Consider the following 72,089-nt stretch of genomic DNA (forward strand, 5'->3'; position numbering starts at 1 on the left):
CCGACCTAACAACTGTGCCAGATACATAGGCGTTGCCGACCGCAGCGCCGTATTCTGCCTGTTTACATATCTCCAGATAGATTATATAATGGTAAGACAGAGATTCAGGACCAGGTTTTAAATTGTAGGACATTTCCAGGGGCAGATGTGGACTCTGACCACAATCTATTTGTTATGAACTGTAGATTAAAACTGAAGAAATTGCAAATTTGAGGAGATGGGATCTGGATAAACTGAAAGTACGTGAGGTTGTAGAGGGCCTCAGGGAGAGCAATAGGGAACGATTGACAAGAATGGGGGGAAGAAATACAGTATATAATATAATAAAATAATGGAATAGATGATAATAAAATGCGTGGCTTTTTAAAATGTATTGAATTAATGAGATTAATTCTTCAGCATGAATGACAAGCACAATAAGCTGAGCTATGCCTGGAAATAAGTTCGTATTAGTTCATATTATTTTGCAGGGCGAAGTAGTTCCTTTCTCCGCTGTAGGTTTGTGCTTACCATTCTTTATAATGCTACGTTTGGTCGCCGTGTTCACCTTTGAAGTCTTGACCGTGTTCCCATTAAGCTTATCGGATCTTCGTAATTTTCCAAAGTACACAGGTGGGCTTCCGTTCTTGTAATTATTATACTATTTGAAATAACAACTCACACGACCTTTGACCTTTCTGTTAATAAAACAATACTGTATTTTTCGAAACGGTGCACATATGAAATACATACTCCTCACTTATTCATAGCGACCCCAAAATGGCGGTCTACAATTAGTCGCTAAAAATGGCGTGCTTCTCACTCGTTCACTAGCTGAGCGCGAATCCTCTTCCTCCTACTGGTACCAGAAAAAATCCTCTGTTTTTTAACAACTGAAAGTCAAAAAAATACATGACGGTATGCATAGGCTCTATGATGGGCTACCGCTTCATCTTCTCTCTTTGCCTTTAAAGAAGACGAAAACATAAAGGAAATGCAAAAGGTTTATCACAAATGCCGCCCTACTGTATACTGTCGGAAATAAGTCTCTTTATTTAGGGAGACAGTATACAGTAACCTTATTAACCTTGGGGCTCATAGTTCAGTCACTTGGTGCACGTCAATGGAGTTTTAATACCCTTATGCTACTACAAGTATATCTACAAAGCTCATTTTCTCGGCCATTACAAATTCATACATATAAATACATTCACATATACTTATATCACGTAATTACATTCACATGTATTCATATTACATATCGCACGTCCATGGCGTGCTAACGTCGTAGTCTGTTATTCCTCCTTACATTTGTTAAGCAGTATTACCAGGAGGGAAATGTTACATTTCTTAAATTGTCCTTTCACTATATTTTAATAATTGTTTTTCTCCTTGGCTTTTGGTTCATTAGCCATTCTGAGAAGCTGTCCTTTCGGCACACGTTATCTCCTTGTTCGCTGCACTTATGGCCAGCAGCAGCTCATTGTTTAACGCGCCCGACGCAGTGACGCAAGCGCCACGTGAGCAGCAGCACTGCCCGCGCACACACTGTAATGTCGCTCCAGGCTCGTGAAGTCGGTGTTGTATTTGCCCTCCAGTCCGGAGACTGGATACGACGGATTCCGCTCCAACGCTCAACCCGAAGAACACCAGTACCTCATCTCGCGCCTGGGCGACGTTTTCGGCCCGTGACATTGAAGGTAAGAGCCGCACTGCAGGATACGGCATTATCTTCCGTCGTGCATTATAGTTCAGCGGTTCTCACACCTCAACTCGTGGTTATACGGATTTCCTCTGATATCTCGGTCGCACACGCATCACACTCTCTGTATTCACTTTGCTATACTGTAGCGTTTACTCATATTACGGCTGAGCCGTTATTTTCAATATTATTAGGCCTTAATAATTTTGTATCACTTCACACGTGCGAGTATTTTACTCGTCCGTCGCGTTGCACTGCACATACATACATAAGTTGTTGTTCTTCAAGTATAAACTCTCACATAAAATTGATAATAGTGCATACATAGACACAAACATTGACAATAATAGAGTTGACACATAAATTTACAATTCACATTCACATTTCATATACGGACTCCATGACATGCACCCTCTTACACACTAATATGTAAATCAGGAGGTATCTTTCATTTATTCTGAATATTGGCATTTTCTATTCTTGTCTTGCAGGACCGACCTCCTGCGCGTTTTTACGTCCACAACTACACATAGAAAAGAAGAAAAGAGTACATACATACATTTTACATATACATCGACATTAGCAATAATATAGTTGGCAAATAAATGTCCAATTCACATTCACATTTCGTACATGGACTCTATGTTAAGCAGCATCTGACACAGCAATAAGTAAATCAGAAGGAATCTTGCAATTGTTCTGAATGTTTGCTCTTTCTTGATATTGTCTTGCAGGACCGACCTCCTGCGCGTTTTTACATCCACAACTACAATACAAAATACTACAAACATATTTTCATAGACATCGACATTGACAATAGTAAAGTTGACACATAAATGTACAAGTCACATTCACATTTCCTATATGGGTTCTGTGTTAGGCATCATCCATCTTACACACTAATAAGTAAATTAGAAGGAATCTCTCATTTGTTCTGAATTTTTGCTTTCCTCTTGACTTGTAGGCCTAACCTCCTGCGCGTTTTTACCATCACAAATACACACAGAAAATACGTTCCAGCACTACTCACTACATGGAAAACAGGATCGCTAAGGTCTGCTTCAGAGATCAAGCTACTTCTAGGATTGCTATTTGTAGTGCGTCGTTAGTGTACTTATTCTATCCTTGGCATTTGATAAATCTTCATAGTATGTATAATATTTACAAGTGCTCGTTTGTGAGCGAGTGTGGGGGATGTTTTATCCCTTGACAACCCTGACTTTATCACTGCTTGTTAATCGTCGTAATATTCCACATTCGTGAACACATATTTCAAGCCATATTTCTGCCTCATTGATTCGACGACATGTACATGTTTACCTTTCTGACGTATGACCGATAATTTTACCGTATTTTTGTCATGTGTAGCTCCACTCATAATTCATTATCGCTAAATAAGAACGCGCATGTGCTAAAACAATGCTTTCGCTCCTGCGTGCGTCAAGAACTCGGTGTAGAAAATATTGTTTCACTGCATTTTGTGTTCATTCCTCATACGAATGGTGTATCATATTTTCATTTATAGTAACCTTATAGTTTCTCGAGTTGTAACAGTTAGTCGCTAAGGAAATATTTTTCATACTAGGTTGTTTTACATTCTGATGTCTGCGTAGCAATCACTGTGCTGTGGTGTGTTTTAAATGTTATCATGTACCATTGTTACCATCGACTTCACTGTTTCTTCTATACTCCTCACTGCTTCCTCGTGATGTTCGTTTTCATAATTACTTACCGTACATGCATCATCATATTTTGCATTCCACACTCATACAACCATTCATTCTAAGACTTAGAACTATATAGTGTATTCTTTCTTACATCAGCTTCGTGGCCCTTTCCTAGGTACCCCTGCAATATTAATCTTCATATTCATCGCCGTATACCCATATAATTATTCATTAAAATGTTCCACATAAATCGCCTTTTATACTCGTGTACTACCTACAGGGCTCTCACACTAGAACCGCCGCCCTATTTATTTCTTCCCACAAATATAAATAAACTCGTATTATTCTAATACACTTTCATTCTCTTCCTAGATTCACTCCATGCACGATACACCACAAACGTAGATTAACTAATTAATACATTCAATCAATCTAATAAAACCTTTCACTCTCTCTACTTCAAAATATTATCCAGCAGTGAAATTTCATTTATTTCTCCATATCGCTTTTGTAAACATACAGTACTTACCTCAGTTCTTTTGTTTTAAGTTCATGTCATTACGTTGTGTGCGTATTGGTTGGTTTTTGTATTTACTTAGCTTATCTCCCGCGTGTTGTTCAATTCATGTTTACAGCTTTATTTTGCTGCTTATAATATAAGGTATCGTGTAATTAATAGCAACTAACATAGGTGAGTTCTGTAATAACAAATTTGTGGATATGTATTACTTATAATGTAGAGAAGTGTGGTTCTATAAGTGCACAACTGCTCCTCTCGCTAAGTCTTGTACGATATATAATTTTATAGTTTACGTCTCAGTCACACGAATTTTTCTATGTTTATATCTCATTCTACCTTTCACATCGTCGCTCACTTATGTGTTGTATGTAAGTCGCTTAGTTCTTAAGTTATGTGCTAATCGCGTTCTTTCATGTGTACATGTTGTTACTTCCATTTTCAACTTGTCTTAGTCCTGTTGTATATAGTCGGATAGGTCATTTCCTGTGTATATTCTCTTCTACTTCGAATACTTATACTTATTTCTAGCTATGTACATTCAATAGAATATGTTGAGTTCACAAATTTAGCGTATTCTACTCCCTTTATAGCTTACTTGCGTCAATGCGCTCATTTTCTTAAAGCTGCATATGCTTAAACTAATGATTTACTCTTAACATTAATGCTCTTTACAATATAGTCACCGACTTAGGAATAAATGTCTCTGTTCGTTTAGTTTGTGTTGCTCATCTACGTCAGAGTAACTAGCTGATAGGTACTCTATTTCCTATTGCTCCTATTTTGTACAGCTGGTTGGGCGGTGTGGATGCCGATTCGCTTAAATTCTAGAATGGTTTCCGTCGCGGTGCGCAGTGTATCTTTGCGCATCGTACAGGGGACACTGAACTCAACCTTGCTTTTTGCCTACTTGGCCCCTACGATCAGCTGTTAAGCCGCTTCGTATATAATTGTTGAAGTACGCTCTGCTTTAAGCGCGGCAGCACGGCTCAGTATACCTCATCGCTCATGCCTCTCGCTTAAAGCTCGCGCGCTGTGAATTAAGTCTTAAGAAAGTACAATATCAAAATACAAGGAAAGTTTATTTTCACTAGGCTGCATCTCACTCTCTGCATGTTAGATAGTAAAAGAAAATTGAACATTCCTTATTGATTCAGCAGGATAGTAGAAGAGGGAGAGGGCACCGGAAATATAAATATTGTACCCCCTAGCTGGAGAGGAACCGAGCGCCAGTCGGTTTATTCGTCAAAGAGCGCCATCTCCTACCTTCTTGCGTTTTACTGATGCAACAGATAAGGACAGAATGAGATATGAATTTTCATTTAATAAATTTCCGCAAATCTTTATGTGGATACATGCCTTTTATTTTACCATTTTTTTATATTTCCTATCAAGTAGCATCCCGGATGTGGCTTGTCAACAATGATATACGGACCAACATATAACAATTGCCATTTTTTATTCAATGCCTTTAATTTCGATGATTTCGGATGCGTTCTTAGTAGTACCTCCTGTCCAATCTGGAATTCTGTTACGTTTTTTCAATTTCCTGTCGTAAATTCCTTTCCTTATTTGAGCTTGCTCTTCCAATGTTATTAGCGCTCGCCGTACTTTCTCATCTAAGACTACGTCCGCCCCAGTAGCTGAGTGGTCAGCGTGACGGATTGCCGTCCTCTGGGCCCGGGTTCGATTCCCGGCTGGGTCGGAGATTTTCTCCGCTCAGGGACTGGGTGTTGTGTTGTGTTCATCATCATTTCATCCCCATCCGGCGTGCAGGTCGCCCAATGTGGCGCCGAATGTAATAAGACCTGCGCCAAGGCGGCCGGACCTGCCCCGCGAGGGGCCTCCCGGCCAATGACGCCAAACGCTCATTTCCATTTCCATCTAAGACTACGTCTTTGTGCCGTAATTTAGGTATCGGTTTTGCCCATTCATCTAGCTCCACCTTTTCAAACATTAGTTCGGGCGGTGTGTGCCCTGTGGATGTGTGTGGTAGGTGATTTCCTATGTGCTGAAACGGACCCAGGTATTCTATCCATTTCCTTTGGTTCTGTGGTATATATGTGCGAATAAACCTATTAAATTCACGGAAGCACCGTTCGACGGGACTTGCTTCCGGGTGGAACTTGGATACTAAAATATGACGTATGTTTTGTGATTTTAAAAATGATTTCCATTGGTCACATGTAAAATTTGAGGCGTTATCAGTTAGGACTGCTTGTGGTTTCCCGATGCGTGGTATGTAGTCTTCCATAATTCGCCTTATAATTGGCCCTGACCTAACTGTTTTGACTGCGTACAGCTGGAGATACTTACTAAAAACATCATACAGGGCTACGATGCATTTAACTCCGCCGCGGACTTGGGGATAAGGTCCTGCGGCGTCAATAGATACAAGATCTCTTGGTTGCTTTGGTATTATTGGGTTTAGTGCGTTAAGACATGTCCTATTCTGATGTTTGACCTTTTGACACACCGCACAGCGTCTGATTACTTGCTCTATACGTCGCCTCATATTAGGGAAATAACAATACGTAGAAATTTTGGCTGCACACTTTAGCACTCCATAGTGCCCCCATGTGCGGTGCGTATGTTGAATTAAGTTTCCCACGTATTCCTGAGGTATGCACACACACCACTTATCCATTCGTCGATCTCTTCTGTGAAAGAGGACGCCATTATGTATAATGTAATACTGCTCTAAACGTTCGTGTGTTCTAGCCTGCAATGTTTTCTTACCTTGCTCCATCTCGGGTCTTCATCCTGTAAACGTTGCATGTTTTTGCACATTTTAATATAATATGGTTTAAAAGTTCCATCATTTATTAAAAGGACCTTGAAGTCTGATGTTTGTTCCTCTAACTCGTGGAAATCGGTAAGACCTTGAGGTAACCGTGATAGTGCATCTGCCAAAACATTCTGTTCCCCTTTTATGTACACTATCTCAAAATCAAACTCTTGGACATACAAGCACCACCTCGCTATTCTCTTATGTAACAACTTGCACGTCAGAAGAAAGGACAAGGCTTGATGATCACAGTAAACTTTGGTATGTTTTCCCCAAAGGTAATATTGAAATTTACGAAACGCCCAAACTACTGCTAACGCTTCTAGCTCAGTTACGGAATAAGATCTTTCACATTCTGTGAGGGTTCTACTGGCAAAACTGATTACATTGACTTCTTCCTTACCATCCTTTGTTATTATTTGAAACAGGCACGCACCGAGCCCCTGATAACTAGCATCGGTGCTTAAACAAAAATCCAATTCCATATTTGGGTGTTTCAGGATAGGCGCGTTAATCAGCGCCTGCTTAATCTGCTGAAAATCATTTTCACATTCTTTAGTCCACAACCAACTGTGGTTTTTACGCAGTAAGTTTAATAGTGAACTACTGTTCAACAATTGTTGTGGCAGGAACTTCCTGAAAAACGAGGCCATTCCTAGAAAACCTTTTAATTGTTTCTTAGTATAGGGTGTTGGGAAATTCCGTATCGCATCTAGTTTACTGGGGTCAGGTAGAATTCCTACTGGTGAAATAATATGCCCTAAGAATTTTATTTTTTCCTTTCCGAATTCAGACTTTTTAAAGTTAACTGTGACATTGTATTCATAAAATTTTTGCAAAATCCTTTCCAAAATACTTACATGTTCATCCCATGTTTGAGTTGCAATTAATAGATCATCAACGTAGAGTGTAAGTTGGCTAAACAGTTCCGGTCCAAGTACCCTGTCTAATGCTTCAATAAATACACCAGCGCTCACATTTAATCCGAAAGGCAGCACCCTAAATTGGTAGCTCCTCCCGGCATTTATGAAAGCTGTGTGCTTTCTACTCTCTTCATGTAATAAAATTTGCCAGTACGAAGCTTTCAAATCAAGGGATGTTAAATACTTAACGCCATGAAACTTTAATAACTGCTCTTCTAGATTCTCTGGCCTTGTTCTTATAGGAACGATGATTTTGTTTATTTCCCTCGCGTCTAGCACCAAACGCACCGTTCCGTCAGTTTTACGAACTGCGAGAATCGGACTGCAGTAAGGTGAGTGCGATGTTTCAATAACCCTCCACCTAATCATACGCTCTATTTCTTTTCTTACTGCCTCTTTCTTTGCCCAAGGGGTGCCATATGACGTTCTACAATATGTTTCATGCGGGTATACTTCCATTTTATACTCATATCCCTTAATAACACTAGGTTGTTTACGAAAAATGTTATGATATTTGAAGAGTAATTTTGTCAGTTCACTTCGCTGTTCATTTTTAAGACAAGTGGATTTATTTATTTTACTGTCTACTATTTGCTCATCGAGGATCTCCCTACCAGAGTCATCAAGTTCCATCTCCTTTGCCATTAAGGATTGAGGGTAGACAAATTTAACATTAATGTCTGGTATCGGCCTAACCTGATTTGTCATTGTAGTTCTTATTAAAAAAAAAAGTCCATAGTCAGTGTGCGCTCCCCTACATGAAATTGGCATTCCCCGCTGCCGATATCTATTTTTATCCCATATCTTCTGAACACCTCCATACCAAGTATACAGTTCACTATAAGTTTGTCTACCAACAAGAAAGTACACTGCAAAATTACACCACATATGCTAATGGGTATGCTGGCCTGTAATTTTATAACTTTAGATTTACTTCCCATCACCGTTACGATCTTACAGTTCTCTACAGGTAGTGTGGGAACATTTACTTCCCTCGCTATCTCTTTGAACAAGCTAGTAGACATTAGGCTTGTCGACGCGCCAGTATCCAAAACAACTAGTACATCTATGTTTCCCACCTTTGCCTTTATTGTTGCTTGAATAATTTCACTTACCTTGCGTGTTGTTTCTTTCTCTTCGATAAACAAGTCTTCTTTCATTTCTGCGTCCTTATCATACCTTAAAAATAGATTCCGGATATGCTGTATGTGTAGGTTTGTTTCAGTGTCTGCTTCCTCCTTTCCGTTCCTGTTCGCTTTAGTGTTTAAATCGCTCATATTAGTACTGTGGCACACTGACAGTTCATTACCTTCTTCCTCTAGTCACGCTCGATTATTATTTCTTGGGGCCTCATTTTCTGCCGTCACTTCTACTATGTTTACCGTATGTTCGCGTGCTCGCCAGTTCGTGTCCCGGTTGTTTCGATTTGACTGTACGGGCTGCCTGTTATCTCTCGGATCCCTGTGTTGCATATTCCGTTCCTGGTAATTTGCATTTCCTTGTCGCCTATTGTCGAAGTTTTCCCTCGAATTTCTATTGTCTCTGCCATTACCGTACCTATGGGGCTGATATTTAGTTTCGTACGACCCTCGGTCACTCTGTGGCTGATGGGTAGACCGATTGTACGGATTTCCGTTGTGGCGCGGCGGTCAATACGGATGCCATTCATTCGGTCCATACGGATGCCATTCATTCATACGCACGCGACCGTTATAATTTCCAAAGCCATTGCCGTTACCGTAGTTCTTCCCGTTTGGGTTGTGCCCATTACTGTTACGATAACTAGGCGTGGCTTGCCCATCCTCATGAATCAGATCTATTGAGTCGAGCACTGAAAGAAGATACTCGATATCATATTCGGGAACAGTTATTAATTTTTCCCTAACATTTGCAGGTAACTTGTTCTTTAAGATTTTCAGTATATCGACATGAGATATCGGATTATTCCAGTAACGGGTCTTGTTTAGGTATTTTTCAAAATAGTTTCTTAGCCCCCCGAATTTTGAATGATATGGTACTGGGTTAAATACCTCTCGTCTTAACCTCTCCTGGATAGCTGTTGACCAGTATTTATCTAAAAATGCATTCTCAAACTGCTCATATGTCTCGCAAAGTTCTGACATCTCCGTAGCCCACAAAAGGGCATCACCCTCGGTGTGTCCTACTACATATTTAATCTTTTGAGCTTCTGTCCAAGTCCTGGGCAGTACATTTCTAAAGGCTCGGACAAACACTACTGGGTGCGTTCGCTTTTTCTCATTTGAGAATACGGGAAACTGTCGATGTTTTATTAAGCTCTCATCCATTAACAACGCTGTCCAGCACGGCGGAACAGCATTTCCCTGCGGTGATGGTATACTTGTTTCAGCAAAGTTTTGCCCGCTGCTCGCGTCGCGCGTCGACATGCAGTCGCGCGGCGTGGGTTGGGCATTGTTGTCTGCGCCACTGATTTCTCCCACTGGCGGATGGCTGTTTATCGCTCCGCTTACCGCCCCAGGCGATGATATTACCGTACTTTGTTTGTTAATATTTCGTCTCTTAACCGTTGTTCTAACTGCCTGATATCATGTTCTACGCGTTTTAAGATTTCTTCTTCCTTGTCCCCCATTACTTCCTTTACCGCTTCCACATAGGTACGCTGTTCACGTACGCATTTTTCTGCGAACGTTGTATTGTCGTCCTTTGCATTGCTCTTTACCGATTCATAAAGGTGCACAATGTCTGATTTGATCCTCTTGTGTTCTAACTTGAGTAATCCTACCTCCAATGTGATTTTTTCTACATTTTCTGGCAAGTCGTTACAGAAAGAATGTAGTTTCGCTACTTCTGATTGTACATTGTCTAAGTTGACCTGCGTATTCTTTTGCATTGCCTGTAAATTCTCTTGGGTTTCTCTAATTCCGGATAACTCCTGTCGATACGTGTGTGTTAGTGTTTCAAATTTTTCGCCCATTATGCCTTTTAATTTCTCACCCATATCGTGAACCGAAATTTGTACTTGTTCATTAATTTTACTATCCACCTCCGTGGAGATTTGTGAAATCTGCTGTGTGAACTTCGTGTCCAGACTATTGAGTTCTGTGGGCAAATTTTTTACGTCGTCTGAAATGTGTGTCATGTTTGTATTAACCTTCTCGATCTCGGACTTTACTGTGGTCATGTCTGCTTGTATCGTTTGTAAACTTGACATTTTAGTCACTAAGCCCGACATTTTTGAATTTATGTCTGCTTTCATTGCATTCATGCTTGTTTGTATGGATTCTGTTAAGGCTCGAAATAAGGCTTGCATATCTTCCGTATTCACTTCCGGCCTACGCCTGTCAGTATCTGTGTCCGTACTACGCGTACTGCTATCATTTAAAATAGTCTCTTGCCTCGAGGTGCCATTAGTTACGTCTACTGTAATTAACGTATTGCTTGTAATTAAATGTTCTGTATTCACGGGCGTCGAATGCAACAATGGCATGTCGCACCCAGCATCCAAATAATCACCGCTAAACGGTTCCAAACCACTCATTGTTGCATTTTGCAAATGAACATCCACTACATTGGCATTATGATTTTCGAATGACATTTCCTTATTGTTTTGACCCTCCATTATAGAAATCCTTATAACACTGCAGTTATCAAAATAAAAATTTTCTTTTTTGAGATTTTACTTCCGCGCTACTTCTCACGCGAAAAAATGCATATACAGTTGTATGTAATTGTAGTCTCAACTGTTCTTCAGTCAATATATTTTCCGTACTAATAAAGAAATGTCATTATCTCCACTTGACTACAATAGCGTTAATATCTGAAGCTTTAGGTTCTGGAATTTAGGAAATAGGTGGATGGATTTTCTAATAGGTCTACTGGGAACGCATTCTCTATATGCATTGCGCGGTCCTACCTGATTGTTGTCTTGTAAATGGTACTTCCTCTATTGTGCTTTGTTGTGTGCTCTTGGTATTGTCGCCTTTTTCCTTCTAATTTATTTATTATTTCCTTTTGATAATATTTCTTCAGTATCACATCACCGTCTCCGTCACATCATCAGCGTACATGGAACATAAAGAAATTGTTAACATACATGTATATTCATTTTCCTAACAATACTAGTACTCACAGTTTTGCCCACTGCGTATCGTGCCTGTCACCTGTCGCCACTTTACAATATAATAAAATAATGGAATAGATGATAATAAAATGCGTGGCTTTTTAAAATGTATTGAATTAATGAGATTAATTCTTCGGCATGAATGACAAGCACAATAAGCTGAGCTATGCCTGGAAATAAGTTCGTATTAGTTCATATTATTTTGCAGGGCGAAGTAATTTCTTTCTCCGCTGTAGATTTGTGCTTACCATTCTTTATAATGCTACGTTTGGTCGCCGTGTTCACCCTTGAAGTCTTGACCGTGTTCCCATTAAGCTTATCGGATCTTCGTAATTTTCCAAAGTACACAGGTGGGCTTCCGTTCTTGTAATTATTATACTATTTGAAATAACAACTCACACGACCTTTGACCTTTCTGTTAATAAAACAATACTGTATTTTTCGAAACGGTGCACATATGAAATACATACTCCTCACTTATTCATTGTTGTTGTTGTGGTCTTCAGTCCTGAGACTGGTTTGATGCAGCTCTCCATGCTACTCTATCCTGTGCAAGCTTCTTCATCTCCCAGTACCTACTGCAACCTACATCCTTCTGAATCTGCTTAGTGTATTCATCTCTTGGTCTCCCCCTCCGATTTTTACCCTCCACGCTGCCCTCCAATACTAAATTGGTGATCCCTTTATGCCTCAGAATATGGCCTACCAACCGATCCCTTCTTCTGGTCAAGTTGTGCCACAAACTTCTCTTCTCCCCAATCCTATTCAATACTTCCTCATTAGTTATGTGATCTACCCATCTAATCTTCAGCATTCTTCTGTAGCACCACATTTCGAAAGCTTCTATTCTCTTCTTGTCCAAACTATTTACCGTCCATGTTTCACTTCCATACATGGCTACACTCCATACAAATACTTTCAGAAATGACTTCCTGACACTTAAATCTATACTCGATGTTAACAAATTTCTCTTCTTCAGAAATGCTTTCCTTGCCAGTGCCAGTCTACATTTTATATCCTCTCTACTTCGACCATCATCAGTTATTTTGCTCCCCAAATAGCAAAACTCCTTTACTACTTTAAGTGTCTCATTTCCTAATCTAATTCCCTCAGCATCACCCGACTTAATTCGACTACATTCCATTATCCTCGTTTTGCTTTTGTTGATGTTCATCTTATATCCTCCTTTCAAGACGCTATCCATTCCATTCAACTGCTCTTCCAAGTCCTTTGCTGTCTCTGACAGAATTACAATGTCATCAGCAAACCTCAAGGTTTTTATTTCTTCTCCATGGATTTTAATACCTACTCCAAATTTTTCTTTTGTTTCCTTTACTGCTTGTTCAATATACAGATTGAATAACATCGGGGAGAGGCTACAACCCTGTCTTACTCCCTTCCCAACCACTGCTTCCCTTTTATGTCCCTCGACTCTTATAACTGCCATCTGGTTTCTATACAAATTGTAAATAGCCTTTCGCTCCCTGTATTTTACCCCTGCCACCTTTAGAATTTGAAACAGAGTATTCCAGTCAACATTGTCAAAAGCTTTCTCTAAGTCTACAAATGCTAGAAACGTAGGTTTGCCTTTCCTTAATCTTTCTTCTAAGATAAGTCGTAAGGTCAGTATTGCCTCACGTGTTCCAGTATTTCTACGGAATCCAAACTGATCTTCCCCGAGGTCGGCTTCTACTAGTTTTTCCATCCGTCTGTAAAGAATTCGTGTTAGTATTTTGCAACTGTGGCTTATTAAACTGATTGTTCGGTAATTTTCACATCTGTCAACACCTGCTTTCTTTGGGATTGGAATTATTATATTCTTCTTGAAGTCTGAGGGTATTTCGCCTGTTTCATACATCTTGCTCACCAGATGGTAGAGTTTTGTCAGGACTGGCTCTCCCAAGGCCGTCAGTAGTTCCAATGGAATGTTGTCTACTCCGGGGGCCTTGTTTCGACTCAGGTCTTTCAGTGCTCTGTCAAACTCTTCACGCAGTATCGTATCTCCCATTTCATCTTCTTCTACATCCTCTTCCATTTCCATAATATTGTCCTCAAGTACATCGCCCTTGTACAGACCCTCTATATACTCCTTCCACCTTTCTGCTTTCCCTTCTTTGCTCAGAACTGGGTTTCCATCTGAGCTCTTGATGTTCATACAAGTGGTTCTCTTATCTCCAAAGGTCTCTTTAATTTTCCTGTAGGCAGTATCTATCTTACCCCTAGTGAGATAAGCCTCTACATCCTTACATTTGTCCTCTAGCCATCCCTGCTTAGCCATTTTGCACTTCCTGTCGATCTCATTTTTGAGACGTTTGTATTCCTTTTTGCCTGCTTCATTAACGGCGTTTTTATATTTTCTCCTTTCATCAAGTAAATTCAGTATTTCTTCTGTTACCCAAGGATTTCTAAGAGCCCTGGTCTTTTTACCTACTTGATCCTCTGCTGCCTTCACTACTTCATCCCTCAAAGCTACCCATTCTTCTTCTACTGTATTTCTATCCCCCATTCCTGTCAATTGTTCCCTTATGCTTTCCCTAAAACTCTGTACAACCTCTGGTTCTTTCAGTTTATCCAGGTCCCATCTCCTTAAATTCCCACCTTTTTGCAGTTTCTTCAGTTTTAATCTACAGGTCATAACCAATAGATTGTGGTCAGAGTCCACATCTGCCCCTGGAAATGTCTTACAATTTAAGACCTGGTTCCTAAATCTCTGTCTTACCATTATATAATCTATCTGATACCTTTTAGTATCTCCAGGGTTCTTCCATGTATACAATCTTCTATCATGATTCTTAAACCAAGTGTTAGCTATAATTAAGTTGTGCTCTGTGCAAAATTCTACCAGGCGGCTTCCTCTTTCATTTCTTAGCCCCAATCCATATTCACCTACTACGTTTCCTTCTCTACCTTTTCCTACACTCGAATTCCAGTCACCCATGACTATTAAATTTTCGTTTCCCTTCACTATCTGAATAATTTCTTTTATATCATCATACATTTCTTCAATTTCTTCGTCATCTGCAGAGCTAGTTGGCATATAAACTTGTACTACTGTAGTAGGCGTGGGCTTTGTGTCTATCTTAGCCACAATAATGCGTTCACTATGCTGTTTGTAGTAGCTTACCCGCATTCCTATTTTCTTATTCATTATTAAACCTACTCCTGCATTACCGCTATTTGACTTATTCATAGCGACCCCAAAATGGCGGTCTACAATTAGTCGCTAAAAATGGCGTGCTTCTCACTCGTTCACTAGCTGAGCGCGAATCCTCTTCCTCCTACTGGTACCAGAAAAAAATCCTCTGTTTTTTAACAACTGAAAGTCAAAAAAATACATGACGGTATGCATAGGCTCTATGATGGGCTACCGCTTCATCTTCTCTCTTTGCCTTTAAGGAAGACGAAAACATAAAGGAAATGCAATAGGTTTATCACAAGTAAAAGAATAATGGGTAGCTTTGAGAGATGAAATAGTGAAGGTAGCAGAGGATCAAGTAGGTAAAAAGACGAGGGGTAATAGAAATCCTTGGGTAACAGAAGAGATATTGAATTTAATTGATAAAAGGAGAAGATATAAGAATGCAGAAAATGAAGCAGGCAAAAAGGAATACAAACGTCTCAAAAATGAGATCGACAGGAAGTTCAAAATGGCTAAGCAGGCATTGCTAGAGGACAAATGTAAGGATGTAGAGGCACATATCACTAAGGGTAAGATAGATACTGCCTACAAAAAAATTAAAGAGACCTTAGGAGAAAAGAGAACCACTTGCATGAATATCAAGAGCACGGATGGAAACTCAGTACCAAGCATAGAAGGGAAAGTAGAAAGGAGTAAGGAGTATATAGAGGGTCTATACAAGGGCGATGTTATTGAGGACAATATTATAGAAATGGAAGAGAATTTAGATGAAGATGAAATGGGAGATATAATACTGCGTGAAGAGTTTGACAGAGCACTGAAAGATCTAAGTCGAAACAAGGCACCGGGAGTAGACAACATCCCATTAGAGCTAATGACAGCCTTGGGAGGGCCAGGCCTAACAAAACTCTACCATTTAGTGAGCAAGATATATGAGACAGGCGAAATACCCTCAGACTTCAAGAATAATATAATAATTCGTATCCCAAAGGAAGCAGGTGTTGACAGATGTGAAAATTACCGAACTATCAATGTATTAAGCCACGGCTGCAAAATACTAACGCGAATTCTTTACAGACGAATGGAGAAAATGGTAGAAGCCGACCTCAGGGATGATCAGTTTGGTTTCCACAGAAATATTGGAACACGTGAGGCAATACTGAGCCTACGATTTATCTTAGAAGCTAGATTAAGAAAAAGCAAACCTACGTTTCTAGAATTTGTAGACTTAGAGAAAGCTTTTGACAATGTTGACTGGAATACTCTCTTTCAAATTCTAAAGGTGGCAGGGGAAAAACACAGGGAGCGAAAGGCTATTTACAATTTGTACAGAAACCAGATGGCAGTTATAAGGGTCAAGGGAAGCAGTGGTTGGGAAGGGAGTGAGGCAGGGTTGTAGCCTATCCCCGATGTTATTCAATCTGCATATTGAGCAAGAAGTAAAGGAAACAAAAGAAAAGTTAGGAGTAGGAATTAAAATCCATGGAGAAGAAATAAAAACTTTGAGGTTCGCCGATGACACTGAAATTCTGTCAGAGACAGCAAAGGACTTGGAAGAGCAGTTGAACGGAATGGACAATGTCTTGAAAGGAGGATATAAGATGAACATCAACAAAAGCAAAACGAGTATAATCGAATTAAATAGGGTGATGCTGCCGAAATTAGATTAGGAAATGAGACACTTAAAGTAGTAAAGAAGTTTTGCTGTTTGGGGAGCTGATGATGCTCGAAGTAGAGAGGATGTAAAATGGATACTGGCAATGGCAAGGAAAGCGTTTCTGAAGAAGAGATATTTGTTAACATCGAGTTTAAATTTAAATGTCAGGAAGTAGTTTCTGAAAGTATTTGTAGGGAGTGTAGCCATTTATGGAAGTGAAACGTGGACGATAAATAGTTTAGACAAGAACAGAAGAATGCTGAAGATTAGATGGGTAGATCACATAACTAATGAGGAGGTCTGAATAGAATTGGAGAGAAGTGAAATTTGTGGCACAAATTGACTAGAAGATGGGATCGTTTGGTAGGGCATATTCTGAGGCATCAAGGGATCACCAATTTAGTACTGGAGGGCAGCGTGGAGGGTAAAAATCGTAGAGGAAGACCAGGGGATGAGTACACTTAACAGATTCAGAAGGATGTAGGTTGTAGTAGCTACTGCTAGATGAAGAAGCTTGCTCAGGATGGAGTAGCATGGAGAGCTGTATCAAACCAGTCTCTGGACTGAAGATCACAATAACAACAACAACAACATATCTCTGTATTTGAATACGCATGCCTATACCATTTTCTTTGCCGCTTCAATGTATTAAACCTATTTTACTTGATTTCTGTGTGAGTAAATCTTGACAAGTTGCTTAAAGCGTGGGAAGATACGTACAATGGAATTTAGTTCAGGATGAAAGCGTGATGTTAGTATCTGTTTAATGTCATGTTCATGCAGAAATGTTCTTCATGGATTATCCGTCAGCAAGGCAGCAGGATTGCCAACTGTTGGTGCATATCTGTTAACTATTCTTTTAACGATCTGTCATTCTGTGGAAGACTTTGTAGCCCAAAGTTTAACGAAAGTGTTGTATAGTTCTAATACACACTTAACTCATCCTGTAGGTGAGAACAAAGGTACTGTGTCATCTACTGAAACGAGCTGTAGTGGTATTGTAGGATGTAACACTGTATAACAGCACTTTTTATGGATTTATCTTTTTGACATACAAGGCATGTTTTAAGCAACAGCTTTATGCTCATGCTAGGAAGATAGCAATAATCTCTCTGATACATTTAGATGTGCCATAGTCCCCCATGCATTATGTGTGTACCACATCCTCAGACGCAACTGGAACACAAATGTACCATGTGTCAGTTCGTGTACCATGTCTATAAAGTAGAACATCATTCTGTAATCCGTAGTGATATTTTAGATTTTCTATACGATTTTGTGAAAGTAGTGTTACCTTATACCAATACTGGTCAGCAGCGATATTTCTATACATATCTGAGTAATATTGGCGATAGTTGCTGTCCGCGAGTAAAAAATAGTAGTCAGTGGATTGTTCTATGAGGTCTGTGTAATCTGGGAAACATTGTGAAAGCTTTGACAGAACATCTACTATGATGTTATCTCTTCCTGGAATGTGAATGATCTAAAAATTCGACATTTTTCCCGTCTTCCATCGTTACTCAGGTACCTCAAAATGCTTGATGATATATTCTGACTTTACAACTAAATGAGAGGCAGTTTGTTTTTTGCCATATGAACATAAGCCAAAAATGCTTTAAGCTATTTTTTTACGCTGGGATAAGGAGAATTCTTTATTGCATTGATGTTTTCCGGACCTGATGTTATCCCTATAGATGAGTTATATGCCCAAGAAACCTAATTTTATGCCTCACACATTTCGACCTTTGTAGAATCACTGTAATCCCTGCTTCATAAAATTCTTGTAGTGTCTTTTCTAACAATTCTTCAAGTTCTTCCCAGGTGTGGGTGGCTAGTAATAAATCATCAACGTATAATGTAACTGTGTCTAGTAGTTCAGACCCTAAATCAGTATTTAAGGCTGCAACGAAAACGTCTGAACTCACTTTTAGACCAAGTGGTAGCATGCCAAATTGCTAACTTTTCCCTCGAAGTATAATGTCAGTATATTTCCTTGATCACTTATCAGAATTATGTACCAGTACAAACTTCTCAACACTGTTCTGTGAGGTGTTTATCTACATGGAACTTCTGCAACTGTTCATAATAGTTTTCAAGTCGTGTTCTTACAGGAATCTCATTACCGGGCCTCACATCTAAAACTAGGTGTAAGCTTCTATAAGACTTTGCCACAGTTAATAGTGAACTGCAAGAAGCAGACATTAAATACTTAGTCGTTCGCCTTTCAAGAATTTTGTTTATCTCATTTATGACCGCTGCCCTCTTGGTTCGTAGGATGAAATACGTGTTATGATAGCGGATCTCATGGGAGTGAATTTCCATTTCATACTGGTATGTATTGATACTACCAGACCTGCTTCCACACACATGCACATGATTCTGTTAGTTCTACTTCTTGCAGTGGTTCGATAGTAACAGACTCCATGATTTTATTTTTTAGCTGATATTTACAGTTTGACTTCAGTGTGAGGGTGTGTCACTGATTTATGTGGTCCTCATATTAATAACTTTAGCCTTAATACCTGGCAATATTTACCATTATCTACTTTCGTTTTTATTAAATATACTACAATCTTCCGATTACTGAGGTTTAAAAAACATTTACCTGAAGAGAAATCGACTACTGCGTTCTTCTCTCATATACCAAGCTATTTATAACTGGGAATAGGTATTTTGTCATTCCATTTCTTATTTCAATCTCTACCTGAATTCGAATCTTGACATTACATGATTTAACACCAATAACGTCAGTGATTTTACAGTTTTGTACAGTATATTTGGGTACTTTTGTGACTTCACGAACCTTATTGAACAAATTGGACGACATAATACTCACATTGAAACAATGTCCATTACAACTGTAGTTGATATCTTTCTCATCATTGCATGTACTTTGGCCTCGACATTCTCTTCATTCTGAAAACAGCGTTTAAAATGGTCTTCAGTTAGTTTCTCCCTGATGTCTGCATCATCAGTGTAACATAAAAATTACTGTAATATCTTCGTTGGCCCTGATCCACCCCACTACCAAATCTGAAAGTGCAATGTGTCCGAATTCAGTTTGATGGCCATGAATTAGAAGGCCAAGGCTCTTCCGCCACTTTATGATTTTTACAGCAAGGTTCTGTGTTCACCAATCGCCTTCAAAAGTAGAGTTTTCCCTAGGAACATCGTACATTTTGTTATTATTATTCTGCAAGGGTAGTTGGTTGCAAATTTCCACTTGGGAACTACCCCTAACGTTATTGTAGTTGTTATTATGGTTCAGCTAGTACCTATTACTGTTACTATAATATCCTGGATGATAGCAGTTATCATTTTGTTTCTTTTTATTTGAGTTTGGTGAACCACAATTAATCTGATGTGTATTACGTATGGGAGATAAACACGACCTCATTACATCATCTACATGATTCTCTCTTGTTCCGCAATGGTTATACCGCTGGCCGTGCAGTGGAGAGAATTGTGCTGTACTGTTGTTTCTTTGACTGTTCAGTTTAGCGTCTTCTCGTATAAGGTCATGTGAGCCCAGCCCAGACATAAAATGTTCGAGATCGGTTTCCAATATAAGGACCTATTTGCTCCTGAGATCCAGGAGCAGTTTAGCCTTCAATACTCTTAGAATATTCTAACTAGAATAGGTACATCCCAATATCGTGTTCCTTTTAGGTTCTTTTGAAAGTATCTGCGAAGGCTACCATGTCTGCTGTTAAAGGGTTCTGGACTAGACATCCTTCTGGAGTCTTTGCCTGACACATTGAGACCGGTTGAAACGTCCCCTTAGAAAAATTAAGAATGACTGTGTTGGTAAACTTCTATGTTATTTGATTTTCAAACAGCTGAGCAAAACGCAGAGTACTCAAACAGTTTTCTCTTTACTTATTCTCATCATCACTAAACTGACACACAATATTTCTTAGCGCAGCGCAATCTGACTTTCAAGAATCCCTACAAAAGAATGGCCCTGACTAACAATAACCTATACCTTCATGAATCACTTACCTCACAAAAATCTTCATTACTCGAACTACTGCAATACAGCGAGCGCCAATACTACCAGCAAAATAAAAGATTCTAACAACTGAAGGCACTAACTATTGATAAGCACAGTTAGCAAATGGAAGATTTTAATAGAGAACAAACAATGTATTTACCTTAATAATGATCAAAATATATAGCAATTCGTGACATCCATCTTTACAAATTTCCTTTTTCTGGCGGACACACGTCCAGATCGTCTACTTATAGTAACCTATCAAAACTCTGGCATCTCTCTCTCCACATCCACCACTGCTGGTGGCTCACCTCCAACTGCGCAACGCTACGAGCTGTTCACATCCAACTGCCCAACACTACACAAGTGAATGTTCCAACAATGAGTCCAGCCAGCCACAGATTGCACACAGCGCACCTACCGATTTTCATACAGGGCACTACGTGGCGTTATCAACATAAAAACCTACACAGCCAACTTACACGATTATTAGCTAAAAATTATCAGTCAAATTGGGCGTAATCTTGACTGACTTGAAGGGTGGCCTGTTATTTTATGGAACATAATGAAATGAATTCATTGTTGGTTGGCTCACGACGTCAGTAATACAACATTAAAAGACTAAATGATAACAATAGGTTGAATACTATTTCTTTTCGGAGAGTTTTATCCAATGGGACAGTTGCAAATGAGATGCTGATTCCATCCCATACAGCGCAGTGCTGGGTGATACGATTGTGTGATTTAAATCATTGCCATATCTTCCCTCATATAATGCAGGACTAATGTTACCGTCTTCTACCTTAAGAACTGATGGTAATGAGTCAGTTACTTTGCTTTTAAGTATTTTACCTGCTGCTGGATGCCATTGATCTACGACGTAATATTTTCTTTCCACTATGGTAAGTCTTTGTTTAGCAGTGTTTTAATTTGGTTCAACTCCGCGTAATTTGCTTCTCTGATTTGCCTCGCTGAGGTAATACCTCATTCCATGCTCAACAATGTGCCGCACTTCTGAAATCCATGTTTCATTGATATTGGTTCCCTTACCTGAAATCCATGGAAAACAATCTTTCTCCAAACTTTGCCTTTGTGTGTCAAATTGAAGTTTAATTAGCGCTTTTCTCCACAGTGAAATTCTCTACTTTTCAATCTAGCTTGCTAACGAACTCTTTTATTTGTACTTGTTCATGCGACAATTGTTTAACTGTGTCAAGCATATTCTTCCACCCATTGTTAAGTGCAAATACTTCGGAAGTTAATGTGCAGCACTGTAATGATTTTTTTTTACGTCAATCTTCATAGTACTTTGCTGCATTTTCAAATTCAATACAGTGGGTGAAACTTTTTATTTGAGAATAAATTTCGTTGTAGAAGTCATAATATTAATGGATATTCCATTGCGAAATCCATCTTGTTTAGCTGAGATTTTGCTACGCATAGATGATACTTCATTATGGAGTAATGACTGTGCAGACTTCATTATTTCCGCTAAATCGCGAATCGTTTTGGTAGTTGTTTCTTGTGCATGGCTGGTTCTGGGTCTAACTAAAGAATTAACTTCTTAACTTTCAGAACGCAATTCAGTTTGTTAGCTGAAATACCTTCATCATACATTTCTGCATTAGCGAATTCTTCGAAATTATATTTCATGTAGTGTTTTAGACAATTTCCACATCTTTACCATAACATACAAATTGACTGAAATCGCATATGGGAAATCATGTAATTGAAATTAATATCAGCTCACAAACAATTAATATTACGGATCAAGAGTATTCTGGCAGCACGACGTTACTGAGCTGAAACGGAAATACATCGCTGCGACAATACGAGCACTCATGACATGAATTTAGAATTTTAGACACATTAGATTCATACTATTGTTGGAGCTATCTACTACTGTAAAATTTTAAAAATTTAATCTACCAAGCAGTATTTGTTTAGGATGAGTACAGCCCATACATGAATCCACTCTATGTCCACGGAAAGAAACACAGACAATGTGATCCTTACCTTTTCTTTTACAAGCAGATGTCAAATATTTTTTTACAAATTTTCTAGTTGTTCCAATTTATACAGTTTTGTTGTTTGTTCACAATAATTTTCGTATATTTCTGGTTATCTTCTCTGGCCATTTGACAAATGTATTCTCCATGAAACAAAAACAAGAATAGTTGCAACAATGTGATAATAATAAAGGTTGGTTGGTTTGGGGGATTCTAGGGACTAGACTGCGACGGTCATTGGTCCCGTTTTCCAAATACTAAAGATACCCACAGAGAATAAAAAACGTTCAACAGAGTAGTAGACAGACGACACAAAACAAGAGAAACATAGACAAGGACCAGACAAAACGAAATAAAATCACACAGTGTGTGACGGTGGTTGGCCGACCATAGGAACAAAAAAGGAGAAGCCAACCACCGAGAGACACATTAAAAACTCAGTTTAAAATCGTAGGCCAAAGGCCCGAATCAACACAAAAAACGTAACAAACACTCAAATTAAATGATAAGAACCCCGTGTCCAAATAAAACGTAAAATTAAGCATGCCATGGCAGAGTCATCAGTTAAAAGGGAAGGGAGAGTATCAGGCAGCGCAAATGTCTGCCTGACCACAGCTAAAAGTGGGCAGGCCAACAAAATGTGGGTCACTGTCAAAGCTGGCCCGCAGTGACACAGACGAGGGTCCTCCCGACACAGTAAATAACTGTGTGTCAGCCGGGTGTGGCCAATGAGGAGCCGACAAAGAACAACTGAATCTCTGCGAGTGGCTCGCATGGATGACTGCCACACACCTGTCGTCGCCTTGATAGGACGGAGTTTGTTTGGCGTGGGCAGATTGTGCCATTCAGTGTCCCAAAGCGAGAGAACTTCGTGGCGTAAGACTGCCCGCAAATCAGTCTCCGGGAGGCCAATCTCCGGGGATGGTTTACTGGTGGCCTCTTTCGCCAGGTGGTCAACATTTTCATTGCCGGGTATCCCAACATGGCCCGGGGTCCACACAAAGACGACAGAGCGGCAGCAACGGGCAAGAGCATGCACCTGGATAGCCATCACCAGACGAGAACGAGGGAAACACTGATCGAGAGCTCGTAAACCGCTCAGGGAATCTCTACAGATAACGAAGGACTCATCTGAGCAGGAGCGGATATACTCTAGGGCTCGAAAATGGCGACCAGCTCAGCATTGTAAACGCTGCAACCAGCCGGCAATGAACGTTGTGCGGAATGGTACCCTAGAGTTAGCGATCACCGACACGACCAGCAACCATCGAACCGTCAGTGTAAAACACGCCAGAGCCCTGATACGTGGCTAGGATGGAATAAAAGCGGCGGCGGAAGGGCTCCGGAGGGACTGAGTTCTTCGGGCCCCGTGCCAATTCGAGCCGAAGGCAAGGGCGAGGAACACACCATGGGGGTGTACGCAAAGGGGCCCGGAAAGGAGGTGGAACAGGGAAAATCCCAAGCCCGGAGAGAAGCACTTTGACATGGACGGCGATCAGGCAACCCGACTGGGGCCGATGTTCTGGGAGATGGTCGACTGACTGCAGGAACAGGAGACGATAATTTGGATGCCTGGGTAACCTAAAAACATGGGCAGCATAAGCATAATTGTTGGCATCATAACTGCAGTGGAGGGACACCTGCCTCCACAAATATGCTGTCCACAGGGCTGGTCCGGAAAGCACCAGTGGCAAGGCATATCACGCTGTGGAGGATTGGGTCCAGCACCCACAACGCAGATGGGAATGATGAGCCATAAGCCATGCTCCCATAATCCAGATGGGACTGGATTAACGCCTGGTAGAGCCGTAACAGGGTAGATTGGTCGGCGCCGCAGCGGGTGTGGCTCAAGCATCGCAGAGCATTTAGATGCCACCAACACATCTGTTTAAGCTGCCGAATATGAGGCAGCCAAGTGAACCGGGCATCAAAAACAACGCCCAAAAACCGATGTGTCTCCACCGCAGCAAGAAGTTCGCCGGCAAGATAAAGCCGCGGCTCAGGGTGGACTGTTCGTCGCCGGCAAAAATGCATAACGCAGGTCGTGGCAGCCGAAAACTGGAAGCCATGCGCTGCAGCCCAAGACTGGGCCTTACGGATAGCGCCCAGCAGCTGGCGTTCAGCAGCAGCAATTCCAATAGAGCTATAGTACAGGCAGAAGTCGTCAGCATACAAGGACGCTGAGACAGTCGTTCCCACTGCCGCAGCGAGCCCGTTAATTGCCATTAGAACCAGGCAGACACTTAAAACAGATCCCTGTGGCACCCTGTTCTCCTGAACTCGGGAGGAACTAAGAGATGCCGTGACTTGCACACGGATGGTACGATGTGACAGAAAATTGCGGATGAAGATCGGCAGTGGACCCCAAAGACCTCAACCATGAAGAGTAGATAATATGTGATGACGCCTTCTGCATGTCGAAAAACACAGCGATGAGGTGCTGACAGCGGGCAAAGGCTGTACAGGTGGCTGACTCCAGGCTCACCAGATTGTCGGCGGCAGAGCGGCCTTTACGGAACCCACCTTGAGACGGAGCCAGAAGGCCCCGCGACTCGAGTACCCAACTCAACCGTCGGCTCACCATCCGCTCTAGCAACTTGCAAAGAACGTTGGTGAGACTAATGGGGCGGTAGCTGTCCACCTCCAAAGGGTACTTGCCAGGTTTCAAAACGGGGATAATAATGCTTTCCCGCCATTGCGACGGAAACTCACCCTCGGTCGAGAAGGCGTCGCTGGCAGTCCACTGAAAGGGGTTTCAGCATCTGACAGTGGATGCGATCTGGCCCAGGAGCTGTATCAGAGCAAGCGGCTAGGGCACTCTGAAATTTCCACTCACTGAATGGAACATTGTAGGATTCAGGATGGTGGGTGCGAAATGAAAGTCTCCGACGTTCCATCTGCTCTTTAATGGAGCGGAAGGCCAGTGGATAATTGGCAGAAGCGGAACTCAGAGCAAAATGCTCTGCCAAGCGGTTGGCAATTACGTCGGAGTCAGTACAAACTGCTTTATTCAGTGAGAGCACAGGGACGCTGACAGGGGTCCGATAGCCATAGAGGCGTCGAATCTTGGCCCAGACCTGCGATGGAGTGACATGGAGGCCAATGGTGGACACATGCCGCTCCCAGCACTGCTGCTTGCGTTGGCGGATAAGGCGGCGGGCTTGCGCACGCAGCTGCTTGAAGGCGATAAGGTGTTCTATGGAGGGATGTCGCTTGTGACGCTGGAGCGCCCGCCGGCGATATTTAATCGCTTCAGCGATCTCAGGCGACCACCAAGGCACAGTCCGCCGCCGAGGGGACTCAGAAGAACGAGGAATGGCAGATTCTGCGGCAGTAACGATGCCGGTGGTGACCGAGTGAACCACCACATCAATGTCATTATTAGAGAGAGGCTCAATAGCGGCAGTGGAGGAGAACAAGTCCCAGTCAGCCGCCTTCATAGCCCACCTGCAAGGGCGCCCAGTAGACTGACGCCATGGCAGTGACAGAAAGATCGGAAAGTGGTCACTACCACACAGGTCGTCATGCATTCTCCATTGAACAGAAGGGAAGAGGCTAGGGCTGCAGATCGAAAAGTCGATGGCAGAGTACGTGCCATGCACCACACTGAAGTGTGTGAAGGCACCATCATTCAAAATCGAAAGATCGAGGTGTGCCAATAAATGCTCAATGGTGGCGCCTCGACCTGTTGCCTCTGACACACCCCACAGAGGGTTATTGGCGTTGAAGTCGCCCAGTAACAAGAAAGGCGGCGGCAGTTGGGCTATCAGTGCAGCCAGGACATGCTGCGTGACATCACCATCCGGTGGAAGGTAAAGACTGTAGACGGTAACAGCCTGTGGCGTCCACACCCGAACAGCGACAGCCTCTAAAGGTATTTGTAGAGGGACTGACTCGCTGTGAAGAGAGTGAAGGACATAGATGCAGACGCCACCAGACACCCTTTCATAAGCTGCCCAGTTCTTATAATAACCCTGATAGCCATGGAGGGCGGGGGTTCGCATTGCTGGAAACCAAGTTTCCTGAAGAGCAATGCAGAAGAAAGGGTGAAGGCTGATAAGTTGTCGGAGCTCAGCTAGATGGTGGAAGAAACCGCTACAGTTCCACTGGAGGATGATATTGTCCATGTCTGAGAAAGGTGTGACGGGACTGGGAAAGCAGATTACGCTGCTGGGTCAGTAGCTGCCTCCGATTGAGCACCTGTGCTAGTGCTATCCATGGTGTCTGATGGACCGGCGAGATCGAGGTCCTCAGTGGACGCCAGAATCTCCACCTCATCCTCAGATGCAGAGTTGGAATGTTGTGGTGGGACAGGTGCCACCACAATGTCAGGATGATTGGGAGCCTTTTTCTTCGACTGCTTTGCATGCTGTGCCTTTGGTGGGTCTGGCTTTGGCCCCACTGGGTCAGTCTCAGGGACAGACGACGACCATGAGGCCCTACAACCAGCGACCGGTGGTTGCTTCAAAAATTTGTGGGTGTCCGCTTTGGCACTGGGCAAAGCCTGGGATGGGAGGGCCCCAAGGGACCCCTTCCTAACGAGCGTAGCCGAAGAAGTCTCACACTTCTCCGGCTGGGAAGGGAGAACTAATGTCCCCGATGGTTGGGGTGGTGTTGCTCCTGAAGTAGATGGAGCAGGAGCTACAAACAGGGAAGTGCCCCCCACAACCAAGGGGGCTGGTGCATTTGACATAGCTGAGAGGCAACAGCACGTGATGATATGGGAGAGGATCGTACCGGTGTTGCAGCAGTGGCATAAGTTGATGGCATTGGCACAGGATGTAGCCGCTCATATTCCAGCTTAGCCTCTGGGTAGGTAAGGCGGTGCAGGGTCTTATATGCCATTATCTTCCTTTCTTTCTGGAATATGCTATAGTCCAGCGAGCAGGGGGAATGGTGTTCTCCGCAGTTAACATAGATAGGAGGCGGGGCACATGGAGTATAGGGAAGAGAAGGACGACCACAATCTCGACACGTGATGCCGGAAGTACAGCAGGATGACATGTGCCCGAACTTCCAGCATTTAAAACACCGCATTGGAGGAGGGATATATGGCTTCACATCACAATGGTAAACCATCACCTTAACCTTTTTGGGTAAGACATCACCCTCAAAGGCCAAGATGAAGGCACCGGTGGCTACCTGATTATCCCTTGGACGCCGATGGACGCGCCGGACGAAGTGAACACCTCGTCGTTCTAGGTTGGCGCGTAGTTCATCGTCGGACTGCAGAAGAAGATCCCTGTGGAATATAATACCCTGAACCATGTTGAGACTCTTATGGGGCGTGGTGCTAACTGAAACATCCCCCAACTTGTCACAAGCGAGCAACCTCCGTGACTGGGCAGAGGATGCTGTTTTGATGAGTACTGACCCAGAGCGCATTTTGGACAAGTCCTCCATCTCCCCGAACTTGTCCTCTAAATGCTCCACAAAAAACTGAGGCTTGGTTGGCATAAAAGATTCACCATCAACCCGCTTACAGACAAGGTACTGGGGTTTATAATCTCCACTGCTGTCTTTAGCCATGCGTTCCCCCCATGGAGTGGCCAGGGAGGGAAATGATCTTGGATTGTATTGCTTGCCATTGAGGTTGGACCTCGATCGCTTAGAAACTGCTGGTGGAGGCCCACCAGCGAGAGATGATGTACCACGCTTCATTGCGGGTCATCCGCCTTGATGCCTTCCACTCTGACCAGGGGCTCTCCCCATGGGTGCCACCCAACTGCAGCAATAACCACCTGGCAGGATGGCCTTTGCCGGGAGTCCTGATGCCCCAGAGGGATAGGCATCTACTCCTTGGCATACGTGGGGATGTAGCAGCTCAGGCATCAGCAGTGTGATCCCTGTGTAGTCAGGGGGCTACCACCAAGAGGATACATGACGATTCCACTACAATGGACTGGCTACCATGCTGGATGTTGGGTGTCGAAATATCTATATACATCACGAGGGCAAAGATGGAAGTGCACAATGGAGGGAATGTATGCTACCTGGAACACACTGCAGTGGATGTGGCCGGAAGCTCGAACTAAGTCCACCTCCATGAAAATATTAGGTGTGCCAGATCTTAGGGCAAGATTGATTTAAGATGCACCACGTAAGGTGTCCTTCCCCAAATGGTACGCACTAACAGAAAATTTGGAAAGGTAGTGGTCAAACCCCGTAGGGGACCATCAAATTAAAGGCCGAAACAGTTGAGACTCCTTTTAGTCACCTCTTATGACAGGCAGGAATACCGCGGGCCTATTCTTACCCCCGAACCCGCAGGGGGCGATAATAATAAAGTTCGGATATCATGTACATAAAATGTATATAAAGTCTTCTCATGGGTGCCAGTATAATGTATTCCTAGAAAAGAATAGTTACTGTGAAAGAAAATACCAAAAGGTATTTATTCGAAGTTGGGATTAATCACAGTGCCCACACCAGGTGTGCAATAAAGAAATATGTATCATTAGGACATCAATGTCCAATAATATCATATATCCTACGCCAAAACGCCTCTATTACCTATTATTACAAGCTTTTTTGGTGGCAGTAGGGTGCAGAGTTGTCATTGGGAAGCGAAAAATCACGGTGATGGTGGACTGTGAAAATATGACTTTTAATGCAAATAATGTTTTCCATTAAACAAAAGCAATAATGAGAGTGATAGGAAATTTAGATTGCAAGGAACGGCTTATAAAAATGGAAATGTGCATATAACGGCCCGCGGATGCCGCGTGATTGTCACATCACCAAACTAATCGCTTCCAAGATTACCCAGTTATTAATTTCAGTCTTTGATGGACATCTTCAAACCTCTGTACAAACAATTTTTTCATCACATCAAGCCAACATGTGTATTTTACTACTGTGACTGCAGCATATTTGCATATGTTGGTTCGATTAGACCGAAACACTGTTCGTACTCAGGTCTGAAGGTGTTCATCCTCGACTGAAATTAATAAGCTGATGATAAAACTTTGTGAGCCGTAGCCGAAATAGATACATAAATAAATTTATATGAATGTCGAAAACCTGTCACAGCTTAATTAATATTTTTATTATAATATTTCAGAGAGCAAGAAAAATGGCGTGCTTACATGATCCAAGACGAAAGAAAAAGGGCGAAGGGCTTAAGATATTTCATGTGTGAATTATTTAAAGGAATGAAAAAAGAAATTGCGTAAATGAAGATATATTTTAGTAGTAGTACATGGTACAATTTGATGGTTCAAATGGCTCTGAGCACTATGGGACTCAACATCTTAGGTCATAAGTCCCCTAGAACTTAGCACTACTTAAACCTAACTAACCTAAGGACATCACACACACCCATGCCCGAAACAGGATTCGAACCTGCGACCGTAGCAGTCCCGCGGTTCCGGACTGCAGCGCCAGAACCGCACGGCCACCGCGGCCGGCTACAATTTGATCCCTGGCTTTGAAAGAGAGAGCCACAAGCCGACGGCCGACAACTTTCATCTTCCGTATTCACTGATTTGGAGGTAACACCTTGGGTGGCTTAACACATTTAATCCTTTAGGCACGCGTGGTTTCAGCAGCCGATGGGGTGTTAGGGTGCTTGTACTCTCGGCTGCCACCATTATTCCGTGGCAGTTGAGTAAGTATAATATTTAGAGTCTGAGATATGACAACGGAGTGCAGTCGGATGCTTAAGGATTAGGGCGTTAGACCACAAGGAAGGTCCGCGCTACAGGGAGCGGAAACGAGTATGTCACAAAGTCACGATAGGCATCAGAATGGATACAGGGATCCAACTCCACAGCCTATAGGCCCAATCGAAAATAATTTGACATTTCCCCAGACGGTGAACTCACTGTCCCTCCTGTAAGATTCCCCTCTATCTGCATTGATGACTCACTGATTGACTGACTCATCTAATTCTGACTAATTACAACGCCTGATCACGCTGACTGATCTCACTGACCAATCCAAAGCTGTTTCGGCTTGGCGGTTTTATTAAATCATCCTTCACTGTGTTCTTTCCCTTCACATCACCTTTGTCATGGTGGGCTCAATTTACAAGTCTTCCCAATAAACGATCGACCCTGCATATCCACGTCTCCTAGTTTTTGTACTGGGCGAAAATTTCCGATGGCATGTAACCAGGGAACTTCTGTGTCGCTCTCAAGTGTTGCTCGTTGTCGTCATTCCCAGTGCTGGCTGCTGCTCCCTAGCACACAGCACACCGCAGGGGTTTTTCTCCAGTATTCGTTTCGATTCCTGAGTTTTCGAGACTGCAGCGGTTCAACAACAAACCTGCTGGTTTTCAAAGGGAATGCCTGTGCTTTTCTCAAGTTTCTAAGATGTTTGTGACTCAGTGACATTGGTCGTGTTTTCGGCCAGGCTTTAAATGGGACAACTCTTTCACGGCGAAGCAAACACTTCAGTTTAACTGTACCTGTCTAGTTTTTGGTATATCTCAATTGCAGATGTCTTAAATGTCCCGTCATATCCTGAGCATTTGGTGACGAAGTATTACAATACATAAAGCCAAAAGTGATAGCAACGTACATAGCTAAAAATCGTGGCAATTAACAAACAAATTACGACACGGCAAAATGAGCCTTTATCCCTCAAACCAAATAGCAGACTGGGCTACAGTTTCATATTCAGAAGGAACAGGTGTTCATAAGAAGTTCTAAGTTCATGTAAATTGTAATCAGTGTTAGTCCCATTATCAGAACAACCAAAGGTAACTTTAAGCTCTGAATAATTATCAGCACAAGCTTGTTCTCTTCTGCTCGGACAGTTAAACTTGAAGATTTAATAACGTGGCCAGGTCATCACAATACGCAACGCCCTTTACAAATACAATATAAACTACAGACTAGGCATAAGCTGACACTAACACGACCCCCAACCAAAACAAACTCACACTTTACATACACGTGCCGCTTGAGTTATCACAGCATCATTACGTTACAACGTAGAACCAACAGGCAATGTTCAAGTTGCTCGTATGTGTAAACACTGCACAGATCCAAATTCAGGCCAATTTCTTGAAATAAAACTATTTTATGGTTCATACACCTATTGTTTTTTCGCAAACCACCGACCCAGAGTCAGCTCCTACGAAGTATACTGGTATGGAAGATGTCAGATTGTTGTACATCACACAACTCGGTTATTAATTAACTTTCTTTGGTCGATAATATCATCTGAGACTGTCAGGTTAATGAAGGTCACTCCAGTGACATTTCCATCAAAGCTATCTTTCGTATATTATGCCAAATTTTGGCTTTACCAGTATGTAATTTCCTATGTTAGAAACTTGCTTGTTGGTGTATGGATTTCTCAAGGGTACTAGTGATTCGATATAGGTTCAGTCATGAATTTCTCAAGGGTACTAGTGATTCGATATATGTTCAATCATTCTAGCTTCTTAAAAATGTGGCAGAGCAGCGATATAGGTCAGAAACTTTTTGGTCATTTGTTCTTTGCTAGTTCCTGATATGCTATCAGCAAAGACTTTCTTCATGTCTTCGGGATCTCCAAATTGCTAATACAGTTGTTCATCATATATAGTGGCCATTTCAGTGTTATCGTTAGAAAATCTAGACTTTGTTCGCCTTTCAGTTCATTAACACCCTCTGGCCTGCTCTTTATGAAGGATGAGTGTATAAAATCAGAGAAAATGAAGGTGGAACTCTGTACTGACACGCAGTCCACTCGTTTTCGAAATCATAGAATAATGAGCTAATTTTCATATCCCCATCTGAGGAATGGACCACCATCACTAGATTCACAGTATTTCACTCCACAGACTGTGTATATGCTTGGATCTTTTACAGGAAAATGATAATAAACGTAACTGAACACTGCCATGAAATGTCGTCTTCGTGGCCAAATTTTCTAGGTGAACGTTTTTCTAACACCAAGTTTTTCTTAGGAGACAATTCTGCTTCGAGTAAAAAAAAAAACGAACTGTAATTACAGCTCTAAGTTGGCGTCAAGATGTTTAATATTTTTCTAGAATGTTTCAGTGTAAACAAAATCTTTGGGGACTATGACAAAAGTTTAAAATAATATAATATTGGTGTAATATAAGTATAAATAATATGAATTTAACATAATTTTAAAAAGCAATAAACAATTCGCGGCTTATGTAAATTGTAGATTCATTTGACTGCTCTGTTAGAGGTGTATAATAAAAAGGTCGTGTATGCTCATCTGAAAAACGTGCAGAGGTTGCACGTTTTCAGTTATCAGTGTTCACGTTATGTGCATTATTTCCTAACAGTATGAATTAGAATTCCTGAAAGCCGTTCAGCGTCTTCTTTTCCAGGTGTGCAAACAAGCTCATTAACAACTGTATTGGAAGATTTTCACAGATTGTGTTGGTCCCAAATAATTTATGAAAACTCAATAGAGTCTGATAATGAGATAGATTCCTACATTATATTTTAATAGACGAACCACGAATTCTTCAATGTTAACAGCACGATCGCTTCTTCAAAAAGAAGCAGAAGACTTGTAGGAAATTGTAAATGGCTGATCCTGGAAAAGAGAAGGTTATTCTGTTAAGAGCATGTTAGATTAAGAAAATATTATAAATGATATAAATAAGTTATAAATAATGTAAATATTGAAATAAAGGCGTATACAAAAGCATGCTTTATTTATAGAGCAGCATTCCTAGAGTTTTCCACTAACATAATTCTGTTTATCAGTAAATCTCTAAGACACAAATGAAGAACTGAAATTGCTAGACGTTCATTACGATGACGATATATGTAAACGTTTGCAAGACATGGAGTTCCTGTATATGAAAAAACAAGTTATCATAATCATAGGAAGAGAAGAGATCAAATCACAGGACGACATTGGCTGCTCAAATGGAAATACGAATAAAAGAGTGAGCGACTGAAACTTCTGAACAACGAAAGTGGGCAACCTAAAGCAACCTGAAGGACGGGCAGGAGATTATTTTATGGTAATCTCGTCAGGATAAAATGTTAAATTTCAGTCTTCTAATGGTCTGATGCTAAGCATGACTCTTCATTTACGTATAGCTCTTGCAATCAATGCTCTCACAAGGAACCCCTTAAATGTGAAATCGCAAAAGGCCAGTGATGTTTAAGGCATTCGACGCCCCACCTAGCATCCACCAAGCAACCACAATATTGACTGAGGGGGCAGGACTGAAGGTATCCAGTGGTGAGCACAGCAAGAGGCTACAGAACGTAGTTGAACTGTTTAGTCGACGAGTAACTCCCATGATGTTAATACAAAGCAGAGCAATGGCAACGATAAACGAATTGCATTTTACCTTCAACAATAGGTGTCGATGTTAACATTTTGTCAGAAAGGAACTCTAGGAATTTCGCACGGTGAGAAAGAAGTGGCAGGCGAGATATAAGAGAAACAGTAGTGTTTCTGCAGGATGAGTCAGTGGGTTGTGTGGAATCGTATGAGATCGACTGTGCAGACAATGTACATGAGGACTACAATGATGACGAAACGTGCTTAACAAGTGAAAGTGATGTTGAAACAAGTATCGAGCCATGTAGTTCATCATGCTTGTCGGTCATGGAGCCACAAATCCCGTCCCCAGTGAAATGTAGTATAGGATAATCGTTGTCCAAGGAGCGGATAATAAATACACTCCTGGAAATGGAAAAAAGAACACATTGACACCGGTGTGTCAGACCCACCATACTTGCTCCGGACACTGCGAGAGGGCTGTACAAGCAATGATCACACGCACGGCACAGCGGACACACCAGGAACCGCGGTGTTGGCCGTCGAATGGCGCTAGCTGCGCAGCATTTGTGCACCGCCGCCGTCAGTGTCAGCCAGTTTGCCGTGGCATACGGAGCTCCATCGCAGTCTTTAACACTGGTAGCATGCCGCGACAGCGTGGACGTGAACCGTATGTGCAGTTGACGGATTTTGAGCGAGGGCGTATAGTGGGCATGCGGGAGGCCGGGTGGACGTACCGCCGAATTGCTCAACACGTGGGGCGTGAGGTCTCCACAGTACATCGATGTTGTCGCCAGTGGTCGGCGGAAGGTGCACGTGCCCGTCGACCTGGGACCGGACCGCAGCGACGCACGGATGCACGCCAAGACCGTAGGATCCTACGCAGTGCCGTAGGGGACCGCACCGCCACTTCCCAGCAAATTAGGGACACTGTTGCTCCTGGGGTATCGGCGAGGACCATTCGCAACCGTCTCCATGAAGCTGGGCTACGATCCCACACACCGTTAGGCCGTCTTCCGCTCACGCCCCAACATCGTGCAGCCCGCCTCCAGTGGTGTCGCGACAGGCGTGAATGGAGGGACGAATGGAGACGTGTCGCTTCTGCCTTGATGCCAATGATGGTCGTATGCGTGTTTGGCGCCGTGCAGGTGAGCGCCACAATCAGGACTGCATACGACCGAGGCACACAGGGCCAACACCCGGCATCATAGTGTGGGGAGCGATCTCCTACACTGGCCGTACACCACTGGTGATCGTCGAGGGGACACTGAATAGTGCACGGTACATCCAAACCGTCATCGAACCCATCGTTCTACCATTCCTAGACCGGCAAGGGAACTTGCTGTTCCAACAGGACAATGCACGTCCGCATGTATCCCGTGCCACCCAACGTGCTCTAGAAGGTGTAAGTCAACTACCCTGGCCAGCAAGATCTCCGGATCTGTCCCCCATTGAGCATGTTTGGGACTGGATGAAGCGTCGTCTCACGCGGTCTGCACGTCCAGCACGAACGCTGGTCCAACTGAGGCGCCAGGTGGAAATGGCATGGTAAGCCGTTCCACAGGACTACATCCAGCATCTCTAAGATCGTCTCCATGGGAGAATAGCAGCCTGCATTGCTGCGAAAGGTGGATATACACTGTACTAGTGCCGACATTGTGCGTGCTCTGTTGCCTGTGTCTATGTGCCTGTGGTTCTGTCAGTGTGATCATGTGATGTATCTGACCCCAATAATGTGTCAATAAAGTTTCCCCTTCCTGGGACAATGAATTCATGGTGTTCTTATTTCAATTTCCAGGAGTGTATAATTGCATATTGGAACATCAGCATCAGCATAGTTAAAAAATAATTATTAACAGATTTCGAATAAGTCTGCAGCAGTATGACCGTGTAGTGCATAAGAAAAACTACAGACATTTATGGGAGGACAAGGCGCACATGTTGGCGTATTTCAGGGATGCTCCTTACAAGTTACAGAATGTGTGTGATAGTGACCTACCACTTTATTCGTATCAAACGCCTCGCGGCGTAGATTACATTGATTTCAAGGGAAGTGGTGGATGGTTGCGTAACTTCAAACATTGCCACAGAATTGGAAGATGTAAGATAATGAAATTTCAGACAAAGCGTCAAATTGACACTGCACAGCTCAATCGTTCAGTAAGAAATTGTCATCAACTTCGACAATCGGGTTTGAACGGGAAATGCATTTGAAAGGAATCCTGGAAATTAGAGGCACCAAGAGAATTGTATCAAAATCAGCTGACATCAATACCTTAACGTATTCGAATACAATTATGTTGACTGTTAATGTGGATCCTAAATTGGCTGGAAAGTTATTCATTGTGCTGTGAGAAGTTTGATCTGCCCCCTACAATTCTTTCTCGTGTGCGTGTGTTGCAAGGGCAGTAGGGAATACTTACGTCACAGCAAGAAAGAGTAGGAAAAAGGGTGTAGGAGAACTACAGCTGTGACGTGAGCACTGCGTTTAGATAAGAGCTGGTCAAAATAACATGTTTTTGCTCCTTTAGCGCAAACGGTCTCTCTTGAAAAATGTGTGACATTGCAATTAATACCAGCTAGATCCACTGGACAATTTCAGCCGCTGGAAGTTTGATTTTCCGTGCCCATAAGACGTATTAACGCACGATTTGCAGCTACGCTTTAAAGAATAGCCACTTTCACGATAAGCTCCACGACAGACTATTTCGCATTCGATAGCATGCCACCACTTCCCATCAGTTCTCATCACACCGTTACACCGACGTGACTCTATGCGCTTTCTTTGAGAGTAGATACTTAGCTGAAAGTCCTGGACGGTTTCTAACTCTCAAACAGTCACCTTCGATCTTGATGGCGCGAACTTTTGTGATCTCTGTGGTGTGCTATTTTTCATTCAGTGTTCATAGGGCAAGTTAATGGCTTCTTTTGAACATTTCTTGAATGTCGACGTTGTCCACTTTATGAAGTTTAATGCGTACATCCCACTGAAGGTTGATCTCTGCACCTTCCGGACACTCCTTTTCTGTTGCCCTCGTAACACGCACGATGAGTCATTAGGAGCCAATATTTTTCCTTTCTTAACTGCTAACACAACACTTCCAAATGAGCCTTACTAATGATTGAACTTGCGACCTCACACTCAAGGGGTTCCTTGCCAGTATTGAGAGACTTCCTTAAGTCGTGGTCTGCTACATTTCTACGTTACTAGCTTAACATTTCATCTACGACACGGCACGATTTCCATCATTCAGAGGGTCATCCTAACATGAAATTTCTGTAGACTTATTCCTCTGAACTTGTCAAAGGTTTCTTCATTTAGTGTTTTAGCCGTCATTGTAATTTGCTTATGAAAAATCGAATACCACCGTATCCAATTACAGTATTGTCCACTACAGTATTGCACTCGATAAGAACAGCATTATCAGAATTCTATTCAGTGCCAGTAGATCTCGTTTATCGATGCCTGTAACAGTCAATCGAATCTCTATACTGAAAAAATAAATTTATTTAGATGGCACGAACAGAAAAGATGATGGTATAATATAATAAAAAATATTAATAATAATAAGAAATATTTTTTGGTATATTGAATCTACCTACAAAATCTTGACCATGTCCATGTTGCGTTAATCGGATCTCCGTAAATTTTCCGAAGTACACAGGTGGGCTTCAGTTCTTCTTATTACATTACTAGTTGAAATAATAACTCGTACAATCTTTCAGTTAATAAAATAATACTGTATTTTTATGTTAGATGCACATAGAAAATACATACTCTTCACTTATTCACATCGCCCAAAATGGCGGCCTACGATTACGCTCTAGGATAACTTGCGTCTACCTCCGTTCACTAGCAGAGAGCAAGTCCTTCCTCTTACTGAGGAACAGGAAAAACACATTGTTTTTAAACATCTGAAAATAAGAAATACATGACGGTAGGCACAGGCTCTACGTTGGGCTGCCCCTTCACCTTTTCTCTTTGCCTTTAAAGAAAATGAAAACAGAAAAGTTAGAAATGCAGAAGGTTCATCACAATGCTCACTATTCCTGATGATTCTGCTTTGCCAATAAATGGATGGATTGAATCCTATCGTGCTTGGTACCTACCTCTATCACCCGTCCTCCATCCCATTTATCCCTTGTTTCCACTGGGGAATAATTGGGTAGCAGGTGACACCCCTATTCTCACACATGTTACACAGCGCCCTGTAGCCCGACTAAGCCAAATGTTTTCTTGTCTACGAGGGCAGCACAGTAACGTGCTCTAATTGGTCTTCGCGTAGACAATGTGCTCTTAGGGTAGTATATTTAGTAATCATGGATGCTGCCTAAAACCCACCAGCTTTTCAATAAAAATCACCGTCACCGGCAGTCGAAGAATTTCGATCTAAGGAGTCATCCACTTGTGCCAACTGCCTTGTCAAAGAGAACAGAGGATCAGAAAGCGACTAAGAAAATCTTGTCTTTGGTCTTTGAGGTGGGAAACTGTCCCTAACACGGGGAAGAATCATCAGTGACCAAAGGCATGAGGATACAAAGTGCGTTGGAAATCACCACGTTACAGACACACGATCTGTGTGTATTGGGAGGATATGTGGCCTGAAACTGAAAATGTGACATGGTCCCTTTATTGGCAGAAGAACCCTGATTTCCGTGAGGAGACTGCCAACGGGACGATGCCATGAGAAAAAAGTTGAATAACCAACGAAAGGGTAATAACTTTCGAATCGGAGAGCGGAATATCAGAAGTTTGTATGTGTTATTTAAGCTAGAAAATCTGAAGAGAGAAATGCAAAGGCTCAATATAACCATAGGGAAAACAGCGAATGAAAATGGAAATATGGTAATGATTTCTGGTTAGTAAATTTGAGTAGGATTCGTTATGAACAGAAAAGTATGGCAGATAGTTACTTTGAAAAATTCAGTGGGAGGGTTGTTCTCATCAGAAGCGACAGAAAACCAACACCAACAACAATAGTTCAAGTGTCCATGTCGACTTCACAAACAATACATGAGGAGACAGAAAACGTACATCAGGATATTTAACGTGTAATTCAGTGAGTACAGAGAGATGAAAATCTAATAATCATGGCTGATTCCAATTCGATAGTGGGGGAAGGAATAGAAGACAGGGTTATGGGAGATAGGGATCGGCAGCAGGAATTGGAGAGGACGACAGGTAATTGAATTGTGCAGTAATCTATAACTGGTAGCAGCGAATACATGTTCAAAAATTCCTTATTTTCAATGGGGAATAATTGGGTAGCAAGTGACACCAATATTCTCACACATGTTACACAGTGCTCTGTAGCCCGACTAAGCCAAATGTTTTTTTGTCTATGAGGGCAGCACAGAAACAAGAGGTTAACTTGGTCTAGATACACACAAAGATACCGGCTGGATTCATGGTCAATCAGAGAAACCGAAAACAGATTGTGGTGTACCAGGGTGAAGATGACTGAGACCAGAATTTGGTAATGATGAAGAGTAGCCTGAAGTTCAAGAGAATGGTCAAGTCAGAAGAGGAGTACTAAAGTACTGAGTCATGAAGTTGTAAGTTGTCTAAGGTTTAAATACTGGGATAATGAACACAACAGTAGGAGGTTCAGTTAGAGAGGAATGGAAATCTCTAAAAAGGACATTGGTAGAAAATTGATAAAGGTAGCCCAGAATAAACCTTGGAAATCAGAAGAAATTCTTTGGGCGATCGATGGAACAGGGAAGTACAAAAAAGGTCAGAAAGCGAGATAATCACCGAAAAACCTCATGTATCAAACTGCTGACAGCAAAATATAGAGAGAAATAGAAAAGAAAATGGAGGATCGGTTGGATGAGGATCCGTTCAGCTTGAGGTAAGGTACAGGCACGAGATTCTGCTCCAAGACTTAAGAAACACCAAGACAGGCTCATATAATTCGTCGATTTGAAAAAAACTGTTCTACGACATGAAATGGTGCAAGATGTTCGAAATTCACAGAGAAATCTGATTTAAGCCACAGGATAAGACAGGTAATATGCAGTATTTATGAAAACCAGGAAGGAACAAAAAGAATGGAAAACCGGGAACGAAGTGATCTGGTGAAAAAGATTGTGAGAGAAGGACTCCCTGTGAACCATAAAGCTTGTGGAGGTGAGAGTGGCTTGTGGCTTGCTTGTCTGAACTGTACAGATACCCGTACCGTAGGTGCAACCACAATGAAATCTGTGGGCAGGTCAGGCTAATCCGTGCTACCTGCAGAGGGGCAGCAGCCTTTTCAGCAGTTGCAGGGGCTACAGTCGGACTGAGTGATCTGGCCTTTTAACATTAGAAAACATGGCCTAGTTGTGCTGGTGCTGCGAATTGATGAAAGGAATGGGGAAACTACAGATGTAATTTTTTCCCACGAGCATGCAGCTCCGCTGTGTGGCTTAATGATGATGGCATCCTCTTGGGTATATTATTTCGGAGATAAGATTGGATCACCGTCTGTGGAATACTTAGGAAGATGGCGTCACCTGGAACCTGGAGCAAAAAAGGACTGGGATTCTATGGGCTAGAGCGTAAAACGTTAGATCTCTTCATCGGGTAAGCAGCTTAGAGAAATTAAAAAGAGACGTGGATAGGTTGTAGTTAGATATAGTAAGAATTAGCCAAGTGTGATAGGAGGAACAACAGCAATTCTGATCAGGTGAGTACAGGGTTGTAACTACAAAATTTCTTGGAGGTAATGTAGGAGTAGATGTAATACTGAATAAGAAAATAGCCAAGAGGATAAACTTCTGTGAACAGTATAGTGAATGCATTATTGCAGCCCAGATAGCCACGAAGGCAATGCCCACACCAGTAGTATAAGAATATATGCCCACTAAATCAGCAGATGATGAAGATATTGAAGGATTGTATGATGAGGTAAAAGAAATTGTTCAGATAATTAAGGGAGACGAAAATTTAATTGCATTAGGGGACTGAAATTCAATAGTAGGTAAAAGAAGAGAGGCAAAAATGATATGGGAATATGGAGTGTGGAATGATTGAAAGAGGAAACCGTCTGTTGGTATTTTGTGCACAGCATGATTTATTCATCGTTCATACTTGGCTCAAAAATCAAGAAAGGAAGTTGTATACGTGAAAGGGGCCCGAAGGCACAAGATGGTTTAAAATAGATTGCAACATGGTAAGACAATGATTAACAAACCAGATTTTAAAATGTCTTTATATTTCCAGGAGCATATATCTACTCGGACCTTAAGTTACTGATTATGAACAGCCGAATAAAACTGCAGAAATTGCAAAAAGATAAAAAAAATTAGGGAGATGTGACCAGGACAAATGAAAGAACCGAAAAGTGATGAGAGTTTCAGAGGTAATATTAGGCAACGATGGACGGGAACAGGGTAAAGGAACACAATAGAAAAGAAATGGGTGGCTTTGACAGGAGGAACATGGAAGGCAGCAGAAAATCAAGCGGGTAAAAAGAAAAGGCCAACTCAGGAGATGTTGAATTTAAACGATGAGAAACGGTAAAAATTCAGAAAACGAAGTAGCCGAAAGATAATACACACGTCTAAAAGATGAGATTGACAGGAAGTGCAAAGTGACTAAGAAGGAGTGTGTAGAGAATAAATGCATGCTTGTAGAGGCATGCATAACGGGCCGGAAGATAGCTACCGCCTATAGAAAAATTGAAAGGACCTTCAGAAGACTGTCTTGTTTGTCATTTTGTGATAAGCTCTAGAGCCTCGACGGTGCACCAAGCACTCGTCGAAGCTTTCTGATGATTTCCTTTGGTAGGGACACGTAGAAGCTCGATCATCTTCCTTTCTACTCTTTTGATTGGGTCTCCTTTTAATTTCCTGTATGTCGGATCCTCAAGTAAGTTGAGCGATTGTACTAAGTCAGACTTCGTAATTTTGGGATTGTTCTAAAGGAGGCTGTTGAAGTACATGTGACTAAGGGCCTGAACAGTAGAGACAGGGGAGTGGCCTTCAGTGAAGCGCTGGACCCGGCACTCAGCCATCTTAAGTTCACAACTTTGGCCGAGAGCGTCTTTCGAGCCCGACGAGGGTGGCGGAAGCATTGAGGGTCTGGAGTCCGTGCCCAGCATTCTGCAATCGCGTCTCCATGCCTCCTCCCACCCTACCAGAAGTGGCCTGAGAGCGGGTAGTGTCGGTGGGGGCACCAATATAGTGCAGTCACTCATTCTAAAGACATCACGTGAAGATGATGGCTTGGTACAGTGTCCAAATACGGGGTTTCGTAAGCAACTGCAACTGACTGGACACTCGAAAGCAATACCAACAGCTGAGTCGCCGTGAAAGCTTGTACATATTGCTGTTCATTGTAGGCTGCGTTCAGATGGATGTTCTGCTGGTGGAATATTCATCTGCAGTGCTCAAACCAGTGCACATTTTCCTCAATGCACAACTCATTGTTGCTTCAATACGACCTGTAGATAACATGTAAACTTGCTAGAGTCACGGAGCGACAAGCTTATTCGGTGCCTGATGTAACAAAATCTGAAACACCATGCACACGGGGTGTAACAAAAATGTGCGGAACCAATTGCAGGACACATTTCTCAAGCGTAGATGAAGAAATTATGTTATATGACCATGGATCTGGAAACGCTGTGTCTCCATCCTACAACCCATTTTCTCCATCTCATTAACCATGGGGAACACACAAGAAGAAAACGTTAAAATCACGGGAGAGATGCACTGTTGGTGATGTCTGGTTACGTTGTGTCCGCCAGTGTTTGTTTTACATGTCCACGTTGCCATCCGACGTATGCCATAGCTTGCTTAGAGGTAATACCAACTGTTCCAGCGATCAATACCACCGTTGCAATTACATTGTTACTACGTAGAGTTAATCGCAGACTTGGTTAGTACAATGGAAATGTACACAAACGCAGAGGTGGCAGATGCTCTTTTGCTGTGTGCATTAGCTGAGGGCAATGGCGCTCCAGCTCAACGTTGGTACCGCGAAAGGTCCCCAGGACGAAGACGCCCCGACAGGAAAATGTTTGAAGCCATTAGTCGTTGCTTACGGGACATTGGGCATTTCAGTTTGTTATTCGCGACCCGGGGAATCCTAGAAGGACGAGGAGACCGTAACGGGAGGCGGCAATTCTTCATGCGGCTGAGGCGACCGCAGTAGCTACAACACTGAATGTTGGCCATGTGACTGTCTGGCGAGTGTTACATGAGGGGTAGCTGAGCTGTATCCATACCATTTACAGCGTATGCAGGTACTATCAGCAGCTGATTTACCTGCATGGGTACTCTTCTGCGAATAGTTTATTAAACAATGTGTTAAGCCTAATTTTTGTGCAACGATGCTTTTCACAAATGACGCGTTGTTTCAATGAGATGAGATCGTAAATTTTCACAACAGTTATGTATGGGCAGACGTCAATCTTCACGCAACGGTTGAAGCAAGTCATCAATAAAAATTTTCTGACAATGTTTGGGCCGGCATTGTTGGTGACACTTTGGTAAACCCTCACTTTCTTCCTCTCAGATTCAACGGACAATATTATCGTAATTTCGAAGACGATGTTCTACCTGATCTGTTAGCAGATGTGCCTTTAGGTGTGTGACAAACATGTGTTTCATCCGTGATGCAGCAACTCGTCAATTTAGTGTTAATGTCGGTCAGCTTCCAAATAAAGTATTCGGTGACGGATAGATAGGCGTCCGTCAGCTTCAAAATAAAATATTCAGTGACAGATAGATAGGCAGAGATAGACCAACTGCCAGGCCTCCACGCTCTCAGGACCTAAACTCACTGGATTTTTATTTGTGGCGGCATTTGAAAGCTCTTATATATGGGACTGCAGTACAAGATATTCAGAGTCTCCGTGCCCGCATAATGGAAGGGTGCGAAACCATACGCAATAATCCAGGGATACATCAGCGCAGCCGAGATTCACAATGACGGCAGGTTTATTTATGTATCAGTGTTCACGGAGATATATTGAACATCTCCTGTGAGAAAGAGTTACATGTGGTATGCTGGTGCGACTGTTCGTGTGTGTTTCCCATGATTAATAAGTTGCAAAAAAAGAGTTTTAATAGGGAAACAAAGCTTTTCCAGACCCATGTTCATATAACATAATTTCTTCGTCTAAATGTGATGACTGTATCCTCCAATTTATTACGAAGACTTTTGTTGCAACCTGTATAAAATACTACTCCCACTGGTAGTTTAACTCTTTCCTAGTTATCTAACTAGTAGGGTTACTGTTCCCACAATTGCTTGTACAACTTCTAGCAATGACATCACTACGTTTCTCCTCCCACTATTCCACACATTAATAGCGACCACTTTTTCTTAAATGAACGTGTATAATTTTATTTAAGTTAGTTTGCTGCAGCTGAATGTCTGCAACAATCACCTTCTGTATATGGTGATCATATAATAGCTCATCAGCAACGCCTGCGTTGATGAGGTCAATACTACGATTTTCTGCAGCATTATCACACCAAAACTTTCGCACAGTCTCGATGGAGCTCTAATAGAGAATTTACTTCTGAAATAGCGAATTTCGATAGCGTTCTCTCCGTTTGCAGATAATGTCCACCACTTGGGAAGATCTTCATGTGGTAAATTTTTTCATGAGTCCCTCTTCGTTGGCCTAGATACTGCAGGTTTATCTTACAAGATGCGCCACTTCTAACCGTCCAGGCGTGTTGCATGTGGTCCAGTGTCCGTATTTTCTGCCGTTAATTTTAGAGGTGTGCATCTTTACACAATGTGTGCTGTGAATGGGCGTACTATGAAGATCGACATACACCAACTAATGCCGATGACAGCTACCATCCTCTCTATGTTCTGGATCTGAAGATGTCCTAATTTGTGCGAAATCAGCCATTACAAGAAAATGCTTGATTTGTGTTTTTTGTTCATAAAATTTGTTCAAAAAAAAAGAGCACTGGTTTCTCCTGTGAGGTAATCTCTTTTTTCTGTAATTATTTTATATTGTTTCACTGCAATTTTACGTCTACAGCAGTTGTCGATATTCCCAGACATCCCTTGCTGTACTACATGGTCTTTATAACGGCAGTATTAATACTGATACCGGCTTATAGCATACGTTGGTTAGTCCAATATCACATAGCATCGCTGAAATATGGAAGTCGCTCAACTCACTGCCAGTGGGAAGTTCCGCGAAATCGCCGTTTGTCTACAGGATCATCGAGTCCATAGCTATTTTTTGTAAGCAGCTGCGTGCAAATGTCTTAGTCTGCGCCACTCTGAGCCACCTCTTTCTTCCACTGTCATACTGGGAACAGCGTTAGTTTCCTTCAACATTGCACATGTGATTCGTACGCTTCCACGGCCATTGCTATTTTGAATAAGGTGTTTGTGGGCATTTGACCAGCTCATTACAAGACATTACAGCAACTGAGATTGCCGACGTTGCGACCGACTTTGCTGCGCTCCGCTTCACGGTGGTGCACTGCTAGACACTGGTGTCTTCCCCTATATACTATGTACTTTGGTTATCCGGTTGCTACCAGTGTCACTATGAAGACAGGTTGCTATGGGGATGGGGATGGCTATCAATAGGCTATTCCTGGGCTACTCTGGTAGGTGATTGGGAGGCAACTTTGATAGGTGATTCATAGGCAATAGCAAACCGTCATCTTGTACTCAGGAGAGCGCTGAAGCCACACAGTAGTTCTCTCGCGCCCGCTGTTTATGCTGTCATACCGGGCAAGTGATGCTGTTGGCTGGCGATTGCACGAGGACCGCTAGGTTGGAATCGCTGGCAACCACGAAGTAGGTCACTTGTAGCCATTCTCGCTGTTCATGTTGTTAGGGCATTTAATTACACTGACGCAAACAAGTAGCAACACCAAGAAGGAAATGTGCGACATTAACAAAGTTGGTAAATGTCTTTTTACATCTGGAAGATGATATGCATTCAAATTTCGCGCGAGTAGAATAAGAGTGGCGCTAGTAGTGCTACTATGAGGATGAAAATCAGGTTTGATTTTAAACACATGCTGTAAAGGTCGTAAGCGTTAGTTACTTTCAAGATAGGACGTGGTGAGTTGACATTACTCAGGAATGCCTTTAAAGCGACGAAGGCGCCATTATCAACACCCCTGTGAGTATGAATGAAGTCGTGTAATAGTACTACCAGAAGCTAGTTGTACCTTCTGCGACATTGCAAAAGACTTGGCAGGAGTATGGCTACTGTGCTCGACTGCTGCCAGCAGTGATCATCAGAATGTACTGTCATAAAGAGATCGGTTTTCAGACGGCACGTGGCACTACGGGGAGGGAAGACCACCATCATGCTTGGCGTATGACGTTGTCGAATTGTACTGCAACTGCAGCAGCAATCTGAGCAGGAGTTGGTACACAGTAACACAATGAAATGTTACAAATCAGTTACTTCAAGGACAACTTGAGCAAGAAGCCGTGTAGTGTGTATTAGTGTATTCCGCTGACCCCAAACCACCACCATTTGGGACTCCAGTGGTGTCAAGAGAGCTCATTGGAGGGCAGGGTGGACGGCTGTTTAGTTTGATGATGAAGGGTTGTCCTGCCTCGGTGCCACTGTTGGCTGTGTGTTGGCTAAGAGGAACCCGGTCCACTGCCTGCAACCATCATGTCATCGTGAGATACGCTGGATCTACAACTGGAGTTACGGTCTGAGGTGCGAATTTGTACGACAGGAACTGCACTCACGTGATTGTTCCATCACCCTGACACAAACTTGTAGCTCGATTTGGTGATTCGACCTGCTGAGCTGTCATTCATGAACAGCACTCTAGGGGATGTTTTCCAACAGGATAACGGTCGCCCATATACCGCTATTGTAACACAGCATTCTGTTAGGAGTGTCTACATGTTGCTTTGGCCTTCTCGATGATCATATCTATCTCCAATTCAGCACACATAGGACTTAATCGGACGACAACTCCAGCGTTGCCCACAAACAGCCTTAATCGTGCCTGTACTGACTGACCAAGTGCAACAGTCACGGAAATCCATCTCACAAATTGACATGCAGCACTTTTTCCATACAAAGTGCGCACGTCTGTACGGGTGCATTCGACATTCCGGCGGTGACACTGGTTATTAATGTACCAGCATTTCGCATAAGCAATAGCTTGTTTCGCTCTTACATTAACCTGTGTTCTTGAAATATTAATCACTTAAATATGTTACCTAGACAAATGTATTCCCGAATTTCATTACTCTACATTTAGTATTTTTTTTTTTTTTTTTTTTGGTGTTACCATTCTTTTCTCATCTACGTATTTCGACCGCCTCTCTTATTTCCCCGCTGCTGCTTCAACGGCTGCTGCGTGGTTCTTGAAAACTCATAGAACGGCAACATTCATGGTTGTGCTCAGCTACACTGACTTCTTGTTCTGCTCCAGTCCAACGTAACGTTCATGTTCCGACATGCCAGTGCTAATGGCTCTCCCAGGTTCACCAACACAAACTTCACCACATTTACGTCGAAATCGTAGACGACAACAGGTAGGAGAACAACTATGGCATCCTTAGTGGGCCTCAACAGACCTCAACTCCTGCGACCACTGAGCACTATTGGTTTAGTTCCTCCGCAACGTTGAACCTCGCCTACACGGCCGTTGACGCCTCTATCATAATGCAGGTGAGAAACAGGAAGAGTTTCTTCTGTACCTGTGTTTATTTTGTCTCCGCTGTACCTCATAGCTCGTTGTATGTCTCCGTTGGTACGGCCAGTTGTACGGAATGTTATCTTGAGCTCGTTCATTTAATGATGAATGTGGTTACCGTCACAAATCCTGTGAGCTCGGTATGCCAGCGTACGTAGCACAGTGTTCTTTTGTGCTGCGAATCCGCACGTAGCTACTTGTTGGCGTACGTAGGTTTGCTGTAGACTTTATATCGTAGTTGTCCACCTGATGTTCTGCACACCTCTAGGTACAGAAAAAGAATCACTTCGTTATTTTCCGTTTTTAGCGTAAACCGTGTGTTCTTATGTAGGCTGTTGAGGTACTCATGAAATGTGCGTAGCTCTGCTTTCCCACACGGCCGTATGACAAACGAGTCGTTCACGTACTGTACCTCAGCCAGCAGCGTGGGCGCAGCGGCCTATTCGAAAGCTTCCGGAAAATATCAGCTGCCACAGGTGAAAGAGGAAAACCCATCCGCATTCCGTCTACCAGCTCATAAAATTTTCCCTAACAACTGAAATAGGTTGACGCCAAGCATAACTGCACCAGGTCGCTGATTTCTGGCGGTACTTGCTTCTGTATGATGTAGATGGTTTCGCATATAGGCACGCTGGTAAACAAAGATTTAATGTCAAAGTTAAAGTCAACATTTCAGTTACTATACACCGTATTGTAATGGGGCAGCCTAATATCCAAACTTCTTTCATTAAATAAAATCATTACACATGTTAAATAGCGTTGCAGGTGTAATGAACTCTTAATCAGTTGCCCGATTTAGGGTCAACATCATACAGTTGACAGAGGGACCTTAAGTAGAATATTTTGAGACAAGACAGCAATGTTCGGAAACAAATATTTCAGGCGCTAAAAGGTCTGAAATGCGCAGGGCTTGTTAGGCAATGTCTCGATCTGAGTGCGGTTCAGCGATGATGCACGAACTTGAAAAGAACTTGAAAAGCAATACCTAATCCTTTTCCTATGGAGTTAAAAGAAGTTGACCGTGTGTGGAACGATAGTAGGCACTGAAGAGGAACTCGTTGGTGGGGTGAAAGCCCCGTGTCTCATCGCATAATAGGAAACAGGAGAACTCGAGAAGAGTGCAAGAAATTTTATGCGCTATTGTAACATGACTGAGACGGGTAGACGTCACTCACAAAAAGTTGCTGGGAGTTGGTGCTGTAGCATGTAACCTAAATTACCATGTCAATGAAAAGCTAAAGATTCATTTCCGACTTGTAGCTCCTTACCTCAAAATAATCAGTGTAGTATTCTCTATTAGCTATATACTTCTGACTCTAAGGATTTAAGACGCCTTTTATGGATCAGGTGGAAGTGTTCCTTCAATGTGCAGACAAAGTAATAGTGTCAGAAAATATATTTTGGATAACATTAATCAGCAACTTAATTACATAATGCTTCAAAAACTTAATTACATAATGCTTCAAAACATACTGCAAGTCATTAAGACTGCAACACAGTGAGGGCAGCATGCAACAAAAGTCTAGTTGGAATGAACAGTACTACATGCTTGGATATGCAAATTATTAACATTTCAGCGCAGCCATACAGAACAGGAAGAAGTAACGCCACACCCATTCTGTATATAAGGAAATATTATGCAGTGTGTTTTTCACTAAGAAATGTCATTTGACTGCTCATAGTTTGTGAGGGAATCTATAATCCTTCGTGTAAGACGGAGAGAGGTCTGCTATCACATGCAGGAACTCCACGGCAAAGAGGATCGAGGCGTATCAACACTGTTGTTTGTAGTTCCGCAATATTGCTTCTCGCGAAAATCGGGATCCTACGACTGTCATGCGATTGTGAGATCGGTGGATTCGGGGGCGGGGGAAGGGCGGCTGTACTTAACAACACGCAGAATCGTACAGCAACGTCATGAACATTGAATCAGGATTTGGGTTTCTTTGCTGCAAGCCTATTATCCACACGGACAGTGTGGCGACGCCTGGAGCACTAAGAACTGTCAGGTTGACGACCATTGATACGACTTCCCTTGACATGGCAGCAGATAGAGACCCAACAGCAGTGGTGCGCCCAGTGATAACCCAAAACACAGGATTGGCATAACGTTACCTTTTATGACGAGTCTTCGTCACGATGGCGTATCGGTGTTTCGAGGCTCTGATGCGAGAGATCATTGACACACTGAATTCGTCATTCGCTTAGTCAGTAATTTGGAACAGCGTTGCACTTGTGACGTTTTAAGGCCGGTAGCTGTGCTCAATCTTCGAGGTTTCTGCGACGTTATCTTTAAACAAGCTAGCACAGGATGGCGTGGTGCTCAAGTTGTCCATGACCTATCTCGATATAGAAAGTCTTGGATCTTGCCATGGCCAGCACATTCTATTCTCCAGATCTCTAATTCGTTGCAAACGTCTGTTCATCAGTTGCCGAGAGCTAGACACGCCACCACCCGCCAGCTATTTCGATTGATGATCTCTGGCGTAGAGCTGAGATAGCGTGGAATGAAGTCCCCGTATCTGTCATCTAAACCCACAAGCGGACCTCGCCCACCTTTCACCTCCGATATCGTCCGGAAATGAAGAAGAGGATCTCCAGTTGACAAAGTGTCTAGGACAAAACAGCATTCTTGAAGTGCGTCGGCGAGGTGTGAGTCATTTATGGTAGCGTAGTACCCAGGCTGCGTTTGGCACAGCAGGAAGCGTACAGAACGGTAATTTGTTGGTCGGGGAAGCATCCCCAGTGCGAAAACTTTTATTTTTATTCCTAATTTTTACATTGCCTACACTGAAAATAAACCGAAATAATACTAAATATATTAAATTTATTATTAATATTTTCATAAAAGGAAAGGAATAGAAAAATTTTGCGTTGCAAGTGAATTTCCAGGAAGTGACTGTAACGTGTACACTAGAACTTCGTATATAAAACTAGATGGTTTTAATATTTTACTTTTGGCAATTTAAACGTTCTAGGGTGATAATCATCTTAAAAACAGTGGAAGTAGTAATTTTCTCGGAATCATGCACACGTTATAGACGCCACAATTTTATAAGTATATGATTGATTTAAGGTTTGTATAGAAAAACAAATTTGGTTTATATTCATAAAAGGTTCTCTCTCATAGCCCCACGCAACGCACCGTTTTGCCAAATATTGGTTACGATATCGAGTGATGTACTTTGCAATGTATTTAGATGCACTCTTCTCAGGGTGTGGTGTCTTTTTCTCTCTAGATGAGATAAGAGCAATTTAGAAACCTTTTCGACAAATTCTTCAGCTGATGATAAAACTGCGCTGACAGAGTGCATTTGGGGACAATCATTTGAATACTGCAAGATGGCAATCCTTCTTCATCCTGAATAACATGTCGTATAGCTGTGGATGTGTTAGTCCTCCCTAAGAGTCAATTAACATAATTTGTTCTGACTTGGAAGTATGACGCTGATATCCGTAAGAACAGCCAATATGTCATTAGATCGTCGGGAAAGCCTGAAGAATTACATAATTTGTTCTGATGCACACAGGATTTAATTAAATTAAATACAATATTTTGAGCATTGCCTCAAATTATTTTTAGTGTAGGTAACGTAAAAATTGGAAATAAAGTTTCTGTATAGTGACTGGATTACCGTTGTGTACCCTTTCCGCTGCTCCAGCCGCTACCTGGTAGCTTTTTGCTTGTGCCGTTTTTCCCGCGGATACGCAGGGTCGGCATGGTTAATCGTATGTGGCAATGTCAGTTGAAGGGGTGGCCAGACACCCTTCCTGCCGCTACCCCGTGCCACCACTGGGAAGGAATTAGTGTACCCCAACTGTCTGCGACTAGTGTAATCCATGGAATAGTGCAAAAGTGTTCAGATGTCTGCGAGCTGTGTAACTGAGGCGGAACGTAGGGACTAACCCGGTGTTCACCTAGGGGGATGTGGAAAACCGCCTAAAAACCACATCCAGGCTGGCCGGCCCACCGGCCCTCGTCGTCAATCCGCCAGGCGGATTCGATCCGGGGCCGGCGCGCCTACCCGAGTCTAGGAACCAGCGCGTTAGCGCGCTCGGTTAACCTGACGAATTCCGCTATCTGGTAACTATGGTAATATAAATGGCCCTCGCTTTTCACCACTTGCGCCAAAAGTGCTGTGGCCCGGACATTAATCGGTAAAAGCTGAATCCTTACAGGATCACTTTGTTGTGTGTCTCCCTGTCCGAAATTTAAGATCATTTTTTTCAGGAACCGGTAGACGTATGAAGCTGAAATTTGTGTCACATTACTAAAGTCTACGGTCCCTACGCAGTGTAAAAACTTCAAGCTTTTGCGTCAGTGCAACCATAATATACGCCATTTATGTCCCATGTTTTGGTATCTTGCCAGTATCAGTGTCCCAGGATGGGTAAATTATCTATATACATAATTCTGGACGGGAGTCCCGATGCGCCAGTCCTACTAGAAGTTACACAGACTTTTTTCTAAACGCTTGGCGATCTGGAGCTCTCGCTTCTGTGGAATTCGTTTCTGGCCAAGCCCTATGTACCACCAATTTGGATAAAACCGGTGGTGACTTGTAGGTGCGGTCCACTTGTTAGTTCAACTCGATGCCCACTAGGGTTAGAACAGTTTCTAGTGCTAAAGCTGACAGTTCTGAGCAGTAGAATTCAGACGTCGTGTACCACCAAATCACCTAGAATTTTAATCATGTATGCTGACTGCTACACAGTTGATTCATGGTGTTGCAGTTTTATGACCATTAGTACAAATTTTTTGTCAACAAAACCGAGCTCTGGTTGTGTGGTCTAACTGGGCGAGCGACAGCGCAGTGTGGTCTCACCTGCGGCCAAGAACTGCAGGAGACTGGTGTTGAGGTCCCGCGAGGGCACCTGGCTGACGAGCAGCAGCAGCTCCACCAGCACCTCCACCACCTGCACCAACAGCCACGGCAGCACCAGCAGCGGGCTCTGCGCCGACCACAGCAACACACAACAGCGTCACAGTCGTATTAACCAGCCAGTTAGCTTCCACTGCTTCATAACGACATCCTTCTACATCTACATCTACATGGTTACTCTGCAGTTCACACTTAAGCGCCTGACAGAGGGTTCGTGAAACCATTTTCATACTACTTCTCTACCAGGCCACTCTCGAATGGCGCGTGGGAAAAAGGAACACCTAAATCTTTCCGTTCGAGCTCTGACTTCTCTTGGCAACGGCCCTGCCGCACTGGATACACCGGTTCCCGTGAGATCATTGAAGTTAAGCACTGTCGGGCGTGGCCGGCACTTGGATGGGTGACCATCCAGCCGCCATGCGCTGTTGCCATTTTTCGGGGTACATTCAGCCTCGTGATGCCAATTGAGGAGCTACTCGACAGAATACTAGCGGCTCCGGTCACAGAAAACCATCATAACGACCGTGAGAGCGGTGTGCAGACGACACGCCCCTCCTATCCGCATCCTCAACTGAGGATGACACGGCGGTAGGATGGTCCCGATGGGCCCTTTGTGGCCTGAAGACGGAGTGCTCTGATTTCTCTTATTTTATTATGACGATCATTTCTCCCTACGTAGGTGAGTGTCAACAAAATATTTTCGCATTCGGATGACAAAATTAGTGATTGAAATTTCGTAATAGATCTCGCCGCAAAGAAAACCGCCTTTGTTTCAGTGACTGTCACCCCAACTTGCGTATCATCTCAGTGATACTCTCACCCCTATTGCGCGACAGCGCGATACGGGCTGCCCATCTTTGCACTTTTTTGATGTCCTCCGTTAATCCCACCCGGTAAGGATCCCACATCACGCAGCAATATTCCAGCAGAGGACGGAGAAGTGTAATGCAGGCTGTCTCTTTAGTGGCTTTGTCGCATCTTCTAAGTGTTCTGCCAACAAAGCTCAGTGTTTGTTTCGCCTTCCCCACAATTTTATATATGTGGTCTTTGCCATTTAAGTTGCTCGTAATTGTAATTCCTGGGTATTTAGTCGAATTGACAGCCTTAGATTTGTGCGAATTATGGTGTACCCAAAATTTATCGGATTTCTTCTAGTACCAATGTGGATAACCTCTCTCTTTTCTTTGTTTCGTGCCAATTACCACTTTTAGCACCATACTGAAATTCTCTCTAGATCATTTTGTAATTGGAATTGATTATCTGAAGATTTTACTAGACGCTAAATTACAGTGTCATCTGCAAACAATCTTAGGGAGCTGCTCAGATTATCACGTAGATCATTTACGTATATCAGGAGCAGCAGAGGGCCTACGACACTACCTTGCGGAGCGCCAGATACCACTTCTGTTCTACTCGATAATTTACTGTCTATCACTACGAACTGTGACCTCTCAGAGGAAATCACGAATCCGATCACACAACTGAGACGATACTGCACATGCACGCAATTTGATTAATAATGGCTTATGAGGAACGGTATCAAAAGCCTTCTGGAAATCTAGGAATATGGAATCGATCTGAGATCCCTTGTCGACAGTACTCATTACTTCATGGGAATAAAGTGTTGCACAAGAACGATATTTTCTGAATCCGTGTTGCTTCTGTATCAATAAGTCATTTTCTTCAAGGTGATTCACAATGTTCGAGTACAGTATATGCTCCAAAATCCTACTGCAAATTGAGGTCAGTGATATGTGTCTGTAATTCAATACTTGTTCCTATTTCCTTTCTTGAATATTAGTGTGACCTGTGCTACTCTCCAATCTTTAGGAACAGACCTTTCGTCAAGTGAGCGGTTGTATATGATTGCTAAGAAAGGTGCTATTGTGTCTGCATATTTTGAAAGGAACCTAATTGGTATACCATATGGCCCGGAAGACTTGCCTTTCTTAAGTGATTTGAGTTGTTTCGCAACACCTAAGATATCTACTTTTATGACACTCATGCTAACAGCTGTTCTGGTTTCAAATTCTGGAATATTCACTTCGTCTTCTTTCGTGAAGGAATTACGGAAAACTGTATTTAGTAACTCCGCTTTAGTGGCACCATCATCAGTAACATTTCCATCGCTATCGCGCAGTGACGGTATTGACTGTTTTTTTGCCACTGGTGTACTTTACATATGCTTTTCCGCGTATCACAACACTTATCAAGGCACATTCATGGTGGTCTAACATGATTTCCTATCACATCCATCCAATAAACATTACACTGCCGCCTACATCTCTTCTCGTCTCGTCTCTTGAAATTCAACAAAAAACTATACTGGGGCATCTACCATTCATTTTCTTGGCTACAGCTAAAACTATATCTTTCACTACGGTTTATTCCCGAACCGATTTTTGTTTTGTTTTGTTGCGTGACTTAGTAATTGCCTAAATTTAACTTCACTGAATATTCGTATATTTCTATACGGTTTCCGTAACAAGAATCCATTTCTCACTGCCGTAAGTCAAAACTTGAACTACAAACTTTTTATAGACTTTACTTTAAGTACATATTGCAGTCTTCATTCTAAAATCTCTGATCAGCTTAGCAAAAGCTATTCAGGCATTTCCTGACCCTTCTCTTAACTGTTTTCGCCTGTCACTTAGTCACTCTCTTTCAACTACCGTAGATACAAAAACTCTCCAATTACTCTTAATTTGTATTATCTTACTTTCGATTTGATGATCGTGCTTTATTTTACTCTGATTCTCCGATCAAAGTTTTTCTTTTAGGCTATTCTCTTCGTTATCCAACATTATCTGCAATAGAGGGGCTCTCAGCACTATGGGACATAAATTCTGAGGTCATCAGTCCTCTAGAACTCAGAACTACTTAAACCTAACTAACCTAAGGACATCACACACATCCATGCCCGAGGTAGGATTCGAACCTGTGACCATAGCGGGCGCGCGGTTCCAGACTGTAGCGCCTAGAACTGCTCGGCCACCCCGGCCGGCATTTGCAATAGAGAAAAGTCTTGCAGCTTAATCTGAAAAACGACAGTTCTTCTACGTTTCATCATACGATGGGCGTTCAAAAAGTAATGGAAGTCTTTTTTTTTCTCCGCCAGTTTCGGTTGCAAAATTTAGTTTTTGCTGTGGAACATCGTCGAATATTCCCGCCTTAGCCCCCATAGTTCCATGAAGTTCCAGTACGTGGCGGCGCAATACGTAGCCGTCAAAATGGAGTCTGTAACGGAGGTGCGTTCCAAACAGAGAGACTGTATTGAGTTCCTTTCGTTGAAAAAACAGAGCATTGCAGATGATGTTTGCAGAATTTCTCCGGTGCCCTGGCAGTGAACCAAAGCACCATGAGTTGTGCGCGAGGCTTCTGTCATTATTGGAACAAGGTCACACAGACCAGTCCGGTCTCCTGTGTGCCGGCTGGCCGCAGATAGCTGTCTCTCCTGCACTGTTGGAACGTGCCCACAAACTCATTGGAGGTGATCGGCAGATGAAACACCTCGCTGCACAACTAGACGTCTATGTTGGTAATTCTGACGCACTCGTCCACCAGCTGGGGTACTCAGAGATGTGTGTCTGCTAGGGTCCTCGCCGCCTACGCACCTTCCGACTTCCATCTGTTTGGACCAACGGAGGATGCACTCCACAGAAAGGAGCACGTGGTTGGTGGTGAGGTTACTGATGCCGGAAGACGTTGGCTCCGAGGCCGATTACTAGCGTTGTAACATGCGAGCATATAGTCCCTTCCAGTAAGATGGCATAAGGACGTCGCACTGAACGTAGATGCTTTTGAAAAATGGGATTTTGTAGGCGAAATAATGATAAATAATAAACTTTATTGGAATCCTAAATAAAATCAGTTTGCTTTTTTTTTTAAAGAAAGGTGTTGAATTACTTAGTGTACTCCTCCCCCCCCCCCCCTCCGAAGTACATATTAGATCTTCATTTCTTCAGTTGATGCACTTGATTACGTCGCGTATTATTGACTTAGTACTAACATTTTCCATATATTTAATGCCTTATCCTCAGAAAACTCATTAAGAACAGCTCAGTTGGAAGTCAGGGGGAAGTCAGGGGGAAGTCAGCAGTCGTGACCTTGTTATAGAAAATTATGAGGTTTATAAGCTAGGACACCATGCAAAATGTAAAACAGAACACATGAAGCGAGAGTTTAATTGACACAGTGACGCCTAGCTACGTACACATTGGGCTGATAAATAAATTCGTAGCGCTTTTGTTAGTCATAAAGCAGCATGTTTCTCCGACTTTGTTTACCATTTGTAATTTGTTTTCTGGAGCGCTGTGTTTTGTAAATGCGCTGTGTTGTCGTGAGAAACTTGCTTCTGCGCGCTATTAGGATCTAGTAATAGCGAAGTGAACTGAAAATTTTCAGACTAAGATAGCAGGCGGTGAGAAAGTGTCAGCCAGAATGCTCCCTTTATCAACGCTGTTCTAAAGCTGTTCCGCATCATGAAGTGTAAATCCGGGAGATGCGGTAGTACTAGGAGAGACTGTTTCCTTCGTTTCCAGAGAAACGACTGCCAAGATATAGCTAGCATGAAAAAGCAGACAGGTGCAGCCGAAGAATTCATTGTCCTGCTTGGACAACTTCTTAGTGAAACTGAACATCGTATTAACAATTGCTAAATCTGCAGTTGCACATTTCCTGCTCCCCATTTACACTGAAGCGCAAAAGAAACTGAGCATGTGTATTCAAATACAGAGATACGTAAACAGGCAGAATATGGCGCTGCAGTCGGCAACGCCTAAACAAGTGTCTGGCGCAGTTGTTAGATCGATTACTGCTGCTACAATGGCTGATTATCAAGATTTGAGTTTGAACGTGTTGTTATAGTTGGGGCGTGAGCGATGGGACACAGCATCTGCGAGGTAGCGATGAAGTGGGGCTTTTCGCGTACGACCATTTCATGAGTGTACCGTGAATATCAAGAATCCTGTAAAATATCAAATCTCCGACATCGCTGCACCGAAAAAAGATCCTGCAAGAACGGGACCACCGACGACTGTAGAAAACCGTTCAACATGACAGAAGAGCAACCCTTCCGCAAACTGCTGCTGATTTCAGTGTTGGGCCATCAACAGTTGTCAGCGTGCGAACCATTCAACGAAACATCATCGATATGGGCTTTCTGAGCTGAATGCCCACTCGTGTACTCTTGATGACTGCACGATACAAAGCTTTACACCTCACTGGGGTCCGTCAACACCGTCACTGGACTGTTGATGACTGGAAACATGTTGCCTGGGTGGACGAGTCTCGTTTCAAATTGTATCGAGCGGATGGACGTGTACGGATATGGAGACAACATCATTAATCCCAGGACACTGCACGTCAGCAGGGGACTGTTCAAGCTGGTGGAGGCTTTGTAATGGTGTGGGGCGTATGCAGTTGGAGTGATATGGGACGCCTGATACGTCTAGATATGACTCTGACATGCGACACGTACGTAAGAATCCTGTCTGATCACCTGCATCCATGCATGTCCATTGTGCATTCCGACGGCGTTGGGCCATTTCAGCAGGGTAATGGGATACCCAAAAAGTTCAGAATTGCTACAGAGTGGTCCCAGGACTTCTCTTCTGAATGTAAACATTTCCACTGGCCATCAAACTCCCATGACATGAACATTACTGAGCATATCTGGAATGCCTTGCAACGTACTGCTCAGAAGAGATCTCACCCCCTTGTACTCTGTCGGATTCATGGTGTAATTCCCTCCAGCACTACTTCAGACATTAGTCGAGTCCATGCCTCGTCGTGTTGCGGCACTTCTGAGTGATGGCGCGGGCCCTCCACGATATTAGGAGGGTGTACCAGTTTCTTTGGCTTTCCAGTGTATATAAAGTCGTACTTTACCATTGTCTTGCCGGCCGCTGTGGCCGAGCGGTTCTAGGCGCTTCAGTCTGGAACCGCGCTGCTGCTACGATCGCAGGTTCGAATCCTGCCTCGGGCATGGATGTGTGTGATGTCCTCAGCTTAGTTAAGCTAAAGTAGTTCTAAGTCTATGGAACTGATGACCTTAGATGTTAGGTCCCATAGTGCTTAGAGCCATATGAACCATTTTTTACCATTATCTTGAATCACGTCTATCATAAGCAACGAGCCATATCTGATTCTCTTCTCTGACTATAGACTTATGAATGTTCTACACTGAGGTGACAAAAGTCATGGGATACCTCTTAATATCGCGTCGGTCCTCTTTTCGCACAGTGTAGAGAAGCAACTCTGCGTGCCATGGACTCAGCAAGTCGTTGGAAGTCCCATACAGAAATATTGAGGCAAGCTGTCTCTATAGCTGGCCGTATTACGAAAGTGTTGCTGGTGTAGGATTTTGTGCACGAAGTGATTTCTCGGTCACGTCTCATAAATGTTCGATGCGATTCATGTCGGGCGATTTGGGTGGCCACATCATTCGCTCGAATTATCCTGAATGTTCTTCAAACCAATCACGAGCAATTGCGGCCCGGGGGCTCGCCGCATTATCATCCATAAAAATTCCATCATTGTTTGGGAATATGAAGCCCATGAATGATTGCATATGGTCTCCAAGTAGCCGAACATAGCATTTCGTTGTTAATGATCGTTTCAGTTCGACCAGATGGTGCAGTTCATTTCCTGTAAACACAGCCCACACCATTATGGAGATACCACCAACTTGCTCAGTGTCTTGCTGACAACTTGGATCCATGGGTTCGTGGGATCTGCGCCACATTCGAACCTTAACATCAGCTCTCACAAACTAACATCGGGACGCATCTGACCAGACCACGGTTTTCCAGTTATCAAGAGCCCAGGAGAGGCGCTGCTGGCGACGTTAGTCGCGTCGGTCGCTTGCTCGCATACCCATTAAAGCCTAATTTCGCCGCTCTGTCCTAACGGATACTTTCGTCGTACGTCCCACATTGATGACTGCAGTTATAGACACGCTGTTGCCCGTCTTTTAGTATTGACAACTCTACGCAAACGTCGCTGCTCTCGCTCGTTTAGTACCTTGACGGTGTGGATCTAGGACTAGTGAATTTCCTAACCATTTCCGAAATGGATTGTTCCTTGCATCCAGCTCCAACTACCATTTCGCGTTCAAAGTCTGTTCATTTCCATCGTTCGCCCATAATCACGAAAGAAACCTTTTTTCATCAATCAGTACGTCTGTACTCTGTGTGCCCGATAATACCGCCATCTGTATATGTGCATATCGCTATCCCATGACGTCTGTCACCTCATAGTATGACGTAACGGACCGAGACCAGCAAACTTTCTGATATTTCTGTTCAAAGATGGTGATGTTTGAGTGTCATGAACTGTGGCCATTTGTACACTAAGAAAAATGCCAGAGAGTGGAACGACAATTACTGCTACAATATTCTAACGGACGCCCGCACGTTTGTAATAACGAAAGCAATTATCCAGGAGTTTCTTGGGTGGGTGCTCTGTATATTTATGGCAAATTCTCCAAATACCGCGGCGTATTTCTATATCCTATGTTTTCGGGGGAACTTCTTCGACAATGAAAATTATATTACTAACTTGAATATGCGAACATTTCAGTTTCCGTGAGGAGCTTGCCTGTGACACTGAATAGAGAAGCCATCTTATTGTTTGTAGTGGTCAAACGAAGAGGTATTATCGACTAATTTTAGTTGACTACTCGCCTCAAGTAAACAAATAATAGTGGCTTTGGCATTAACCATATAATTCTAATACGCTGTATTAATGAGCCAGAGAATCACCTCAGGTTTTATTATTCAGTTCTAACTAAATTAGTTTCCTGTTAAGTGCATTTACAGAGTCTCGTAAGCAAATATTATATTATACGGTGTTCTCCATTGAGATAATTATAAAGTTCATAGACGCATATGACATGAAAAAACTTTGTTTAAACAGAGATCTAGATTATTAATGAATGTATGCTACACAGAAAGAATAAACTGAGGTAAAAAAAAGCACTTAAATAGGAGTCGGACGCGTTATTAACAATTTCAGCATGGGCTTTCAATGACGGTAGCTTCCAGATTAGGAATTCCTTTACTAGTAACGCGATGTCGTCAGTGGCGATATTTTATCTACAAAGTCAAATACGTTTCGAGATATAATTCAGTTTTCAGCACCACACTGACGGCCTTCGCAGCTGCATCTGCTTCAATAATTTAGCTACCAGGTATAAGTGAAGGATATATTTATTAACTTTACGGAGAAAAGGTTATGGCACTAGATCAAACTAACAAGCGAAGCACCTACTGGTTAACGTTATTTAAAAATGAAATTTTCAGCTTCTGCAGTATTCATAAATTCCCACTTTAAATAAGTTAGCATGTTTATGACTGTACTACATTGATACAGAGACATACTTCAGTTTGCAATTCAAGAGTGTATTAAAACAGCAGCTGCCATTATTTTGGTGTATACGAATACGAAATACTATGAACAGTGGCATTTAAAAGTTATTTTTATTATTTATATACATTCTTTACTCAAGATATGGCACGCTTTTTAGAATATTGTGTGCTTCAAATAACTTGTCACAAGTGGCTTTTTTGGTCAAGTAGCATGGCAATAAACATGGTAAATCTAGACCAGTGTGCGTAGGAATGTGAAATAATAATAATAATATCCAAAAGCTTTAATTGTACGCCACTCAATCTAGCGTCAACATTTGGCTCATTCTTCGGTATGAACTGGACACACTTCACTGTTGTTGACTGGTATTACATTACAGGTGTAAGTCTTTCCTTGGCTGTGTATTGGGTACACAACACACGTTGTTATTAAATGGTACAGTGCTAACGAACGGTATGTATGACGTTCCTAGTGTGTTTGATGTCCGCCTCGATAGCTGAGTGGTCAGCGCGACGGAGCGCCCTGCTAAGGGGCTCTGGTTCGATTCCCGGCTGGGTCGGAGATTTTCTCTGCTTATGGAGTAGGTGTTGTGTTGTCTTCATCATCTCATTCCCATCGACACGCGTCACCGAAGTGACGTCAACTCGAAAGACTTGCACCAGGCTACCAGTCTACCCGACCCGGAGGCCCTAAACACACGACATTTCATTTCATTTCAATGTGTTTGATTAAGAAATATATTGCTGACATGATGTTTCATCGATTTGTAACATGCAGAAGTTTCGCTGTGGTCGCATTCTAGCACAGGTATGTGTCATAATGGCGATAATGTGTATTCACCCAATATTGTGGTTGTACACTAAACTCATTTTATGAATTGATGTGAAAAAGGCTTGACTGCTCAGCCCAAACCAGTAATCAATGGTTGTTAAAGCATTGCGATGTGGACCATTAAAAGATTTAATATAACAGAAATCTTTGATGTTACAAATAATTGACGGTAAGATAAGAGATGGCATTAGAAAATAACTGCTAGAAAAACAAAACATGCGAATGACTTCAGTGAGGATCATGTCTACTTGCAAGCGTCGGGTAACTGCCAGTCGCTCGGAGGTTTGTATGCAGAATTTGAAACACTACTGACAAAGATTCAATGATTCAATGTCAGGCCAGTGTGACAGGCAACTACAACAGGCATATCATGAAGGAGCAAGGAATAGCTGATAGGGATGCGATGGAAGTTCAACGAAGTTTTGTAATCGGGAGGAGTCCGTATCACATGAATGTACGTAAAACACTGACAACCACAGAATATTCGCTAAGTAATGATGAGGTCATCAAAATAATCCACAGTAAGTTGAGACATCAGTTTTGAATAATGAAAGACTTCCCTCCATACGACAGATATCATTCTGTCATTGTTGAAGACAACGAAAAATTACAAATTTCCCTTTATGCAGCGCAATAAGCGATGAAATCTGAACAACAAACTTCCCTCACCGCTGTACCAATACCCTTATTTGCTAACCACCTGTAATGACAGGTTGGTCAGGTGAGCTAAAAGCCTTGTTTAACCCAGAGTATATGCACATTGTTCATGTTATAATATCGTTATGTTAAAACAGTTATCGTTAGATATGTAGAAAATGATGAAGCCAAGAAAAATAATAACAAAAATGACAGTTTTTAACTGGCATGTCTCTGAGTATTTATCGTATTTTGATTCATACATTACTGGCCATTAAAATTGCTACACCACGAAGATAACCTTCTACGGACGCGAAACTTAACCGACAGGAAGAAGATGCTGTGATATGCAAATTATTAGCTATTCAAAGCATTCACACAAGGTTGGCGCCAGTGGCGACACCTACAACGTGCTGACATGAGGAAAGTTTCCAACCGATTTCTCATACACCAACAGTAGTTGACCGGCGTTGCCTGGTGAAATGCTGTTGTGATGCCTTGTGTTAGGAGAAGAAATGCGTACCATCACGTTTCCGACTTCGATAAAGGTTTGATTGTAGCCTACCGCGATCGCGTTTTATCGTATAGCGACATTGTTGCTCGCATTGGTCGAGATCCAATGACTGTTAGCGGAATATTGAATCGGTGGGTTCAGGGGGGTAATACGGAATGCCGTGCTGGATCCCAAAGGTCTCGTATCACTAGCAGTCGAGATGACAGGTATCTTATCCGCACGGCTGTAACGGATCGTGCAGCCACGTCTCGATCCCTGAGTCAACAGATGGAAACGTTTGCAAGACAACCACCATCTGCACGAACAGTTTGACGACGTATGCAGCAGCATGGACTATCAGCTCGGAGACCATGGCTGCGGTTAGCCTTGACGCTGCATCACAGACAGGAGCGCCTGCGATGGTGTACTCAACGACGAACCTGGGTGCACGAATGGCAAAACGTCATTTTTTCGGATGAATCCAGATTCTGTTTACAGCACCATGATGGTCGCATCCGTGTTTGGCGACATCGCGGTGAACGCACATTGGAAGCGTGTATTCGTCATCACCATACTGGCGTATCACCGGGTGTGATGGTATGGGGTGCCATTGGTTACACGTCTCGGTCACCTCTTGTTCTCATTGACGGCACTTTGAACAGTGGACGTTACATTTAAGATGTGTTACGGTCCGTGGCTCTACCCTTCACTCGATCCCTGCGAAAGCCTACATTTCAGCAGGGTAATGCACGACCGCATTTTGCAGGTCCTGTACGGACCTTTCTGGATACAGAAAATGTTCGACTGCTGCCCTGACCAGCACATTCTCCAGATCTCTCACCAACTAAAAACATCTGGTCAATGGTGGCCGAGCAGCTGGGTCATCACAATGCGCCAGTCGCTACTCTTGATGAACTGTGGTATCGTGTTGAAGCTGCATTGGCAGATGTACCTGTACACGCCATACAAGCTCTGTTTGACTCAATGCCCAGGCGTATCAAGGGCGTTATTATGGCCAGAGGTGGTTGTTCTGGGTACTGATTTCTCGGGATCTATGCACCCAAACTGCGTGAAAATGTAATCACATGTCAGTTGTAGTATAATATATTTGTCCAATGAAAACCCGTTTATCATCTGCATTTCTTCTTGGTGTAGAAATTTTAATGGCCAGTAGTGTATGTTTCAGTAAAAATTTCCGAAACATGCTGCACTATACTGTTATTGTAGGAACTAAGTGTTGTAAGAGATGCACTTCTGTACAATGATACACTCCAGATAAACACCTTTAGAAAAAAACTTATTAACGTTTAAATTAAAAATCGATGGTAACACTGATTTATTTCACAAATCCTTTTCTTGCATTTGACAGTCTGCGTTTTATATCGTCTCTGCTTCAACCATAATCTGTCATTTTATTGCTCAACTAACAAAAATCATCTTTTACGTTAAGCGCCACATTTCGTAATCTCTGCAATATCTAATTTAAGACACTATTCATTAGATTCAACTTTTATGTTAAGTCCTGTGCCTTCTTTCAAAAATTTGCTAGGAAATCAGCCAACTTCAAAGATTTTATTTCTTCTCTCTGAAAGTTAATTTCCCTTCCCGATTTCTCCATGTTTTGGTTTACAGCTTCGTCATTGTACAGATTGAACAATATCGGGGATGGGCTACAACCCTGTCACAGTCCCTTACAATTTCTGCTTTACTTTCATCATTTGACTCTTATAATTGCAGTTTTGTCTCTGCACACATTGTGAATAGCATATCAAACACTGTAATTTATTCCTGGTACCTTCAGAGCCTGAATCAGTGCACTCCAGTCAAAATTGTGAAAAGATTTCTCTACATGTATAAATGCTGTAAGAGTAGGCTTGGTTTTCTTCTGAGATCGTAGAATGTGCATTGCCGCAGGTTTTCTATATATCAGCGGAACTCAAACTGATATCCTCCAAGATCTGTCTATACCACTTTTACCAGTTCTTCTGTGAATAATATAATTCTTTTCAATATTTTGGAGCCATGACTTACTGTACTGACAGTTCGCTCATATTCACACCTATCAGCACCTGGCCTTTTGAGACTTAGAATTACTACATCCTGAAGTTTGAGGGTACTTTTCTTGTCTCATATCTCACAATTCTGTCATACCTGGATCTCCTAGTAATCTCAATAAGTCGCTACTTTCTAGCGTAGAAGTAATTGCATGTCTCGTGCTATTGATGTGTATTTCATTCAGTGTAGTTTTGTTTATGTAAGTGGCCATTTATTTTGAAACAGATGTGGATGCCTGGTGCCTGGTGCGTGAATCAGTGTTCCAGCGCGTCCCTTTCCGCATATCGTATTCAGCTTCATCTCTGTTCATACTCCGCAAGCTATCAAAATCGTTCACTGCGGACGGAAAACCTACGATACCCTACACTACTGCTGACCATTACCTTTCCGCATCCACTCGCAAAATTTGTCTTCGCGGTCCTTACGTGAGATGTGCATTGGCGGCAGTAAAATCATTCTGCAGGTTGTTGCAAACGTCGATTCTCTAAATTCTGTCAATAGTGTTTCGCAAAAAGAACGTGTTAATCCCTTCAGGGACTCTCATTGAACTTAACGTAGCATTCCCATAATATTGGAGATTTGATCGATCGTAGAGGTTAATAAATACATGCGTGATTAGACGAGTGGCACTATGTTTATGATTGTTGCTGTTCATAATTACAATTCATCTGAATTTCACTTGCTATTGGAAGAAAATTGCTGCAGTAATTATCCAGATTATTTTCCACTGAAATTGTTAGGATTTTTAGTTTCAATTCTGTTTCTTCCTGAGTGTCCTCTCAGTACTTAATGCAATCTTGCCACGTTATTCGCGAATATAGCTTCTTTGTACACAAAATTGTCTATGAATCCCTGTTGACTTTTTTACGGAATGAGTACAGGGTTAGTAGCTGCTGTTTTAATTGTAATGTCTACTTTTGAAGTAGTGCAGCTGTAGTATAATGAGCTGTTTGATGGACGACCAGTGTTACTCATTGGTAGAAAACAATGCTGAGAACGAGACCTTTCTTCAGAGGTTTTATTGTGGATGTTGCATAAGATATGTTAAAAGGTATCTTTTCGCCGCAGTGGCCAATGTAGCATGTGGGCAATTCGTCTGCCAATTTCCTGTAAGATAGTAAAACCTTACACGTCGTACTAGCCGTTTGAGAGAACACAGGTATTTATGAATTAGTCCTAGATTAACTGTCATTTCTATGGTGCTGTTAATGATACAGATAAGATAGTAAAACCTTACACGTCGTACTAGCCGTTTGAGAGAACACAGGTATTTATGAATCAGCCCTTGATTAACTGTCATTTCTATGGTGCTGTTACTGATACAGATCGTGTGTTAGCCTCCAGTTCTAATTATCTTCAAGGAGCGTATCTGGATATAAATACTGAAAATTGCCTGCTCGTTTGTAAATTCATTTTTTGCTCACTATATTTTCCTTTTCGTAAATCGTGACATTCATCCTTGCAAAATTTTCCGCCATTCTATTATGGCCAACTTCAAGTCACCGAAATTAGCGCACTGAGAAAACTCTTTTCATATCCACTGAGGCATTTCGTATCTTTGGGAAGTCGGTAGTAAATTGATAACCTGGAATCAATAAAATTCTAAGTATTAAGCCCCAAAAGTTTATATCGTTTGTGTGGAAAAGAATTTCAGATGTTGTACAATGTTGTACATTTACCTAATTACTCATATGGAGTGGAGAAGTAAGTACGTGGAGGTCAGTCACCCTTATAGCTTAGAGAATGAAATACTCACCCCCATGACAGCGGCAATAAGCAGGATGTGATTCTCGAGACTCAGGATGGCCAACATCAGTCTCAGGTCACGTTGCGACTCCGAGCTCACTGCTGAAATAGTAATTACCATTTGTAAGTCATATATACGTTCCCATGCCCTGAGTTCTGATCATATACTGGTGTCCAAGCCTCTTTAAAAGAGATGCATTACATTATCGCACCTAAAAATGTAGTATTTTCCACTGAATACGAGCAACTACAAATGAACAAACCCAAATTATTATGTAAAGTTCAAATATTCTAAGCTAAATATATCGCTGTTATTAAGATAGTAGCTGTTTGCGTCTGGCTTCACCCATGTACGCAGATGACACATACAATGCACCCATCACCTCCTTCCACCTCCACCTCTCCTTGTCTTTCTCATATTTCTCTGTCTCCCTGTCCACATCTTCCTGCCGCTTCTCTCTGTCCATCTCCTCCCACCTCTCTTGCCGTATCCTCCTCCCCCCCACCCCCTCTATCTCTCTCCCCATAGCCCCCTCTCTCCATGTACCTCCTCCTCCACCTCTTTCTATCTCCTCCTCTTCACCTGTCTTTTGTCATCTCCCATGCCCCTGCCTCTCTCTCCACCTCCTCCTTCATATACGTGGTGTCCATTTTCTCCTCCCCTATCCATTTCCTTTTCACCCTTCTCACTGCCCATTTCCCATCAGCCCTCTCCTTGTCTATCTCCTACTCTGCTGTCTCTCTGTCATTCCCCCCCCCCCCCTCTATCTGACCATATCCTCGTCCTCAGTCTCTCTATCCTTCTTCCCCTATCTTCATCTATCTTCTACTTTTCTTTCTCTTTGTCAATCTCCTCCTGCTTCCTCTCTTTGCCCATATTCTCCTCCTCATCTCTCTATATCCTCCTCCTCCTCCTCTTTTCTTTGTACACATCTTGCTCTGCTATCTTCCTATTCACTCCTTCCCCACCTCCCTCTTTCTATCTCTCCCCCCCGCCAATCTCTCTGTCCATCTCCTACAGCATCCCTAGCCCAAAAGGAGCTAGGTGGTTCTTACACACATTCATAGATACATCCCTTTTCATATATGTATATGATACATGGTTCTGAGGTATTATGCTACGATCGACTAAATTTCTTGGAGAAACCCAAGGTTTCGTCCCAAGGTATGGAGGACATTTTGATTGTGGTGTGGTGCTACAACCCCCTTAAAAATTTTGGTGGTATAGAAGGACGAAACATTGGATTTGTTCAAGTATTTATTTATCAACAAAATAGTAGCCCAGCAAGTTTTAATGAATGTGACAAATTAATTTTCTCTTGGACAAATTAATTAAGGGAAACACTAAGCTAGTTGAATTCTAGGTCATTTTTGCAACATCAGATAACTGCGAACCTAACTGTATGTCACCACAAGTGGAACTGGTTACAGTATAGTTGTGTACAGTTAGGCGTTGTCCAAACGCAGTTTTGTTCTATGGGTATGTATGTTCCCTAAACCTAATATTAAAATATCTGCCTGTTTGTCCAACATAGGTTCCAATATGCAAGTTCCACACACTGCACCAAAGGGCCGCCTATTAAATATTGTGGAAGAAATAGAGGTCAACAGGAATAAAAACGGAATCCCACAAAACTTCTAATTGAACTAAACGAATTTTCACTAAACACTTTGTTTAATGTATGACAGGCTGCTCCAGCTCTTGCACATCGTGATGTCCTGACTCCGTCCATTTGTTTTCTGTCCCAGCGCTGCACCACCCACTTCTTCTTGGCTCTGTTTCTGTGAATCTACTGCACCTGTGACTGTTTTCGTGTTTTGAGATGATCCTTTCTGTTAACTTTATTGTGACCTGCATACATGGCAGACGCCTATTTGAGTGATAGAATTTATAATTTAAACTAGTACTTTACTATGTTGCACTTTTTAAGTTGGTTTTAACTTCTCTTACATTGGATAATACAGAATGTTGAAAATCATATCCCTGATTTTGTAACACGTCATTGTAAACAGTGCTTACGATCAGTGGCATCTAGAGTCAGTGACGTTTAGCAGCCGAGCTCTCTCAGCTGCTTTTACCGCAGCTGTAAGCACAGTTTGCTAACAACGGCTCTAAACTATTGGCCATGAGCGTTTACTGTAGTGTTTTTATACCATGTGACGATGCCGAACATGGCTATTTGCCTCTCTTGTTAACTTCAAAGATACAAGTTTGCTCGCGAGTTGCTTCTCAGACAATATGAATCACGCTAGTACTGTAATGTTTCTAACTTACCGTAACACTCTCGCTCAGCACATTCCTTTTTTAGATACATCTATATTCATGCAGGATGATGCAGCTGCCCCTACCTGTGGGTTTTATGCAACCTATAATGGCTTCAAAACAAAGCACAAGGTTTTCATATTTTCTCGCTCGCTTCACTCCAACTATTGGAACTACTTATAAATATGAACAGGATCCTTTGCAGAAAATTTAATAAAGTAACACTTTGTACTGGGATGCGTTTTCACTGGAGGCCACGGTTTTCTAGTTATTCAAGGAAAACTCATTTGAAGGTCACCTTTGTATTTTTTTGAATAATTCGAAAACTACGGCAACTAGCGGAAACATGTCCCTGTGCAAAATTTGGCTAAAGTAAATTTCCTGCAAAAATGTCCTGTTCATTTTTCTGTGGTCAAATGGTTTGCACACAGCATGGGGTAGAAAAGAAAACTCTTAGTACTTGAAAGCATTGTGGATTGCATAAAACCAATATACATAAATGACCTTGTGGATAACATCGGAAGTTCACTGAGGCTTTTTGAGGATGATGCTGTGGTATATCGAGATGTTGTAACAATGGAAAATTGTACTGAAATGCAGTAGGATCTGCAACGAATTGATGCATGGTGCAAGGAATGGCAATTGAATCTCAATGTAGACATGTGTAACGTGCTGCGGATACATAGAAAGAAAGATCCTTTATCATTTAGATACAATATAGCAGGCCAACAACTGGAAGCCGATAATTCCATAAGTTATCTGGGAGTAGGCATTAGGAGTGATTTAAAATGGAATGACCACATAACGTTGATCGTCGGTAAAGCAGATGCCAGACTGAGATTCATTGGAAGAATCCTAAGGAAATGCAATCCGAAAATAAAGGAAGTATGTTACAGTACACCTGTTCGCCCACTGCTTGAATATTGCTCACCAGTGTGGGATCCGTACCAGATAGGGTTGATAGAAGAGATAGAGAAGAGCCAACGGAGAGCAGCTCGCTTCGTTACAGGATCATTTAGTAATCGCGAAAGAGTTACGGAGATGATAGAGAAACTCCAGTGGAAGACTTTGCAGGAGAGACGCTCAGTAGCTCGGTACGAGCTTTTGTCAAAGTTTCGAGAACATACCTTCACCGAGGAGTCAAGCAGTATATTGCTCCCGCCTACGTATATCTCGCGAAGAGACCATGAGGATAAAATGAGAGAGATTAGAGCCCACTCAGAGGCATACCGACAATCTTTCTTTCCACGAACAATACGAGACTGGAACAGAAGGGAGAACCGAGAGAGGTACACAAAGTACCCTCTGCCACACACCGACAGGTGGCTTGCGGAGTATGGATGTAGATGTAGATGTAGAATTGGTCGAGGCAGATGAATCACTCTGTATACATCCAACTTGATTAGACCCCATAGAGCAATCAAACGGTATATACAGGGTGTTACAAAAAGGTACGGCCAAACTTTCAGGAAACATTCCTCATACACAAATAAAGAAAAGATGTTATGTGGACATGTGTCCGGAAACGCTTGATTTCCATGTTAGAGCTCATTTTAGTTTCGTCAATATGTACGCTCAATGGAGCACGTTATCATGATTTCATACGGGATACTCTACCTGTGCTGCTAGAACATGTGCCTTTACAAGTACGACACAACATGTGGTTCATGCACGATGGAACTCCTGTACATTTCAGTCGAAGTGTTCGTACGCTTCTCAACAACAGATTCGGTGACCGATGGATTGGTAGAGGCGGACCAATTCCATGGCCTCCACGCTCTCCTGACCTCAACCCTCTTGACTTTCATTTATGGGGGCATTTGAAAGCTCTTGTCTACGCAACCCCGGTACCAAATGTAGAGACTCTTCGTGCTCGTATTGTGGACGGCTGTGATACAATACGCCGTTCTCCAGGGCTGCATCAGCGCATCAGGGATTCCATGCGACGGAGGGTGGATGCATGTATCCTCGCTAACGGAGGACATTTTTGAACATTTCCTGTAACAAAGTGTTTGAAGTCACGCTGGTACGTTCTGTTGCTGTGTGTTTCCACTCCATGATTAATGTGATTTGAAAAAAAGTAATAAAATGAGCTCTAACATGGAAAGTAAGCGTTTCCGGACACATGTCCACATAACATATTTTCTTTATTTGTGTGTGAGGAATGTTTCCTGAACGTTTGGCCGTTCCTTTTTGTAACACCCTGTATATTGACTGCCTTGGTTCACCTGATGTTCCAGGTAGTCCAAGGCATTTTGTATGCGATTAAGAACCGGTGCTTTAGTAAGCGAATTCAGGTGGTATAGAGTGCCTTAAAAGAAGGGAGTGCCCACAGTACATTCGTCATGAAGGTATAGAAGAAAGAGCAAAATTGCCTCCTGAGGATGTTTAAACAAACATTTTGGTTCATGTTCACAGCAATCTAAATGAATGGGCCCAATTAACAATCCGAAAAACATCTACAAAGCATCACAGAAACTTCATCGGTCTACACTAAATCCTTCACACAAACTGCGGGTAAGTGTGTCATTGGGCTGTCAGTGTATCTGGTGCCTTGTATTACTTAAGAAAAGGTAAAATCGTGATTTGCCGGGCCATACTTCTCTTGTATGTAGTGCCCAGTATTTATTCGGAAACTAGTTAAGATAAACCTGCATTCAATGGAGCAATGCTTGTTGGACTTGATGCCAACTGTCATTGACAAAGCATGACAGTTGTTGCCAGTCCCTGTCAGTTTGGATCTTTTTACGACCACTGTTCGTGCACCAAAATGGGTCGCATGGCTGTGACTGGTGCACCGTATTAGGTACACATTAGACAGCCACTAGATGCTGCTGTGGTGGAGCCATTCACCTTCTCACATACAAACCTGTCATACATCAGCATAAAGTAGGCAGCCTACACAGCAAAGCTGCAGGACTAACATGGCCAGCAAGCAGCAGCGTGACTGCTATATGTTCCCGCAGACCTATTCTCCTCCGTGTGGCCTTAAATGGATCAGGCTGTGTCCTGGCACCATCATGGTATTTAAGCCTGGGAATGAGCTGTGCCAAGCCAGTTCACTCTCAACGATCTCTCTGGGTCAGATGCTAACTGCAGTAGATGTTGATCAAGTGGGGGGGTAAATAAGGAAGCAGCCAGATCTTCGAAGACTTACTGCAGCCAACAAGCTCCTCTGCCTGGAGTAGCTAGTGCCGTCACCAGGGTTCACCAAGATGTGGCCTCTGCAATGGGAACACGCGTGGGCGTTAGTATTGGCCATCGTAGGGTTTCTTATTGTTGCCATTTTCATTCTAAAGTGAACTCAGGAACTGACCTTGATATACCATGGGGCCGTCAGTACAACACACAGATATTGTGCCATTCAGACGTAATTCTGACTTAACCATGTGTAACCAATGTAAAATCATACTCCAAGGAGGAGGTTTCAGTATATATGTTTACTAACAAACTCGATCTGCTGTGTTTATCTGG

This window comes from Schistocerca cancellata, chromosome 2, assembly GCF_023864275.1.
Source record: "Schistocerca cancellata isolate TAMUIC-IGC-003103 chromosome 2, iqSchCanc2.1, whole genome shotgun sequence".
NCBI classification, from domain to species: domain Eukaryota; kingdom Metazoa; phylum Arthropoda; class Insecta; order Orthoptera; family Acrididae; genus Schistocerca; species Schistocerca cancellata.